The sequence below is a fragment of the Cetorhinus maximus genome, chromosome 2 (assembly GCF_964194155.1).
Source record: "Cetorhinus maximus chromosome 2, sCetMax3.hap1.1, whole genome shotgun sequence".
Classification (NCBI taxonomy): Eukaryota; Metazoa; Chordata; class Chondrichthyes; order Lamniformes; family Cetorhinidae; genus Cetorhinus; species Cetorhinus maximus.
Genome location: NC_135880.1, coordinates 176183802 through 176249913, shown reverse-complemented (window position 1 = coordinate 176249913; position 66112 = coordinate 176183802). Strand labels below are relative to the sequence as shown.

Here is a 66112-nt window from a genome sequence, read left to right as displayed (position 1 = left end):
GAAATAAAAATGCAAAATGCTGGAAATGCTCACCAGGTCTGCCAGCATCTGTGGAGAGAGAAACAGTTAATGTTTCAGGTGGGTGGGTGTCTTTGTCTTTTGGCACAATAAAATGGTGATAGACCCATCAAGTCATCATGCATTAGGTGACGCTTATGTTGTTTTCAAAATGTAGCCTATTGGAAGTGATGCGTTTAACTTCTAAAAATGAGTTGCATTTTATTTAAGTGGATTGGCAATCTGACACAACTGACATTTTCTCAATGCTGACCACACCCAATGGTGCAGAGAGGCAATATAAATGTTACAATTTTAAAGGGATCACAGGAACAGAGATGCCAGACTTTACACAAATCTTTGGTGGCAGGATAAGTTGGGAAAGCTATTTAAAAACAGTGCATGGGATTAATTTTTTTTTAAAAACAAGGAATTTTTCAAAGCCTTAATAACATACTGGTTTGGCCTCAGCTGGAGTGTTGAGAGAGATCGGAAAAGCTGAGGTTGTTCTTACACCTGTTATAACCAATGCAGTTGGTAAAGAGTTATTTAAAAGTCCGAGAGGGAATCTTTAACCTACTGTCACAACCTATAATTTTAAGTGTTATGTTTGAGATTCGACTCTGAGTTCAGGAATCAGACCATCAGTTCTCAAGGCTTTACATTAAATTAAACATTTTTTTAATTTACACAGGTCAAAATACATATACACATGGCTTCAAATTACTACTGTCATAACTTTTAACAAATTCCCAAACTAATCTCCATTAAGGCAACAGCAACCCATAGACTTAACCAGACACCAGGCGAAGCATTTTCACCTTATGAATTCAAAATGAGATTCTTTCACTTTGGTTCCTGTGGAGCCAGTTGGAGGCTTACAGTTGCCTTTTGATCTTGCGTTGCCTCTGCTCTGCACACCCGAAAACTGCTAAAGTTATACCTACCACTGCCCATTGAATGTTAATTCTCATTGTATCAACAACCTCTGAACAAAACCTCTAACAATAAAACCCCTTTCATAATACCAATTTTATTAGTAATATAAACATATTGTTTGGTAGCTACTAGATAGGCGTCAGTTTTCACCCAACTTCTTGAATGCTCTATTCAAAAAATGCAAATACACTCGACCTCTCTTACATCTCAAAACTAGTACATATCAAAGCACCCAGACTAGCTGGTTTTAATCCAATTAAGACACACCCATAGGCTAAACCTCTATTTTAAAAGTAAAATATTTTCCAATAATATATACATTAATAGCTTCATGACACACCAGAGAAAGGTAAGAGGTGAAACCGCTTCCATTGGCAAAAGGGTCAATAATCCCAAGACACCAATTTAAGGTAATTGGCAGAAGAAGCAGGAGTGACATAAGAAAATGTTTTTTGCACAGCCAGTTGTTATGATCTGAAATGCACTGTCTGAAAGAGCGGTGGAAACAGGTTCAATAATAACGTTCAAAAGAAAAATGGATAAATACTTGAAGGGAAAAATTTACAGAGCTATGGGGAAAGAACAGGGAAGTGGGATTAACAGATACGTTGGGCCAAATGGCCCCTCTTGGCGCTGTATCAGTTTACAATCCGGAGCCTGATTTTGCTGGAGGCTGATCCAAGTTCACATTTGCGTTCACACACTACACATTGTTTTGTCCCTTGCATCTTGAAAGTTCAAATTTATATAAGAGACTCATCAAAACAGCACCATTTCCTATCATTAAATTGTTTTTGAAGTACTAGTAGGCAAAATCAAAGCCTGGCTCCCACAAATGACATTTTGGTGTCTCCTTAATATAGCGAGGCAAAATACCTTCATATCTAATCCTAAAACAGCATTTCTCTGACAATCCAGCATTGACTCAGTACGGTATTGAAATGTCAGCCCAGGTTACGCACTCAAATCTGGATTGGTATTTGTACAAACCTTGGCTGCAAAAGGCACAACATGGTGGCAGCGGTGTTGTCTAAGAGTAAAAATCCAAACATTTGAAATTAATTTAATGCTGAATTAGATTGTAAAAGCAACCCAAATTAGTGCCAGAGAGAAACTGAGTGAATCATGTGAAAACGAAATGGCTGCCACAGCAACAAATACACAGCTTCAGCCCATGATGAATTGGGAGGCCGATAATGTCGTAAAGGCATTTAAGAATTTTAAACAAAAGTGCAGGCTGTTTTGCAGTAGCTTTCTAAAAGATACTTACAAAGAGAAAAAGGTGAGCTACATCTTTTTGCTGGGCAAGAGCGAAAGGGTTAAGTTTGTTTAATAGCTGAGTGAAGATGACAGCAGAAACCTAGATTAAAATTTTTGAAAGATTCAGCACACCGCTCTAACCAAAATCAAATTATCAGATCCACCAATATGAATTTCAATGCCTGAAGCAGGAATCAGGTGAGACTGTCAACAATTTCATAACAAGATTGAAAAATGCAGCCAGAAAATGTAAATTTAAGGACACAGATGAAAGGCTGCTAGATCAGCTCATTGAGGGTTCTGCAAAACCTGAACTACAAAAAGAATTAATTGGAAAGGACAAGCTCACAATATCACAGGCCATAGACACTACCAGAGCACATGAAGCCACAAGTACACAGATGAAGATGCTGACTATTGTCACGATGACGAGAAATTGTGACTGAGTGATATCAACCAATAATTTCACCAGCTAACCAAAAACGTACTGAATTGTTTAAAAGGGACCTTTTTTATTTTAAAGACCAGGGAAAAACACTGACTAAAGCTAGCTGCCACAAGTCACCTGATGTCTGGAAATGTAAATTGACCACTAAGTTATATATGGATTGCACTGCAGACATGTCCTGACATGATTGCTCATGGAATGTCACACCTTGGGTTGTCAAGGCCCACTTCAAAAAGGAACTATGAAGGCAATGGGGAACTGCCAACCAGTTGGGATATACAACCAACAGATACTCAAAACCCCTGTGGAGGATGAAAGAACCCATCTCCTGTTGGGTTTCTAGTATCTTGAAATGTGTCAAAAGTTTCTTAGATGAAACATCAAAATGTAATTATTTGTTCTACAACAGTTACTACAGCAGGACTTTTAAGAACTGGGTTTGCCAAGCAGAGGCAGAGAAATCTGGAGAAGCTGCTAATGGAGCTGTAATGAATCTCTCTCTCTTAAGTTAGGTAAAGCCCTATTTCTACAGTCTAAAAATTAAACAAACATGAGATAGTGGATCTCCATCGAGACACCATCAAAGAGATTTTGGAAAAAGACTTCAGCAGAGAAACAAGCTGAAGATCTCTCTCTCTCTCTCTCTCTCCCTGGGAATAAGTGCAGCACCCGGTTCAAGAAATCAGCATATCCAAAACCTACCAATTAACCGCACTCTAAAAGAATTACAACATCTCCTAAGTCTACCTGCTCCGAGGAACCCGATAACTTCAATCGGCTGCCACGTTTAATAATCTATGCCTCAAAGACAAGCAAAGGACTTCTAACTGCATATTCTTTCAACTTTTATTTGGACTCTAACTTTCCTTACTTTTGATACCTATGTGTGTGTGACGTTGCATCTTTTATTATTTTTTCTTGGGTTTTGTGGTTCTTTGATTCAAGAAAACATCAATGATTGGCTCCTTATTGTTTACTGCATAGATAATAAAAAAAATACATTTGGATTTGGAAAAGAAATTTTAAAACTTTTGTTGGGACCAACCAAGAAGTCTGAATAGAGAGGGGCCAGGTCACTCCTCCTCACTCGGTTGTGACACTATCCAAACGGCTAGCTTTCAGTTAAGTTGAGGGAAAGGCAGCTGGGGTGACAGTGGAAGAGCAACAAGAGTGCACACCAGTCACAGAGAAAGATATGCAGTGGCTGTGGGTGACCACAAGTTCACAGACAAAGAAGTGTCCCACATAGAGATCAATCTGCATAGCTTGTGGAAAACCAAATCACCGGGGAAAGATACGAACACACGAATTTGGAGCAGGAGTAGGCCCCTCGAGCCTGCTCCGCCATTCAATAAGATCATGGCTGATCTGAATGTAACCTCAACCCCACATTCCTGCCCATCCCCAATAACCTTTCGCCCCTTGTTAATCAAGAATCTAACTAGCTCTTAAAACATTGAAGGACTCTGCTTCCAATGCCTTTTAAGGAAGAGAATTCCAAAGACTAACAACCCTCTGAGAAAAAATGTCTCCGCATCTCTGTCTTAAATGAGCAACCCCTTATTTTTTAAAGTGACCCCCAGTTATAGGTTCTCCTACAAGAGGAAACATCCTCTCCACATCTACCCTGTCAAGATCCCTCACGATCTTAGGTTTCAATCAAGATGTGCAAAACAAAGAAAGAAGATGGTAAATGGAATTAACAGGGACAGAGCAGCAGGGTGAATTAGAAGTAAAAGGAACCAAACATTGATACCCTAGAAGATGAGTTTGAGTTCAAAAGAGTTTGAGGACACAATAGACATAGCAACCATACAACTGCATGAAATGGCTGGATGTGACTGATCCCAGAGGGAAAAAATTCACACAACATTTCAGATCACAAAGAGGGTGAAAAATAAGCCCACAACTATAAATCTGAAGCTGAAGTTTAATACCGGAGCTCAGACTATACCAGAAGATCTTTTCTGAAAATTTGAAAGAAAATGGTTACCCAAGGAAAGGAGCTTTGAAACCAAGCAACATCATGCTAACAGCATATGGGGGGGAGCTGAGATTCGACAACCAGGAACAACCCAAAGCAAAGGGATGCGCAAAGGAAAAGATGTTAGCTGTATGTTCTATGTCACTGAAGCAGATGGCCCTGCTCTCCTGGGGTTGAGCAGCAGCTGATCGCAGTAAACCATGAGATGAAGATGGCTGCATTGAGGGTTGAAAGCAGCATAGCCATCAAAAAGCACCCTCCGATCAGAAGTAGGGACAATCTGATCCAAATGTACCCAGGGTGTTTTGATGAGATGATTGGGTGCTTTGAAGACTTTGAGTATCACATCACCGTTGGCCCAGCGATGAAACCAATGATTCATCCCCCACGTAAAGTACCAACAGAACTAAAAGGAAAGCTTGAAAATGAGCTCCTCTTGGAAGAAAAGGTGATCGCCAGAGTCACAGAGCCTACAGATTGGGTAAATTCCATTATGGTGAAAGTGAAACCAAATGGACCAGCTAAGGACTTGCTTGGGTCCCAAAGATCTTAATGAGACCATAAAGAGGAATCACAACCCCAGTCCAACACTGGAAGAAATAACACCAGCACTGGCAGGGGCAGAGGATTTCAGCAAGCTCGATGCCATAAATGGCTACTGGAATGCAAAGCTTAATGAGGAACCTTCACTGTTGACAACATTCAGCACACCCGTTGCTCGGTAATTTGGTCTTAAAGTGAACCAGGATGTGTTCCGGCAGAAAGCAGACGAGAGGATGTAAAGGAGCTGTCGGCATAGCTGATGATATCCAGATCTCTGGCGTTAATGAACAAGATCATGACCACCATCCACAGGAAACAATGGAGATAACCAGGAAAGTTGGGATCAAGCTAAACGCAGAGAACATTGTGTCTCCTCCTAACGCAAGAGGGCCGCACTTGTCCACCCATGCGGAGAAAACAAAAGCACCGTGATTATAAGACTCTGCTGACGGTACACAGTCTCGATGGAATGTAACGCAGACTGAAAAATTCGGTATGGAAGTCAGAGTGCCCCATGTTCTGTTCCGTTAATAAACGTGCCAGGAGCATTCTTGCTGTTTTGGAGCCATGCTGTAATTCCTCTGCAGATTTTCACACAGGTTTTCCTGTGATACATCGTAAGATAAAACTAAGAATTCTTTTTCTCCCCACCACCAAGACATTCTTATTCAATTCTCTCCCCACTTTTGCCTCCTCTCCTGAAGAGGCTGCCGCTTATCAGACTTTACATTTCAAAAAAAGAGGCAGTGGGTTTCAGTTCTCATTAGAATTGTTGTGAGTTTGAACTTGGCTTAAAAAAAATGAGAAACTAAATGGAGAGGATGAGTATCACACTGAGATTGGGGGAATGGGTAGAGTTCTAATCTCCGTCGCTCGCAGTGATGTCACTGAGTAAAACTGAGGTACAACTCAGCATGTACCGCATTGGCAGCAAGTGCAGCCCGCAGAGAAATGCATTGTGAAGGTGACAGAATGCCAGTTCCTTGGAGTGGCAGATGCACCTGATGGAGTCGAGTAATGTCCTGAAAAAGCCACAGACATCTCAGAGGTGAAAGTTCCAAGAGACAAAAAAGAGTTGAGAAGTTCCCCTGCTTTGATCCAGTTCATGGTTCTTTCATAGCTCACAGGCCAGAACACACAGCAAACGATAGCTGATTTAAAAAGATGCTGAGTACCAGTGGTCAGAGCCATAGGAGAGGAGTTTCAACAAACTCAAAGAAGTAGTATGCAAGGAGGCTAGTCTGTCACACTACGACAGAAAGAAACCTGTCATGCTGCCAGTAGATGCTTCCACAAAGGGCTGGGAACAAGAGGGAAAACTGATAGCATTCACATCAAAAGCTCTAACCTCAGCTGAGACCAGATATACCAACGTAGAAAGAGGGCATTTGGCAGCCGTGCATGGATGAGAGAAATTCCATACATATCTCTATGGGAGAAAGTTCATAGCGGAGAGTGATCATCGTCGATGGGAGCAGATCGACAAGAAAAAATCTGCGTAGAGCATCAGTAAGACTACAGAGGCTACTCTTGAGGCTTCAGAATTACGATTCCCCTCCAAGCCACACACCATCCTGATTTGGAAATTAATCGCCATTCTTTCACTGTCGCTGGGTCAAAGTCCTGGAACTCCTTCCAAAACAGCACTGTAGGTGTACCACAGCACATGGACTACAGCAGTTCAAGAAGGCAGCTCACCACCACTTTCTCAAGGGCAACTAGGGATGGGCAATAAATGCTGGCCTAGCGAACGACGCCCAAATCCCAGAAATGAATAATAGTCTTAAAAATCACTCTGAGTTACAAGCCAGGAAGAGAAATGGTGCTGGCAGATACCTTACCTCGGTTGTTGCTACAGGAGAGACAAGAGATAGAAGACCTTGGTATAAAGATCCACCACCAAATTAGAGATGAAGTCAGCAAAGACCAAGAGTTACAGATGCTCTGAGCAAGTAATCCAGGGATGGCCTGATAAGATAGAGTAAACAAAACCTGCAAAACAGCAGTATTGGTCTATTAAAGATGACATCTCACAGGGAGGTGGTGTTCTGGTGCCTGGATCCAGAATACTCATACCCAAAACGATGCAGGAAGAACTTCTCCATAGGATACATGAAGGTCTCATGGGAATGGAGAAGCGTAAGCTCAGAGCCAGATCAGCTGTGTACTGGACTGGCATCCACAAAGACATCAAAAAAATGGTGTCTACACGCAATGTATGCCAGAAGTACACAGCAGAAAGAGATGATAGCTACTGAAATACCAACCAGACCACGGCATACTTTGGGAATTGGCTTATCCACACACAATCAAGAATATCTCATAATTGCAGGCTACCACTCAAAGTTTCCTCTTATCTGAAAGGTGAAAGATTTGAGAGTTACAACAATCACATCAGCAGTATGAGTTCTGTTCACTGAGCAAAGGACCCTTGAAAGAATAATATTTGACAATGGAACCCACTTCACCTCCAGGAAATTTAAGGGCTTTGCTGAACAGTATGGATTCAACATCATCACCTCATCATTGCATTCCCCAAGAGGACATGGGTTTATAGAAAGACACGTCCAGGTGGTCAAGAGAATGCCGAGAGACAAAGGAATTTGCAAACCTTTCCTTATTGTCACTCTGATCTCCACCTCTCAAAGCTGACATGAAATCACCTGCAGAGCTGTTGAATGGAAGAAAGTATAAGATGACTCTATCAAGCAAGATACTCCCTCCCAGTGACCAGGAGGAAGTAGGAGGTTTACAGGAATTGGCATCTGTTTAGTTCTCACTGAAAGGCCGCCCGTTCCCAGGCAGAAGCGGGGCTCAGCCTGAAATATTGTGAGGGCCTGGGGGAGTTAGCTCCGCGGCTCTCAACCTGACCAATGACAGGAGATTGGGGGAGGGGCAGTTGAAGGTAGGAGGTCATGTGACATCTCCCGCAATATGTCCAGCTAGAGTTGGCAACTCTACAATCACAGCCCACATTCAGATACCAACTGACCTTTCCTACACCAGGAACGTACTCCTCTAAACATGGAAAAGCCTGACTCGGCATCACTTGATGCAAATTTCTGAACGGCTTACAGGCCACATGATCAGTGCTCCAATCAGTTGAGGTGACGCCTGCTTGGGCTCCAGAGCAGGAGGAAAGGGCGCCGATTATGATCCAAGGTATGGCTGGCCAGATGCAGGTATAGTGATTAATTAGTGTTATTCATGTTATTAATTAGTGTTGGATTGAATTGGTGGTGACTGGGCGGGCTGTTGTGCGCTGCAGATTTCCATCCCCTGACAGCAACTGGCAGGGGAAGGAATCGTTCAGACTCAGTGGTGGAATTTAGTGGAGACAGGTTCATTCCCTCTCATTCAGTGTAACACTACATCAGTGTTCACAGTCAATGGAAACAGACAATGTGACCCGAGACCAGGTGACCAGCTTGATGGAAAAGCTCAATGGGGCAGAGCCCTGAAGCTGCTTTCCACTGTATCTTTGTAGCTGCCAGTCCCACATGTATTACATTGAACTATACAGCACAGAAAGAGGCCATTCGGCTCAACTAATCTCTGTCAGGATGTCACTTCTGATGGCTTCTCGTGACATCACTTCCGCCAACATCTCTCAGACTATGTCTGGCCAGAGTTGGCAACCGTAGGGATAACTCCCCTGCTCTTCTTCAAAATAGTCTCACGAGACCGTTTACATCTTTTTTCAAGGGCAGGCTGGGCCTTGATCTAACGTCTCATCCAAAAAGACAGTGCAGCACTCCCTCAGTACTGGAGTTGGGAGTGTCAGCCCAGAGGTTTGTGTTTGATCTCTGCAGTGGCGATTTGAACCTCCTGACTCAGAAGACCACCCACTGAACCACAACCAGCATCTTGATTTTTTTTTAAAAATGGCTGCTATTCTGTCTCCCTGTAATAAAACACAATAAATTAAATGACTTGCTTATTTCTGTCCTTGGCCTGCTGCAATGTTCCAGTGAGGCCCAACTTAAACTGGAAGAACACCACCTCACCTTCTGATTGGGCACTTTACAGCCAACATTGAGTTGAACAACTTCAGACCATGAAGAAGTGTCAGCTGTGGCTCAGTTCATAGCACCCTCGCCTTTGAATCAGAGGGTTGTGGGTTCATGTCCCACTCCCGGAAACCAAGAATTGTGATTGTACTCGAAAGAGTTGCAATCTGTGACTGTTGATAACTCGAAAGAGTTTCAGACCATGAACTCTGTCCTCCATTTTGATATTTTCCCCCCTGGTGCCAGTCTGTATCTTGTTCTGATATTTTTGCTTTCAGACAGCGCTGACCTTTGTTCTGCTATCAACACATTCTGCTATTTTGCTTTCAAACAGCACTGACTTTTATCCTGCTATTAACACCTACTCTGGACCAATGTTTTGTATCTTCAACACCATCATTACTACTCCCTTTGCATTGTGTTCTATGACATCCTTGACATCTCCCCCACCCTCTAACCTATCCCTTGACCTTCCCTTTTGCTCTACCAGCCACCCTCCCCTATTTCAACAGCACAAAATCCATCACATCCCTATCTTTCTTCAGTTCTGAAGAAGTCATATTGGACTCTAAACGTTAACAGTTTCTCTCTCCACAGATGCTGCCAAACCTGATGAGTTTTTCTGTTTTGATTTCGGATCTCCAGCATCCGCAATATTTTATTTTAATAAAACACAGTTGGCTCTTTCAATACTTAAGTTTGAGCTTGACTGCTTTTCTATTCTATCCGCCCCCAGACGATAAACACTCACTAATACTGCTGCAAACCTTACAGTGAGCTGGTAGATGGCAGTGTGAGCGCTTCTGTCGGGAGGCTTACCCATCTTGCGTTCACTGACAATAGTTGACAGAGTGTGTTTGTGTTGTGTTCAGGGGGTTGGTCTCTTTCCCTCTAGTGAATCCCGATGACATCAGTTCCTTTAGTGGGAGCCTGGGCGGAGCTTTTTTTTGTTGCAAAGTATAGCCCAAGAGTAGAGTGAGTAGCATTTGAAAGAGGGAAACAGAGAAGAAGTAGATCTGTTTGCAGGGAGAAGGGAAGAAAGCATGAGTACAAACTCAAACGTGTCGAGCATGCAGAGGATGGTGGAGCAGCTGAAGTTTGAGGCAGGGATCGAGAGGATGAAGGTGGGTTGAATGAAGCGCGTGGATACAAAATTGCTACATTTTGGAACAAACGCGAGCGTTCCATTCCCGGGGATCCGGGCAAAAGAAATTGCAACAAATGTATCCAGTTTTCGAAGTTACACCCGTGGAGGGAGCAAAAAGTAATGGATCTCGGCGATGTAAAGTTACATTGTGCACCTTTAGTTTAAGATGCATTTTTGTCGAACAGGATGGCAAATGCCACCCTTGTTACGTGCGCGCAAAAGTTTTTTTTTCTTTAAAAAGACAGTTGTGCAAAGTTGCTCGAAAGCAACAGTGCAACCCGGGCGCGACTCATCCAGCCCCGAGTGTTAAGACACTGTCTTTCGGGTCATCTCCCGCTGGTTTTCATTCTCGTAGCCGCATGTTTTTGAATGCCAGCCAGACAAAAGCCTGTTTATGTTGCTTGGCTCCGGCCTGGCTGCTGAGCGGAGAGGCTCAGAGCATCTCTGCATTTACACACTCCGCCAACGGTTAGTAATTTAAATTTGCTAGAGCAGTGTGGAAAGAAAAACTTGCATTTATGTAGCACCTTTCAATACCTTAGTATGTCCCAAAGTGCTAGATGGCCAAGCAAGTCCTTTTAGAAATAAAATGCTGGAAATACTTAGCAGGTCTGGCAGCAGCTGTGGAGAGAGAAACAAAGTTAACGTTCCAGTCGGTACTTTAAGTGCAGGCATAGGAACATACGATAAAAGCAAAATACTGCAGATGCTGGAAATCTGAAACAAAAACAGAAAATGCTGGAAAAACTCAGCAGGTCTGACAGCATCTGTGGAGAGAGAAAAAACAAAGTTAACGTTTTGAGTCCATATGACGCATCTTCAGAGCTAGGAACATACAAATTAAGAGCAGGAGTCAGCCATTTAGCCCCTCAATCCTGCTTTGCCATTCACTAAGATCATGGCTGATCTGACTTTAACCTCAACCCCACATTCCACCTACCCCCAAGACCCTTTGACTCTCTTGTTGGTCAAGAACGTTATCTACCTTTGCCTTTTAAAATATTCATGAACCCTGCCTCCTCTGCTTGCTCTATGGGGAAGAGAGTTCCAAAGGCTCTCAGTTCTCTGAGAGAAAAAAATTCTTCTCATCTCTATCTTAAATGGGAGACCCCTTATTTTTAAACCATGTCCCCTAGTTCTGGTCATTGTTGCAAAAGGCTACACTTTGTGTTTGATCAGATACAAGAAGAATAGCATTTTTAAAAATCAAATGACTGTTCATAGCGATGCTGCCTTTTAGCCTGAGGTTGGTTCATCAGAAATTGGTGAATTCAGCTACCAGTTCAGACTTTGATCTCGGGTGATGTATTAGCGCAGTGTTCGGGGAATGCTGCACTGTCAGAGGTGCTGTAGGGTGGGGTTGGTGTCAACTTTTTAAACATTTAATTTCTTCCTTGTAAACCCTTTGTAAACTTCAGCTGATGATATGTTGTCCGTATCCTAACCTGTAGCGAGTCTTATTCACCCCCTCCCCAACTCAAACTTGCTCATTGATATTTGCTTCCAGTCTAGCAAAGCCTTGGTTTTAAAATTCTCACCCTTATTTTTAAACCTGCTCCAAGTTCTCTGGTTCGGACTCAACTGGAGTATTTTATGCAGTTCTGGCTGCCGGATTTTAGGAGGGATGTGAAGGCATTGGAGAGGATCAGAAAAGATTCACGAGAATGGTTCCAGGGATGAAGAATTACAGTTATGTAGATAGATTAGAGAACTTGGGACTGTTTTCTTTGGAGAAGAGGAGGTTGAGAGGAGATTTGATAGAGGTATTCAAAATCATGAGGGGTCTGGACAGAGTTGAAGGGAGGAAAAAAAGCTTCCCCGTTGGTGGAAGGATTGAGAACCAGAGGGCTCGGATTTAAGGTAATTGGCAAAAGAAGCAATGGTGACATGAGGCAAAACATTTTTACACAGCGAGTAGTTAAGATCTGGAATGCACTGCCTGAGAATGTGGTGGAAGCAGGGTCAGTTGAAGCATTCGAAAAGGATTTGGATCATTATCTGAAAAGGAAAGATGTGTAGGGCTACTAGGAAAAGGTAGAGGAGTGGAACTAGGTGAATTGTGCCTGCAGAGGGCCAGCATGGGTCCAATGGGCTGAATGAACTCCTGTGCTGTAACCATTCCATACTCTCCTCTCCCTATCTGTATAATCCTCTCCAGCCCTACAGCCCTCAGGTCTCTGCACTCCAGTAATTCTAGACTCATATGCAAACTGATTTTCATCATTCCACCATTGGCAGCCATGTCACCAGCCCAAAGATTTGGAAATCCCTCCCTAAACCTCTCTACCTCTCTACCTCTCTCTCTCTTCCTTTAAGATGCCCCTTAATACCTACCTCATTGACCAAGCAATAAACAGAAAATATTGGAAATACTCAGCGGGTCATACAGCATCAGTGGAGAGAAACAGAGTTAATGTTTTGGCTCGGTGACCCTTCATCAGATTTGAGGAAAGATAGAAACAGAATAGGTTTTGGGCAAGTGGAAGGAGGTGGCTGTGGGGTGAGGAAGAACACTTGGCCCCCATTCTGACCTTTCTGTCCTTGGCCTGCTCTAGGGGTTCCAGCGAAGCTCAACACAGACCCAAACAGTACCTCACCTTTTGACTCAACATTACAGCCTTCTGGATTTAACATTGAGTTCAACAACTTTAAATCATAACCTCTGTCTCCATCGTATCTCTCTTTTTGCTAGATCAGTCTTGTCTCATTGCTTCCTTTATCCCTTCATGTTTCATTCAGATGACTGCTATTGTAGCTATTCACGTCTCAATTGGACACATCTTTTGTTTCTTTGCTGTATCCATTACCATTCTCTGGCTGTTGCATCATGAAATCTTTTGTTATTTAATCTCCCTCCACCCTGTCACAAGGTCTCCCTTTTGTTCTTCCTGACCAGTACCCCTCCCCTTGCAGCTCAAAACCTATTACATTTCTGTCTTTCTTCAGTTCTGTTGAAAGGTCATCTTGACCTGAAACGTTAACTCTTGTTTCTCTCCGGAGATACTGCCTGACCTGCTAAGTATTTCCAGTTTTCATTTCAGACTTCCAGCATCTGGAGTAATTTGCTTTCTTTTAAAAGAGAACAAAAGGGGAGGTCTGTGACAGGGCGGAGAGCAGGGGAGATTAATTTTTAAAAATTTCTTTCATGGGACGTGGGTGTCGCTGGCTGGGCCAGCATTCATGTTGCCCATCCCTAATTACCCTTGAGAAGGTGGCGGTGAGTTGCCCTCTGGAGCTTCTGGAGTCAATGAAATGACAAAAGGTTTCATGGTAATGGGTAAAGTAAAGAAACAAAAGATGTATCCAGGTGAGGTGTGAATGGCTGGATAGCTGCCATCTGAATGCAACATGAAGGGATAAAGGAAGAAATGAGACAAGACTGACCCAGCAAAAAAAAGGCATACATAAAGAACAAGATGGAGGTAGAGATTATGATCTAAAATTATTGAACTCTAAAAGTTGAAACCATAAAGCTGTAGAGAGCGGAGTCAAAAGATGAGGTGCTGTTCCTTGAGCTTCATTAGAACACTAGCAGGTCAAGGACAGAAAGGTCAGAGTGAGATCTAGGTAAAGAATTGAAATGACAAGCGACAAGAAGCTCAGGGTCGTAAAAAGGCTTTTTGCCACTTGTCCAACATCTCTCTCTGTGGCTCGTTGTCAAATTTTGTTTGATAATGCTCCTGCGAAGCTGCTCGGGACATTTTTGCTATGCTACACGTACTGTATAAATGCAAGTTGTTGTGGGAAGATATGTTTCCAGCAAGCCCAGGGGGTGCTATAGATCCCACCCCTACCCACTCCCCGAACTTTCGGTAACCTCAAATTACCACTGCACTGGATTTGCACTCTGCATTTTCAAATTCAAACAGGGTGAGACTTTCTCCCTCTCTGAGTCTATATTCTGTATTGATCCAGGGTCAGATTGGGCCCTGAGTTACCTTTGAGAGTTTCAATGAAAGGTCGTTGACCTGAATTGTTAATTCTGTTTCAATCTCTTCAGATGGTGTCTGACCTGCTGAGTATTTCCAGCATTTTCGGGTTTTATTGGCAAAGCCTGATGTCTGTGTTAAGTGGAAATTGCTTTGCCCCAGTGCTAACCCTGTTGTGTAGAAGCACTGCATACTTGCACCATGTAAACCCAACCTAAAATAACCCAGAGAGCAGCAACTACCAGTTCCCTTATGGTTTTATCCTGTGGTATTGCAAATGTGAGATGCATGTTAATTTGTCGAGAGCGTTAAGGATTTGTTTTGAAAAGTGCGAAAGAGCAGTTTAAACGCTTTTGTGTATTTCCGTCTAGGAGTTGCTTTGCAGCAGATGAGCTAATTCAACCAGGTTACTGAATCTGTGCTGTCTGCTGACTCTGACTGACAGACAGATAGAAGAGGCCCTCATAGTGGGATGGGACAAGTTGACTCTGCCAAGTTGAGATTGCTTCTTGATAGACAGCGACCTAATAGACTCTCTTTACAGCTGCTTGTCAGCGGTCTGCCTCCCAAACTGCGGAGAGACGAGATTTTGGGGTTGTGAGCTCCAAGGCAACAGTGGCTGCCATGGAGTTCGGACTGATTCCTGACATCTGCAAGGCCCCTTTAAATCCTTGCTTTTTTCATTGGTGGGTGCGGCCTAATGTACAGATCCAATTGCTGCTGCAAAAAAAGCCCGTGAATAAGTAAGTGCTCTCTTTCTTTTATAGAAACTCTGCTTTTTCATCAACTCCCCCAACGTTCAACTCCTGTTCGCCCAACACCCATCAAGAACTAAAGCACCCCCCACCCCCATTCAACAACTGAAGTTTCCAACGCCCTCTGCTCTCTTTCCCCCCCTTCTCCCGCCACGCACCCCCCGCCAGTTCAACAGCCTTTGTACTCCCTAATTTTTCACTCTGGGGTCACATGAAATCTGTGGCATTAAAATAGGGTCATACCAGGAAAAAGATGGGAAGCACTAGTTTGGGAATTAAGTTGTTCCCCCTTCTGAGGGGGATGCAGGAACATTTTTGCATTTTAAAAGTCTTACTTTTGGTGCTAAGATTTGAGAATTGTTCCACAATGATTTTCTCCATATGTAGCATTCTTTAGTTCCAATTTATAGTAGTCAGCAGCAATTGAAATGAAGAAATGATTAAAACTGTATGATTTTAAAAACGGCACAGTTTGAAAGTTACAGTAAATTGAATTTAATTGACACAGGTTTTGCAACTGGGCTCTATGACGGCTTCAGATTTTTTTGTACTTTCCTGTTGCCTTGCTAGTTTTAGCCTCTGATTCAAAAATGTTTCCTGCAATGATGCCATTTCCTCCCTTCTGGGGAACACACATTGTTTTCCAGAAGTTAGGACAGGGGATTCCCTGGGAGTGTGTCAATATTTGCAGCCAATCACCACACAGATTTTTTTTTTGTCTCGATTGAAAGCGGTAAACACTCATTTTCATTCTCAGTAAAAACTAGAGTCCTCAACTTAGAGAGCGCCCCTGTTCTAGCAATCCTTTCCAAATCCAGCACTCTATTAATTATAAAATTCCAACTATTCGTTCACCAGACTGAATCCTGGGATGGTGGAACTGTCCAATAGGGAGTGATTGAGGAGACAGGGCCTGTGTCCTCTAGAGTTTCAAAGAATGGGAGATAATCTCATTGAAATGTACAAAATTCTTACAGGAAGGATGTTTCCCCAGGCTTTTTTTGGGGGGGGGGGCTGATGTGGGGGAGCAGCCTCAGAGTAAGAGGTAGGCCATTTAGGATTGAGGTGAGAAATTTCTCCACTCTGAATGGTGAATCTTTGGAATCCTCTACCCCAGACAGCTGTGGAGGCTCAGCCATTGAATGTATTCAAGTCAGAGGTCAATAGAATTGTAGATATTCAAGATATCAAGGTATATGGGGAAAGTGCGGGGAGATGGAATTGAGGTAGAAGATCAGCCATGGTCTGGTCCAAAGGCGCAGCAGGCTCGAGGGGCTGAGTGGTCTACTTATGCTCCTATTCTCTACGTTCCTATTATGGAACGGCTACAGCACAGAAGGAGGCCATTGGTGTCTGTATCGGTCCTCTGAAGGAGCGAGCCGCCCTAGTGCCTCTCCTCCCCACAGCCCTGCACGTTTTTTTCTCTCTTTTTTTGGGGTAATGATCCCATTCCCTCTTAAGCCTCGATTGACCCTGCCTCCACCACGCGCTCAGGCAGTGAGTTCCAGATCCTAACCACTCGCTGCTTGTATAAGCTTTTCTTCATGTCACCGTTGCTTATTTTGCCATGCAGCACAGAAAGAGACCATTCAGCCCATTATGCCTGTGGCAGCTCTTTGAAAGAGCTATCCAGTTAGTCTCGTTTTTCCCCTGCTCTTTCCCCGCAGCCCTGCAAGTTTATCCTTTTGTAGTATTCACCCCTTTCCCTTTGAAAAGTTACTGTTGAATCAGTTTTCACCATCCTTTTCGGCAGTGCCTTCCAGCTCCGTCACAGGTCCCTGCATTAAACAATTCTCCTGGTTTCCTTTTGCTAATTATCCTATATGGTTCTGTCAAAGTTACAGCAGGAACTAGGCAACAACCAGTGTTGGGCTGGCAAGAGATAGATAACATGCACATCACAAAAATGCTAGATAATGACCATTATCAACCATGAACTACTTCTGAAGCGTGGTCACTGTTGTAACGTAGAAAACACGGCAGCCAGTTTATACACAGCAAGCTCCCACAAATAGCAATGTGATAATGACCAGATTTATTATTTTACTGCTATCAGGTGAGGGATAAATATTGGCCAGGGCACCGAGGAGACTTCCCCTGCTCTTCTTTGGGCTGTGGGATCTTTTAAGTCTCGGTTTAACGTCTCATCCGAAAGTCCCTCAGTTCTGCACTGGAATGTCAGCCTAGATGTTATGCTCTGGAATTAAGTTTGAATCCACAGTAATTCTGAGACGTTGCGTATGGGGAAATCTGGGAAATGCCGTTTGCCAGGAATTGCTATTTATTCTCCCCTACAAGGTTAGACATGTGTGTCAGTGTTCAGAGGTTGAAAGGTAGCAGTTACAGGTTGAAATCACTTCCACTCCAATTACTGTCGCTTGGTAGGACAGAGCTTGAGTTGAGAGAGCCACATTGCTGAAGCGTTTGGTCTTGTATTCATCGGGACAAACGCAAGAATACCAAATTTCAAATCAATCACAACAATTTTCCTGTGGTGAGATTTTTAGAAAACTAAATTGATCATTTATTAACATAAGAAAAGATTTCAAACACATACATAGGCCTACAAATTCCTACTATAATAACTCCTAAAACCCCTAATTAATCTGGCTTCCAGTTACACCCCCCGTTAAGGCAACAGTTAAAAAATAGATTAAAAAAACAGATTTTAAACAGGTGTCAGCAAGTTACCACAATACCCCGGACGGTAGAATTCAAAATGGCTTTTCTCAGCTTCTGTTTCAGTAGACAGCAGGCTTAATGCACAAACACTGGAGGCGTTTCACACTTCTGGTAGATCTTACAATGCCTTCCCTGACACACAGCCTCATTCGCCTTTATACATGTTTCTCCCTCTTAATGTAAATTCATTTGTTCCCATATGTCTTTGGAACTTTATTTTTCTCTTAATATAAATCTATTCATGGTGCTAATATAGTCAGTAACCTTTGGGAAAAATAGACACACTTCTTGGCTTAGCTTCTCTGGCTAGGTGTGACATCCTACCACCTCTTTGAAGTCCTGATTTATCTAAAAATGCAAATTCTCCTCACCTCATATTCTAAGACTTCAGCCATGTTTATGTATTTAGCATTTCAAACCTAGCTTCTTTTGATGAGTCAAAGCCTCCAGGCCAGCTGTCTCCAATTCAACTAAATCCCACACACACATACACATAGATAAACTATCCAAGCCCCACTATTAACCTACTTTTACAATAAATCACAATAATATGAGAATTATTATACTTGCGTGACATTAGTTAGATCATTGCTGCTCAGTATCCTAACTTGATGAAGGCAGCGAAGCAGTTTCCACCTTCGCTGTCTCAGACGTATCCTCGCATCTTCTGGAAGGACAAGGCCACCAACTCAAAGGTCCTGGAGGGTTCTAATTGCATCAGCATACATTCATTGCTAAGCCAATGTCTGGCGCTGGCTCAGCGATGTTTATCAGATGGATGATGGCCATATACCCGAAGACTCTCTGTGTGATGAAAGGGCCACTGGGTCACGACCTCCTGGGCATCCATACCTCCGCTACATGGACACCTGCAAGCGACATATGAAGATGGCGGACATCAACACTGACAACAGGGAGATGGTCACTGACGGCTGTGACCACTGGAGGCTGACTGTTTGGAAGGGCATTGAGAAAGGCTGGCAAATTGAAAAGATCAGCTGGCCGAGAAGAGGACCCAGAGAAAACAGAGGCCAGCGAATCATGCACCTTCTGCATAGGAACATGCATAACATTTAGGAGCAAGAGTAGGCCATTCAGCCCTTCGAGCCTGCTCCACCCATTCAGTAAGATCATGGCTGATCTGGCTGTGGTCTCAGATTCACTTTGCTGTCTGCCCCTCATAACCCTTGACTCCTGTGTGACTCAAAAATCTATCTCAAAAATCTCGGATTAGAATAAATTTAAACACCCAGCCTCCACTGCATCCTGGGGAAGAGAATTCCACACACTAATGACCTGAGAGAGAAAAATTCTCCTCATCTCTTTCTTAAAGGGGAAACCTATTATTCTTAAACTATGTCCTGAGTTCTAGTTTCCCCCACGAGAGGAAGCACCCTCCCGTGTCCACCCTGTCCAGTCCCCTCAGGATCTTATATTTCAATAAGATCACCTCTCATTCTTCTTAACTCCAGTGGGTACAGGCCCAACCTGTTCAACCTTTCTTCATAGGACAACCCCTTCATCCCAGGATTGAGTTGAGTGAACATTTTCTGAACTGCTTCTGAAGCAGTTATATCTTTCTTCAAGTAAGGAGACCAAAACTGCACACAGTATTCCAAATGTGGTCCCATCAAGGCCCTGTACAGCTGCAGTCAAACCTCCCTACTTTTAATATTCCATTCCCTTTGCAGTAAACACCAACATTCCATTTGCCTTCCTAATCACTTGCTGTACCTGCACAACTAATGTTGTGATCCATGTACCAGGACACCCAGATCCCTCTGTACACCGAGTTCTCAGCTCACTGCCTGCAGAGTGGGGCTCCTGAGCTACACCAGGCGATGCTTAACACTGAGTTCAACAGCATAGCGCAAACCATCGTCTTATGAGATGGAAGGCTGCTGCAGTCCTAATGTACATAACCCTCAGTAGCTTTTTCTTTGACCTTGCTGCACAGTTGTATTACATTCTGTATTGTTTTTGGCTAGTATGTCCTGTAATTCCTTAAACTAACAGTAAAATGAGCTGCAATTCCAAGTACCTAATTGGTTATTAGTATTTGTTCCAAAATATACTGAAAATTACAGGGATTGTATGGAAAATCTCAAGTGGAATATAACTCACTCTAATTATGTTACAGCTTTCACTCCCTTGTAAGTATATCTTGCATGTTTCTGTAAGGATGAAGTATTAGAAATTTTAGACTTCAATGGATAAAGAGCAAGAAAGGCAGAGTTAACTCATCAAAAAAAAAACCCAAAAATGTTCATCTGTAATGGAATAATGACCAATTTATGATTATGCTATACTCAAGAGTTTAGAAAAATGAGAGGTGAGCCTATTGAAACATAAAATTCTGAGGGGGGTTGACGGGGTAAATGCTGAGAGGATGTTTCCCCTCGTGGGGGAAGCTAGAACTAGAGGACACAGTTTCAAAATAAGGGGTCTCCCATTTCATTCAAGATGAGGATTTCTTCTTTCAGGGTCGTTGATCTGTGGAATTCTCTTTTCCAGCGAGCAGTGGAGGCTGGGACATTGAATATACTCAAGGCTCAGTTAGATTTTTGATTGACAAGGGTTATGGGGGGTGCAGACAGGAAAGTAGAGTTAAGGCCACAATCAGATCAGCCATGATGATCTTGAATGGCAGAGCAGGTTCGAGGGACTGAATGGCCTCTTACTGCTCCTCTTTCTTACCTTATCTTCAGTGTATGCTTATGCGCTCCAGCACTTTGATGTAACTGCTTCTCAAGTTCCTTCTTGCCCAATGTAGAGTCTTTAGAGATGTTTTAAAATTTGCTGGAGTAAAGAGCAAAACTGTTTCCACTGGCAGGAGCATTGGTAATCAGAGGACACAGGTTTAAGGTAATTGGCAAAAGAATCAGAGGCAAGATGCAGAGAAATGTATTTGTGGCGCAAGCTGCAATGATCTGGAATGTTCCGTCTGAAAGGTCGACGGAGGCAGATTCAATAGTGTCTTTCAAAAGGGAATTGAATAAATACTTGAAAATTTGCTGGACAATCGGGGAGGGAGTGCGGCTAATTTGATTGCCCTCAAAGAGCCAGTAGAGGCACAATGGGCTTTATGATCCTGTGGCTTTATCGTTTCATGATTTTCTTTTGCCTCTTGCGCCACACTCCCCCCCCCCCCCCCCGCCGTTATCCCAGAAAACATTGGAAGCTGTGCCAGGCATGTTCTCAAGGCAGTGCACCCTAACCATGCAGATAATTAGATCAGATTAAATTACTAACACATTAGCCTACAGGAATAGTAACATTAATGGTGCTTTTAGCTCCTGACTATGAAAATCGACTTGATTTGTGATGGAATGGCTCTCCGCGGAGGGGCAAGCTTGGAATGGTGACACTATTTTTGAGTTACGAGGCCGTTGCACTGTGCCGTTTGGGGATCATGATCCCTTTTTACATCTCAGCTTTCTAATTAGTCGACTCCCAAGATGATTAGTGACCTGAAATTAGACTTTCCAAACGGCCGTTTTGATGACTTTCGAGGAGAGAAACTACCTGCGTCGCATTAGGTTCTGATCTTATACAGGACGTCACACCGTTTTTAAAAAAAATGCACTGGACCAAGTTTTTAAATATGTACTAACTGTACTGGAGAGAAAAAGAATCTAAATCTTTCAACAATGTTCATACTTCATATATTTAGCATTTGGCAAATATTTGTCATTTTCGCTGATTTTTTTTTCCTGGCTACATTCAACAAAATTTGAATGCATATTTCAGCAGGTGCTCAGTTCATAGAATACACCACCGGAAAAGGCCATTTGGCCAGAGAAGCCTGTGCCAGCTCTTTGAAGGAGCTAACCGATTAGTCTCACTCCCTTGCTCTCTCCCCGTAGCCCAGCAAATCTTCCCCCTTCAAGTATTTACCTAATTCCCTTTTAAAAAAAAAAAATTATTATTGAATCTAATTCCACCTTCCTTTCAGGCAGTGCATTCCAGATCATAATAGCTTGCAGCTTAAAAGAAAAATTCCTTATTTTCCCTCATGTGCTTTTGCCAAATACCTTAGCCAGGATTTTTAGGATGGCAGGGTTTCTCTTCTTGCCATCCAAGGAGTCAGAGGAAAACATATCCCTGCTGACCCTGCCTTCCCCCTGGCCATTTAACACTCCAACAAGCATTAATTGGCTGGAGGCGGGACTCCTGCCCTGCACTGGGAAGAAGTCCTGCCTCGGAGAGCGGCTGCTCTATAGTACCTGCAATACCAGAAGCTGCAGTGGACAGGACTGGGACTGCAAGCAGTCCCCAGAGTCTTAAGTCCCAGGAGTCCAAGACCAGGTAAGTTTTGGACATCTCAGGGCAGGGGCGAGGTGAGCCCTGGCAGGGTGAGGATATTGGTGGAGAGGTTGGGGGGGTTGGTAGAGAGGGCCTGCAGGGGCCAGTCCTTTTGTGGGGTAGGAAGGGGGGGATGTCCGATGTTAAAAGGAGGCTGCTGATGGAGGCACCCACCCCCCCACCCAAGGCCTGAACAGGGTTACTTTTCGGGCTTGCTTCCCCCGTCCCTGAGCACCTCCAACCAGCCTGAACATTGAGGCAGGAAACGGCCTTTAATTGGCCACTTAAGGGCCTCGATTGGGGAAAGGGTGGGAGGGCCGGCCTGGGCCTCACCTGTCCCAGCATAAAATTTCAGAGGGGTTGGGGCAGGCAGGAACCCAGTGGGAAGGCCGTCCAAGAAATTTTACAGGCACTACCCACCTACAAACCCATCGGCAGGGGAACATTACATTTTGCCCTTTAACTCTGTGTGCTGTGTTTCCCAACGAGCCTGCTATTGGAAGCAGTTTCGCCTTATTTGCTCTATCAAAATCCTTTCAATATCTCCGAATCAACTTTCTAACGTTTCTGTTAAATTTTCTTTTAACCATTTCTGCTCTAAGTTGAATGACCCTTCACACACATAACTGAAGTCCCTCATCCCTGGTATCATTCTTGTAAATCTCCTCTGCAGCCTTTCTAAGATCTTGCCATCCTTCCTGAAGTGCGGGGCTCCGAATTGGTCGCAGTACTCCAGCTGGGGCCTAGGTTGAATTACGAAGGTTTATCTTAATGTCCTTGCTTTTGTACTCTATGCCCTTGTTTATAAAGCAAAAGGATGCCATCTGCTTTTTGAATGGCCTCCACAACTTGTCCTGCCACTTTCAAAGATTTGTGTGTGTACTTGCTCAAAATAATTCCCTGTCTTGGAACTGAACAACACGGCAGAGAGTGCCAAATCTTTACCAATAACCCAGCAGGGACCAGACTGCTAACGCTAACCTTAAGCCTGATGCATGTCTATGTGTACAGTGGCATAGCAGCATAACCACTGGATTAGTAAATCAAACGCCTGGACTAATGATCCAGAGAGATGAGCTCGAATCACGCACAGCAACAGGGGAATTTAAATTCAAAATGAATTAAATAAACCTGGAAGAGCAAGCTTGTATCAGTAATGGTGCCACTGTGAAACTATTGGATTGTTGTAAAAACTCATCTGGCTGACTGATGCCCTTGAGTGAAGGAAATCTGCTGTCCCTACACAGTCTGGCCTCTATGTGATTCCAGACCCACAGCAATGTGGTTGACTCTTAACTGCCTTCTGAAATGGACCAGCAAGCCACTCAGTTCTTTCATGAGGAGGCTCACCGTCACATTCTCAGGTGTAATTAGGGATGGACAATAAATGCTGGTCTTGCTAATGATGCCCAACTCTCTCAAGAGGTTGCAGAGAGATTCTGTGTATTTTTAGAACTTTTTAAATACAGTGTAGTTTCTAAAAAAAAAATGAAAAAGACATGCATCCTGTCACACAAACTGCAGGCTAGCTGACCAACTAATACTGGGTTTTGTCTTGCTACCTCACAACTTGGAAGTCATTTTTAGCACTGGTGTGATAATATTTCCTTTATCAGGCATTAAGATTACACGCTGAAATTGTGGCCAAGAAAGAGTTGAAATTCCCCTCTCACTTCCCAATTATTTAGACATTGGGTTAAATAAGATGCCAGTTGTCTCCAAACATAGATATGTGAAGTTTAGGAATGAATGAGCTGCCGTTGAGGGGTGAAGGAGTTTGGTCTTAAATACCAACTTACATTTGCATACAGAGCAAGACTCCCCAAGGCACTTCACTGGAGCAATTTATCAGACAAAATTTCCATGTAAGGAAATAATTTGATTGCTGTATTTTGCTTTTGTGGCAGATAATTTTAGCTCATCCAAAACTCTGCTGCTGTGGTCCTAACTCATTTCAAGTTCCATTTACCCACCACGCCTCTCTGCTCACTGACCCACGTTACCTCATGATCCGGCAACAACTCAGTTTTGAAGTACTCATCCTTCTTTTCAGATGCCTCCATCGCCTTGCCTAGCCCTGTAACCCCCTCCAGCCCTACAGGCCTCGAGATCTCTGCTCATCCAACTCTGGGCCACTTGAGCATCCCCCAATTTTAATCGCTCCATCATTGACGGCCGGGCCAGCTGCCTAACCCCTGGGCTTTTGAATTCCCTCTCTCCACCTCTTTCCTTTAAGACACTGTTTAAAGCCTACCTCTTTAACTGAGTTTTGATCACTATCTCCTTATGTGGCTGTGTCAGACTTTGTTTAATACCCTCTTGTGAAACGTCTTGCCACTTTTATTATATCAAAGGCACTGGAAAGTGGGTTGGGAATCAGAATGGACAGCCATTTTTTTAATTTTTATTTTTGGCTGATGCAGACACAATGGGCTGAATGGCCTCTTTCTGTGCTGTAGCTTTTCTATGCTTCTATATAAATGCAAGTTGTTGTTAGATGAAGAGGAGTGGGAGGACCACCACCATTTGGATCATAAACACCAGCATGGACCAGTTGGGCTGAATGGCCTGTTTCTGTGCTGTAAGCTCCATGTTATTCTATAAGTCATTTTCTGAGGCAGGGGTTACAGTTTCTGTCTCCAAGGGGAATCCTGTTCAGAATGGATCGGACACAGGAAGAATTCCCCACAAGCAGGAATTCTACATCTGGTAAACTTCAGAAATAGTCTTCAGAAATTTTCGTCTTCTATCAGGATCAGGAGTAAAAGGGCAATGGGAAACAAGTCAGAAGTTTAGAGAAATGAAAGGAACAGGTTGAAAAACAGCAAGGACGACTGTAGCAAAGACATTCAAATAAAACAAATGAAAGTAAGGGTATTGTGGGAATATAATAAGTTGTAAAAATACATTAAGGTAATGTCTATAACTGGATGTGTCCACTGAAAAACGTACAGGGAAAGAAAGGATGGTGTACTCGAAAATGAGCAGTGTTGTTTTACTATTAAATGTACCTGTTCAGGGCCTTTTACAGTGTTCAGTAGATGCACTGTGGTGTTGACTGGGGTGAGATGGTGAAGATTTGGTGGTGTTCTTCATGATTTTGAACACCTCCAATCAGATAATGCCTGAACCTTCTCTACACTAAGGTGAACAACTAAGCTGGCAAATGAAAAGTTAAGCAAGGCACCAGGGAATCTCACTTCGCTGTCAGGCCATTGGTAAATGCAAAAGAGGCGAGAGAAAATGAATGACAGCTGTTGCATGAACGTGATGAAGTGCACAGGCTGGGATATTGTCACGAAGGAATATGATAATCTTAAAGGAGCCAAAGCTGATACTATGCACCCTGTAAAGTTTGCAATTGATAATTTGCCCAACTTGGGAACACGGAACAGGAGGCGGCCATTTAGCCCTTCTAGCCTGATCCACCACCATTCAGTGAGATCGTGGCTGACCGCCTTATCTCTGGGCCTTTTTCCCCATGTCCCTTTAATACCTGATGTAAAGCTTGAATTTTATTTACGTGTTGAACAGTTTTTCCCTGCTCCCACGCCACAATCCCCACTCCTCACTCCCTGTCCGCCATGCACATATAGCCATAGTCTCAAAGATTTACTGTTATGAAAAGCAGACACACAGAGAACAAGAAGTGACATTCTAATAGTAGTATTCAGAAAAATGGCAAACTTGGCTATGAGGAAGGAGCAGAGGGAGTTGGACTAATTGGATAACTTTCAAAGAGCTGGAACAGGCCTGATGGACTGAAAGGCCTCCTCCTGTGCTGTATCATTCCATGATTCAAGCGAAGAATGACCTTTCATAAATTTCAATGACTAAATTTGAGTGGTCCAAAAACCGTTCAGTGGTGTAAATGTGATCTATAGGAATACATTAGCTCATTATTTATAAACTTTTGAGTATGTGATTCAGTACTCTGAGTCATTTTTTCCTTCAAAACTTATAAACAGGGAGCTAATAGATTCCTATTGCCTCTATGGCATTGCTTTACCAAGAATTTTTAAAACATTTTTTACATTATACAATTTTATATGGCTTGTTCACACTGCAAAGATTGTAGGTTAAACATGGAATCAGACTAAATAAGACACAGATATCTTCTGTACTACTAAGAAACATTGGCATTGACATAAATCCTTCAACTGATTGGTCTCCCCTCTCTTTCGCTAACATCCCCATAGCAGGCAACAGCTGCTGAATATTTGCTTCATTTGTGGCAAAATTTAGACCAGGATCTGAACCCTTCACTCCACACCCCAACCCTCTGCCAAAAACACACACGCACTGGAATGAATAATGTGCATCATTGATGTGGCATGAGTTGTTGCTTCTACTTTGGATTTCCTCAGATTCTCAATTTGAGGAGAAAAAAGAGATTTCAGTGTTGTGGTAGTTGTGTCAACATGTTGAGGCAGTTTGAAGATATACTGGCAAACCCTCAACAATAACATCAAATGTCTGTTAAAGATAGAACTGGCACAAGAATTCCTAAAACAAAACAGTGGGCCTGGAGAAGTTTATAGTGGGAATAACAGTTAGTGCAGGAGAAAAGAGAGAGGCCAAAACACAAACCGAAGGAACAAAAAAAACATCCAATAAGTGAACAACAACTTGCTTTGTTAAAGGTGCTATATAAATGCATCTCAAGGCATTTCACAGGAGTATTATCAAACAAAATTTGACACTGAGCCCCAGAAGGAGATATTAAGGACAGGTGACCAATAGCTTGGTCAGAGGTAAGTTTAAAGGAGGAGAGAGAGGTAGATTGACCAAGAGGTTTAGGGAGTGAATTCCAGAGCTTAGGGCTGAGGTTGCTGTTAACTGTATGAATTATGTTTAAGTGTCTACGGGTGGGGGCACTCGTTGGATAATGACTTGAGCACACATACGTGGACTTTCCCGTGTCTAGTGACACATGAGGTGACAAAGCATATGCTTATGTCTGTTTCCATGGCTAGTTTTTCCTGGAAAAAGTTGCCAGCATAATGCCAGAGGTTATAAATTGAGGGGTGCCACTCTGCACTAAGCATGGCTGGCCAGGAGACTCTCACACTTTACTGCCTACCATAGGCACAATGGAAGGATTTACAGGTAGCAATCAACCTGTTTTGGCCACATTATGAACACACATTCCTTGGCCATCAAATCCTGGGGTGGGACTTGAACTTGGGGCTTTTGGCTCAGAGATAGGGCCGCTACCAGCTGTGCCACAAGACCTACTGAACACATATAAAGAGAAACTTATTGATGCTAGTGGTGGATTGTAAGATTAGGAGCAATACATTTGTAATGTTTCATTTTGTGAATAAACCTAAAACTGAGAGAAGATTAACTTCTGGACGACTCCTTCACCAACTGGCTACGAAAAGTTTAACAGTAGCCAACGATTGGGTGAAGGAAATTGAGATGTGCAAGCTGTGGAGAAAGTGAAAACCAGGTTTCAACTGGTTTGTAACAAATGTGGGACTTAAATTGATGACACATAAATTAAAATTTTTCTGGGCAGAACACACATCTTTCTTTGCTATTGTGTGTGAAATGTAGTCCCTGACCAGACAAACTCTGTTTTAAAATCCAGGTTTCGCAAGCTGCCACAGAACTCCAACAATATTGTGTCCAGAATGCCTGCAAAGATGCACTGTTGGTAGGATTACCTGCAGGAAGCAACCCCTTCAGAGAACCTAGGTCCTGCTCTCTTCTCTAAAACCAGGTACACCAAGCAGCCCTTAAGCTTAGAGTCCGTGTTATGTTATATTGTGTTATGCAACGTACTTCAAACGGGAGATTATCAGGGCCCATAGGACCTTGTTCTTGTATCCAAACACCACCACCACCCCTCCCCCAACTCCTGTGAGAATCAAAAAAGGAGACCTGTAACCAATTTAGGAACCTCTCTCTTGAAAGTTCCTCTGACCCCCTTAGTGTCAAAGCCCAGGAGACCTCAGACAAGTGGTTAAATGCCTAAAATCTTACCTTCCGTCAGCCGCGATCTTGTAGCTTTCAATGGAAATGCAGGCAGCATTCCTCACTGCGAGCTCTGGAATGCTTTTCCACAGATCAGTCATCACCTGAGAGAAAGCTTCTAAACAACCAACTTCATTTCCTCAGCTCCATTACTTCAACCAAACTATCCACTTGCATATCATCAATGCCCTCATTAATTTTGAAGACTTGAGTCAGATAAACTCCATGTCCACGCCTTTCCAGAGAATTGAAATGCAAAGCATGAAGTCTTGTCTCCATGGCTCTGTGTATTTGAGCCTGCTTAAAGGTGGTGATGGTGTGGGTCAGTCATAAAGATAGCGTTCTAGACAAGCTCTCGCAAAGCTCTTGTAGAGCCCTATCATTGTAACCATAGTTTGGAATAAGACCAGAATCTAGTTTGCTTTGGCCGCAGCCACCTTGCATTCCACCATTTTCTTCATTTTAAGCTGCAAAATACCTTTTTTTGAGTACAAGTTACCTAATTAAATCACAGTGAAGCCATTGCAGTATTTCCTCACCATACACACCTCTTCATCGTAAGGCTATATAAAGCTCCACAAGCTTTCAGGATTTCTTTTGGAAACGTCTTTCCATGATACTTGTCACCTGGTTTTGTAAGAATCACCAGTAGTTTTCTAACCCTAACCCTATTTGGTGCAAATTCTACCAAGCCTAAAGCTTCACTGTTCATTTGAGTTGCTGTTGTAATGGCCTAGAGCAGGGCTTCCCAAATTTTGGTGATGACCCACAGTGGGGTTGCGAAATGAAATTTTGGGGTCACAAGCTCTGAGGCAGCAATGGCTGCCATGGCTGAGTGTTAACAGCTGAGGCCCCATTAAATCCTTGGGTTTTTTTTTAACTGATGGGTGTCGCCTGAAGCCTGATTCCTGTCCCAAAAAAGTCAGTGAATAGGTGGATGCTCTATTTTTTTTAAAAACCCTGCAGTATAAATAGCCCTGCCACCCCCACACTCAGCAGCTCTCCACCGCCCCCTGCCCCTGCTCTCAGCTGCATCCTGCCCACTCAGCACTCACACTGGGGTCACAGCAATTTTCAAGCCTCAAAATGGGGTCAGAGTGGGAAAATGTTTCGGAAGCACTGGCCTAGAGCTTTAGCTGTCTAATGTCATTGTCATGGGCTTTTAGAACTTGAAGGGGTGGTGGGGTAAATAGATCATTTCTGGGCAAAAACAACCATTAGACCTTTTTGAGCTAGAGACTCCCATTTAAGAGGTAATCAATCAATTTAATTCAGAAAAAAATACACAGGGACAAAACTTTACAAGTTGGCAGTGAACATGTCTCAGCTGATGTCGGCTGCCCTGCAGCGATTTAACGCTCCATGGAGTGTAAATTGGCTGGAGGCGGGATTTCCACTCCTCACTTGGGAGGCGTCCAGCCTCAGTGGCCAATTAGATTTAGCTGGCAGCTCTGTAGCCCAAGCAGTGCCACTGGGAGTGGCGGCCACTGCTGAGACTACAAGCAGTCCCCAGATCCTAAGTCCAAGAACCAGGGTGGAGGAAAGTGTGGGGTTCCCATGGCAGGAAGGGAGTGGAGGCAGGTGGTGGTGGGGAGAGAGGGTTGAGGGTCATGTCAGCAAGGCCAGGTGGGGAAGCAACACCTCTGGGGAGCATGGCGGGGAGGTGGCACCCGATGTGGAAAGGGGGCCAGTGATGGAGGTGTGCCCATCCCTTCCCTCCCGAGATTTGAGGAGGGTGATCTGCTGGGCTTTCCCCACCATCCCTGAACTCCTTCCGCTGGCCAAAAAAATGTGGTTGGGAGGGATGTGGCACCTAATTCCTAATTGGCCACTTAAGGGCCTAAGTCGGGACAAGGGTAGCCTTGGACCTCCGAGACCACTCTTGGTCCTGAGTATTTTCTCGTGACTTCTGCGAACGATCTGAGTATGTTCAGTGAAGACTTGATTAGGGTAGGATTTAGCTGTGAATGAGGACAGGATTGGGGTTGGATTTGACTGAGTGAGGACAGAATATGACTGATGCTCCTCTTCTCTTGGTGGAATTGTCTGCCAACTCTTGTGCACAAAAATTGGGCAGGCTTGCAAAAGAGGAATTGCTACCGTTAGGAGAGAAAATTAAAAACTCATCCTAAAAGAACTAGATGTTTGCTGATCATTAATAATGACAATAGGATTTATTAATGGGCAAAAAGTTGACTTGAGTCCTGATGCGTTGTTTGGACTACAGTATGTTTGTAGTTGACCTTGAATAACACTTGTATTGGGTTAATGTGACTATTTTTTTCCATAGATTTTCTTACATCTGTTGTAGATTAGCGAAGTTTGGTTACATAGAGGAGACTATTATGAAGCAGATCTGGCTTGATTCATGGCCTCTGGTCTTCTATTTTGGATGGTGCCATTAGGAGTCAGAGGGCTAATTTTGCAGTCCTAATGGGGAGCTATGCTCGCGAGGAGTGCAGATCAGAGAATCAGGGCTACAACAATTTACAGTTAAATGGTGCCTTTAACAGAGAAATGCAACCCAAGGTGCTTTTAGCCAACCTTTGCTACAAACAGAGGGAGAAATTATATTTATTTAACATCCCTGGACTTAATCTTATTCATCAGTGTTACTAGCAGGGAATGGTACTGCTGATGGGAGTATTAAATATTGACATTAGTTGTATCACAAGTTCGTCATAACAACAACTTTCATTAATACAGTGGTAAACACAGATAATGCAGTAAACAACTCGAGGCCCATCACAGGAGCATTATCAAACAAAATTTGACACCAAGCCACATAAGGAGATTTGTGACAGGTGACTAAAACCCTGGTCAAAGAGGTAGGTTTTAGAGGAGAGAGATGAGAAGATGAGTTAGGGAGGGAATTCCAGAGCTTAGGGCCTTGGCAGCTGAATGTATGGCCAACCAATGGTGGACCAATTAAAATTGGGGATGTGCAATAGGCCCCAACTGGAGGAGCACAGAAGGTTGTGGGTCTAGAGGAGGTTAGAGATAGGGAATAGCAAGGCTGTGGAAGGGTTTGAAAACCAGGCTGAGAATTTTAAAACCAAGAGCACCAATATAGGTCAAAGAGCGCAGAGATTGGGTGAACAGGACTTGGTGCAAGTCAGACAGCAGCGTTTTGAATGAAAAGATAATGTTCCAGAGCTTAGTAAATAAAGCATGCTGGATAAATAATATTTATAGCCTTTCATTGATTCTGATGAAAGCTAATTGACTTGAAACGTTAACTCTGATTCTCTCTCCATGGATGGGGCCAGACCTGATTTTTGTTTTTATTTCAGATTTCCAGCATCCACAGTATTTTGTGTTTGCTTTAATATTTATAGCCCAGTTATCTCTACAGAACACCGCCAAGAGGGTGTGTTATTTAAAACCCATTATCTGAAACATTGCTTAGCACTTAAGATCTTCTCCACATTCTCTTATGCCTGTAGGCCACTCTCTGCCTCAAACTATATTTTTATCAATAATCTATTGTTAGTTAGTTAGGTATTTCCCTAGGACACTTTGTTTAATTTTTATGACCTGTTTTTCTCTTGCAGGAAATTGGACACCTTTGGAAGAAGCCCGACTATGACTAATGCTGCCTCTTTATGAAGAATGTTTTTCCTGTGCTGTTACTTTTCTTTGCCAAAATGTTTTCTGTATTTATTAGCGCCTTTATAACAGTTTCCTACTAATCTGGCAGTATTCTACCTTCTGGGGAAAATAGAATTTTTTATTAGCAAACTAAGGGAAGTAGGCAAGTTGATGACATGAAAATGCTTTATTTTCAATCTGTAGTAAGCTTGCCATTGGTTTAAGGGCAAATGGTTGATTGTGTGTAGAAGTACTGGGATTTGAGTGTAACTTAAAACTAAACAAAGAAAATTGTGCCTGCATTTAATATCTCCCTCGGTGTTTCCGATAAATGAAATAAACCTATGTCTGTAGTAGGTTACAGGTTAATAAGTCAAATAGCTGGTGGGTTCTTGGAGGAAGGGCTGTTGTCAGTGATGATGACGGGACCCACTACACCTTGGTTTTAAAATGAGAATCCCAGATGAATTATTAGGAGTGAAATAACCCTGATAAATCTAGCACCAAACCTGCAATATTTTAGTGTGTATCTGTTTAACATGTTTAATCTTGTTTTTAAAAAGGAAGTGAAGTTTTTTTAAATAAAGGAAAATGAAGCCATTCATTGGGTGCATTGACTAGTTGGACAGTGCAGCACTATTGAACGCACTTCACGCATGTTACCCTCTTATTTTTACTGCCATGGAGAAAGATCACAAGTCACAGACACAGCTTAGACCTTTACAGTATTAGCTCTATAGGTTACCAAAAGAAAACAAATCATTTACAAAATGAGAAATGCTTGAATATTATTCACAAAATCATCCCAAAGAATTGCAAACAGCTTTTCAAGATGCTGTGACATGATTGGGAATCAACAGTCACTAATAACTTACATTTTCCATTCATTTTTAATTGTAACTGCTGCCACTGTTATGTAGCACATTTGTATGGTTTCATTAAATTTATTTTGAAAGATAATTTTAAAAAATGTCTAATGTGATGTGGTGTGAAATGAATAGCTGGTGGATCAATCTGGTCACAAAAATTCTGAAATCCATTTCAAATGTTATTTGAAGTTCAGCCTTGGACATTGTGCTGTTCTGGCACCAATTTCACATCAGGTTTACAGTCTTAACCTGTCAAAATTGTGAGATTTGGTGCATGATACGCCAGGACAGGCCTAATTTAAATCATTTAAACCTTCTGCTGAGTATATGTAACCTAAAACATTTAGTAATGCGTGCCAATTTAACAATTAAATATGTTTATTCCATATCTAAGATAATATAATTTGGAATTACACAAAGCATTCAGTGGTTTAATGAATTTCTCTTGGTAATAATCTGTTTAAGTATTTGAATTGTTACATGTAACAAATGCATGACTTTGAAAAGTTTTTGTGTAGTTTTTAAAAGTAAGTATCCCTGAAATGTAGGTGTCTCTTCATCCATCCTCTTCAACAATTTCTCAACGAGTACGTTTCTTCTGTTTCCTCCCACTCTATTATGTGGCTTTTCCTCATTCTGTTCCAGTCTAAGCCGTTTTTTTTACTTCTTTTACAGTTGTCTTTGTCCAACCCTTACTTTGCCTTTAGAAAATGTCACTTTTTTACCTTATACCCAAGTTATAAAAGGAAGAAAAAAACCAAAAAAAAACCCGCATGGGCCCCAGCTATGCCTGTCTCTTTATGGGGTTTGTGGAACATTCCTTGTTCCAGTCCTACTCCGGCCCCCTCCCACAACTCTTTCTCCGGTACATCGATGGTTACTTTGGTGCTGCTTCATGCTCTCGTCGGGACCTGGAAAAATTTATTAATTTTGCTTCCAATCTCCACCCCTCCATCATTTTCACATGGTCCATCTCTGACACTTCTTTTCCCTTCCTTGACCTCTCTGTCTCAATTTCTGATGATAGACTGTCCACCAATATCCATTACAAGCCTACCGACTCCCACAGCTACCTCGACTACAGCTCCTCACACCCCGCTTCCTGTAAGGACTCCATCCCATTCTCTCAGTTCCTTCGCCTCCATCGCATCTGTTCTGATGACGCTACCTTCAAAAACAGTTCCTCTGACATGTCCTCCTTCTTCTTTAACCGAGGTTTTCCACCCACGGTCGTTGACAGGGCCCTCAACCGTGTCCGGCCCATCTCCCGCGCATCCGCCCTCACGCCTTCTCCTCCCTCCCAGAAACATGATAGGGTCCCCCTTGTCCTCACTTATCACCCCACCAGCCTCCGCATTCAAAGGATCATCCTCCGCCATTTCCGCCAACTCCAGCATGATGCCACCACCAAACACATCTTCCCTTCACCCCCCCTGGCGGCATTCCGTAGGGATCGTTCCCTCCGGGACACCCTGGTCCACTCCTCCATCACCCCCTACTCCTCAACCCCCATCTATGGCACCTCCCCATGCCCACGCAGAAGATGCAACACCTGCCCCTTCACTTCCTCTCTCCTCACCGTCCAAGGGCCCAAACACTCCTTTCAAGTGAAGCAGCATTTCACTTCCATTTCCCCTAACTTAGTCTACTGCATTCGTTGCTCCCAATGCGGTCTCCTCTACATTGGAGAGACCAAACGCAAACTGGGCGACTGCTTTGCAGAACACCTGTGGTCTGTCCGCAAGAAAGACCCAAACCTCTCTGTCGCTTGCCATTTTAACACTCCACCCTGCTCTCTTGCCCACATGTCTGACCTTGGCTTGCTGCATTGTTCCAGTGAAGCCCAACGCAAATTGGAGGAACAGCACCTCATCTTCCGACTAGGCACTTTACAGCCTTCCGGGCTGAATATTGAATTCAACAACTTTAGATCTTAAACTCCCTCCCCCCCATCCCCACCCCGTTTCTTCCCCCTCCCTTTTGTTTTTTTCAATAATTTATATAGATTTTTCTTTTCCCACCTATTTCCATTATTTTTAAATCCACAACTAATACCATGTCAGTCTTTCCACCCCACCCCCACTAGAGCTGTACCTTGAGTGTCCTGCCATCCATTCTTAATTAGCACTTTTCTTAGATAATATCACCACCTTCAACACCTCTTTGATGTGACATCTTTTGATTATCTGCTCCTATCACTGCTTGCTTGTCCCTACAACCACCCCACCCTCAACTTCTCTCTCCCTGCCCCCCACCTTAAACCAGCTTATATTTCACCCCTCTCCTAACTACACTCAGTTCTGTTGAAGGGTCGTGAGGACTCGAAACGTCAACTCTTTTCTTCTCCACCGATGCTGCCAGACCTGCTGAGTTTTTCCAGGTAATTCTGTTTTTGTTATAAAAGGAAGACACATTTACATAGCACTTTACAGCTGATAAGGTACTTTTGAATTATAGACACTGATGTAATGTAGAAAATGTGGCAGTCAGTTTTCACACAGGAAGGACTCACAGTGTGGTAACCAGATATTGATAGCATAATGGGGAGAACTCCCTTGCTCTTCAAAATAATGCCACGGATCTTTTGCACCCTTGTGAGGGCAGACAGGCCCTCAGTTTAACATTTCATTCAAAAGATGGAACCTCTGAAAGTGCAGCATTCCCTCAGTACTTCACTAGAGTATCAGCCTTGATTTTTTGTGCTCAGGTCTCTGGGGTAAGACTTCAACCCACAAGCTTCTGACACAGGGGGGTGTGCTACCCACTGAGCTGTGGTTGACATCTGCATGTAATGGGGACAAAAATGGACCCAGCACTGACCCCCCCAGGAACGTCACCTACAAACTTTCTCCAATCTGAGCTGTACCTCGATAGTCAAAAGGTTTAATTTGCCTAGAATAAATTTAGTATTCACGGAGCTGACAGCATAGATTGCCTTGGTTGTTGAGCAAAAACTGGTGTTCACTATCCATAGCTAAAGCAGCGGTGCCCCTGCAAGAATGGTGTATTTTTGGCCTCCTCAAGCAGACTTTCAGATGCTGGCTGAAGCATCTGCTGTTTGCTCAGAAGTCTGGAGGAAGTTCATTTTCATAGTTCTAAAGTCATGTAGCTTGGTTAACTTATGCAACTGAAATACAATTAAAAAGGAAATGACCTTGATCGTACCGTGGATATTCACATTCTTCTACTTGGGGTATGTATTAGTGAAGAGTTCATAGCTGTATATATCATTTTGGCTTTCAAAATTCCAATGAAGTCTCTTACAGTTGCCACTGTACTCTTGTTAAAACATAACTGAGGTTTTGGGTAACAGAACAGATTGACAGTTTTGTGTTTGATCATCAAGTTTCGTACAGGATCCTGAAGAAAATGACTTTGTCCTGAGATAGGGACAGGATGTGAAACTTTGATATGTTTCCATCTTCTTCTCTTTCAGCTAAAGTGAAGCCTGGGCAAATTATAGCCACCCACTCACCCTGTGTTGCTTGCCAGCTAAGTGAGGCTATCATGTTATATGGCATTAGGCCTTGTCCAGGATGTACACGTGGGCCCGAGGCACATAATAAATGATTGCCCTATAAGACATGCAGTGCAAATTAGGTCATTGATGAATGGCTAGAAAGCTTACATTTAGAAACTTAATCTTACAGAAAGGTATTACTATAACATGATGCTAGGTGTTGGGGACAAAAAAACAACTACTCTCAAAAGAAGAGTGGCTAAGCCTATGCTGTTCTTAATGCTTGGGAAATCGATAAATTAATTGCTGCACAAAGGAATTTCAAATGAATGTGCTAACATGTTTGTTACAAATACCAGTGTTATTTAATACCCAATTACACTTGGTTCAGTGGCTAACAGTAGAAGATGGTCACTTAAAGCTGCAAGTAGTGGAGATCTGAAATAAAAAAGGAACTTGCTGCAAAGGCGTAACAGATCCACTAGTGTCTGAAAGTAAAAGTCAGCTAATCTTTGCTTATAGACACTTTGCAAAAGTTTCCAATTTTGACATCTTTTCAGTTCTGATTTCTGACAGAGGACCCACATACATATGCAAGCCTGTCCTTTTTTTTCTGATGCTGACACACCTATGTATTGCAAAATTTTCTATTTTTGTTTTTATTGAGTCTCAAATCTTTTTCACACCACTCATGCCAGAGGATGCAACAACACAGTTCTGTGTTAGGTATTGGGCTGATTTTCATTTTTTAGCACATGGGCCCAATGCAGAGAAAAATTAAGTGGTGAGAATCATATGCTCATATTGGAGGCTGCCCAATTGTTTTATCATCTAAATTAATGGGAAGGAAATTGGTTGGTGTGCAACCCTCCTCTCCTGATTTTTCTCCAATGTGTCCAGTCGATGCTTTAGGCCCACGTGCATAATAGTTAAAATCTATCTCACTGGGTTAAGGATGCAAGGGGAGGCCAAGGCAAGAATAAGCTGACTGCTATGCAGTGGAATGTAGACTCTTTAAATATAAGATATTTAATCTGAATGAACTGTGAAAAATAAACCATCAAATTCTGTTGCACCAGGCGAAGATGAATGGAACAGATTGTACTTTACATGCAACTTAGTTTTGTGCTTTTTTAAATGTGCTACCAGGAGATTTTAATTTAACACCCCTGACTGGCACTCGCTTCCTTGTATGAGTCATGCTGCACATCTGCATTGATAACAGCAAACAAAAGGAACCAGTCATCATCAGATCATGCGTAGGTCTCAACCATGGCAATTATTTTGCACCAGGTCTAAGTACAAGGATCACATTTGCATTTTGCTCACCTAATATTTTTTGTAATTACAAATTACTATATCTCAACCCTCACCCTTGACAAACTCAGTATTTTTACATCATCCTTCATGAAGCATTCACTAATTTGTCAATGCAAAAACATTTTTTCCAGTTATTAACACTAAAGCTTAAAGCTCTATCCTTTCATCATTCACTATCTTCATCTAGAACTATCAACTCACTTGCAAATCCCAGGCCAGTTTCAATAGCTGTATGGGATGCAAAAATAAAGCACGTTTTTTAATACATGTTATGTATAACCGTGTCAGAGGTACACTTAACTTGCATTTATGCAAGTCCTGTCTCCCATTCTAAATCTTCTAAAATGCTGCAAGTTTTACTTTGATGTGTAATTACTGCTGTTTTTGTTTTGTGTAGTACATTGTAAGAGCTGCCCTTTCTGCTGCCCTCTCTGTTCTTTTGGGGAGGTGTAAATAAAGTTATTTCAATAATAACTCATTGCATGTAGTTTTGTGACCCAAATGATTAAAGTGATGGAGATTATTCTTCCAAAAGATTAGTTCAGTAATTTCCAAGCAATCCCTTTCATCATGGCTGTAAAAAGGTGAGAAAGTGCGCCTATTGGTACAAGAAGAGCTGAAAGAAAAAGTGACAATGGGTAGATGGTCCTAGGAGTGCTGGGCAGGTATGTGATGAGACGTCATTGTTTGCACCTGAAGTCAGCCTGGTTGTAATAACTGCCTAATAAAGAGAAGCCAAGTTTGGATATGTTTTTCCATCCTAGTTTTGCAGCATCCTCCTTCAGGTTCCATGCCCTAACAGGGCATTGGCAACCGTGGACTTCCATTGGATTGGTCCATGATTGTGCCTGGCAAAGTACTGCAATGGTTTGCCATTGCCTTCTAATCTTTGCAGTGTATCCTGGTAAAATAGAAATGGAGTAACAAGGGAAGTTGCTTTGTAATTTTCTTCCTATGTTTCAAAGCTTATATAGAGAGTTGCATTACACTGGGATGAGCTTTGCAATGATTGTGCACCTACTGCCTCAATGGCAGTTAAGGAATAAGTAGCAACAGTATTCATTAAAAAAATTATAAATTTCTTAAGACATTTACTACATTTCATTTGCACAACTTCAACATGGCATTAAGGAGAAAGTTAAACTGGATGTCTGACCAATATCATGAATGTCAATGGTAATTACCATAAAAGGATTCAGTATACATATGAACAATAATATTTTAATTAGTAACACAATAGACTACATTGTGCTGGTAAGATCTGTTAATGTTTAACTTCACATAGCATGACTATCAAGTTAAAACTGATTTTGAAGAAAAACAACATCCCTCACAAACTGCTTAAGAGAATACGAGGCGAGTCTGCCCATCAATTCTTCCAGGAACCTTTTCATAGGCTAGTCGTCTTTTCTTCAGTTCTGGTAAAATTCTGTATCTCGGCTCTGATAATTGAATAAAGAAAGGTCATGAAAAGATGCTGGGACTCTGAAATTATGCTTAAATCCTTTGGCTAAAGGTTTTGCCACTATTTTTCCAGGTGTTGCCCCATTAAATTTTAAAAGGGTTAATGTTGCTATTAAAATAGTGAAGGGCAGTGTAATATATCAATATTTTGTTATATTGCCATCTGTGCTACCCTCTTTTTGGGAGGGGTAAAAAAATGTTAGTTCAATAATGGCTACTCACAGTTGAGTGTTAGTCTTAGTGCAATACACAAGTAGAATTTAAACAGGGCTGTTAATTATTTGTTTGTCATATAATATATTTGATATATATATGCTATATATATTATGTAGCTATACAATATATAATTCTATTTATAACGTATATCATATAACTATAATAAATTCAGAGACTGTCAAGATTATCTCTGATGTCAGAAATCTGAGAGGTTTGATGAAAATTTTATACAAATATGCACTGCAGCATCTGCATTCACCTGTTGATAGAGGTGAATTTAAAATACTACCAAACCCTGCTATACTTATGGCAGCCTGAGGAGTGTCTGGACATAAAGCTGTCAATTAAACTATTTTCAAATACTCAATGGAGCAATTTGAGCATCATACCCTTTCAAGCAATATAGTTCATAACCTATCTAGGCCATACATACCCAAGTACTCCTGATGTTGTAGTCAATAAATGATTTAAAACCATTATTACACACAGTTTCCTTGTACCTGATGATTTACCTGATCAAGCAATTGGGTTTGCTTTTACACAAACAATCTGACTTTTCAACTGTAGGTCTTGTGACATTCTCCATTTTAATCCCAATTATTTCAAAAATTCTTCATTTTTCCCGATATATTAAAAATTTTGCATTTGGCATTTCCTGTCCCCAGACATCAATTACTATGCCACACTTTTATAATGGAAAAATTCATATGTAAACACTTACAATGAGAAAACCCTATCTACATGTCAACAATTTAACATTTGCCACCATACTTGGTTGAAATAATCAAATCACTCAAAATACTTTTTGGAAGGTTTTTTTCTCCTGTAACTTAATTAATGTCCAACATAAGGTTGGAAACAAACCATAAAAATAGATATTTTGCATTAACATTACATTTACTCATTAAACTATCTTTTGTGTCTTCAATACCTCCCTCATCAAAAAATTTACTTCAAACTAAGAGTATCTTCTGCGTTTGTTTATTTTTTTCCAAAAATATACTTTATTCATAAAATTTATAAAAGTACATTACACGACCATTCAAAGTTGACTTTATATAAAGACCAAAACAAATTTGTTTCTTCCAATATTGTCGGTTACTACATTTGTAATTACAGTCAGTATTTACAATCTGCATTACATGTCAGGCATACAGCCTTAGGGGTTTTACCCAGTTCCCAGCCCCTTGGTGTACAATGGCTGAACGGTCTTAGGCAGTGGCCTTTCTCCATTGCACCTTTGCGGCGGTTGCCCCAAGGTTTAGTGCATCCTTCAGCACTTAGTCCTGGACCTTGAAATGCCTGTTTGCAACACTTGGTCATGGACAACTCCTTGCACTGGAAGACCAACAAGCTCCAGGCAGACCAAAGAGCATCTTTCATTGAGTTGATGGTCCTCCAGCTGTAGGTGATGTTTTTCTCAGTGTACAGCTGTGGGAACGGCCCATAGAGCACAGAGTCTTACATTAGGGAGCTGCTCAGGACGAACTTCGACAAAAACTGCTGCATCTTTTTCCAGATCTGCTTTGCAAAGGCACATTCCAGAAGGAGGTGGACAGCAGTCTCTTCCCTGCCACAGCCACCTCAAGGACAATGTGCAGAGGGGATGAGACTCCGGGGAGGGATCTGATGGGGAGGCCCTTATAAATACCATCCTAGCTACATTTTGGTGCTTGTTTGAAAGTTCTGGTGATGAGGCATTCTGCTATATGACTTTGACAGTCTGCTCAGGGTATCATCTGAAAGAATCTACCATCTTTTCCCACTAGGCCTCGAGGACATTATGTGCAGACCATTACCTGATAGACTTGTGGTCCAACGGGTTTTTCTGCATAAACTTCCACAAGGGACAGTGGTATGGCATGGTCCAACTGAATGCAGTGTTCCATGGCAACATGGCCAGACTCATCAGGGACAGGGACAGATAGAACCTAAGCACATAGTGTTTGCGTACTGAGGGTCTATGTGCAGTTTGATACAGCTACACTCAAAGGTGGCCTTCAGGATGAGGGTTATGTTGGGTATGTTCCCACCGCCCCCCCTTTGAGGTTTGTATATTGTGTCCCTGAGGAAAGGGTCCATTTCCAACTTCCATATAAAGTGCAAGATGGCTCAGGTGACTGCCATGGCACAGGAGAAGGGTATGGGCCAGACCTGCACTACCTACAGCAACACCAAGAGTGCCTCACACCTGATGACTAGGTTCTTACCCACAATGGAGAGGGAGTATCACTCCCACATGCCCAGTTTTTTTACCATGGCTACATGCACCTTTCAGTTTTTAGCGCACACCCCAGCCCCTCCAAACTATATTCCCAGCATCTTCGGATAGTCCAACCTGATAGTGAAGGGGACAAAGGATTGGTCAGCCTTTGTCGTGTTTGTTTATACTTGACTGGTAAATGACATACAACACATTGGCCTCGCAGGGAATGAATGAATCTCAGTGAAAGTGTAGCTTCTGGATTCATATATCAGAGACCCTAATCTGAAAATGTAGGATCTTGCAAAAACTACTACACAGCAATGTGCCTTAACCCCAGACTCAAGTACACTCTCTACTGCAGTAGTGATCTATCATCTAATTCATACACGAAATAGCCTTGTGGACTCTCAGATGCAAAGTCTCAAATGCAAATATATATTTGCTTAGCACAGATACTACTGTTCAAAGCCACAATTAGGTATGACATTAAAATCTACACCTAGTATAGAATGAAAAATGAACTTACTGGGAGGCCCTATAGCTCTAGCGTGGGAGTGCTGGGCATTAATTTTGAGGATCTGAGTTTGAATCCTAATCTATAGTTCTCTGGTTTCTCTCTCACACCCTTTTTAAATAATGTACTGCAATTAGCAATTTTCCAGTTCAACAGCACAATTCCTGAATCAAGAAAGCTTTGAAGGATTATAACAAAATCTTATACAATGTCCTGGCCTACTTTCTCTCTAATACCCTGGGGTGGAAACCATAATCTATCCTCAGCCCAATTAAACTCTCCGTTACCATTTATTTTCATTGTTAAAACAGTAAGTTCCTCCCTTGATTTATTTTTAGTTTCCCTTCTATCACTGGCATTTTATCCTCTTTCTTAACTGCAAAAGCAGAACAAAGCATTTGTTTAAAAATCTGTCATTACCTAGTTACCTTTAACCATATCACCTACGTCTGTCTTTCATGAGCCCATAACTCCCTTAGCTACATCCTGATTCTTAATTTATTTAAAAACACTTTTGTTATTAACAAGTAGGTATATGTAGATCTGCCAATGTTTAAGTATTACTAACACATCTCCAGTAGCCTTACTTATGGAAAGTCAGAGGATAGACTATTTTATTAGAATGGGAGAACTCTACCATGTAACACACAGTACATAATTCTGCAGTAAAATTGTAAGTTTGTGCAACCCTTTAACTGTTTTGATTTCTTGAAATGAATATTCAGCCTATTTATAGGTCAGACTGGCTTTTTTAAACATTGAAGGTCACAAAGATTTGCTAATTTTTAAGTGAACTTAAACACAAGCTACGTAGAATTTAACTGTTATTTGGAATAACATAAATGTCAGAACATTGCAGGTCATGTCACTTTCTGCCCTGGGTCGAAAGCAGAAAGATAGTTCAATGTGTTGGTTTTCTATTTGCAATAAAAATTGTGAAGGAAAGATCTTCTCCTCCATTCTCCTGAAACTTTAAGAATGGAAGACTTCTGATGTTTTAGTCAGGAGGTTCACGAGTTAGCATGGTGAATGCCCGAATCCATTAAGGAAATCTCACTTCTGTTCTAAGCAAATCCAGCTGTGAACAGGGCTGGCTAAGAAAGAACTTAAGAAAGCACTTGCACATGTATATATAGCTAAACTGGGGAATTATAGATCAATTAGCTTAATATTGCTGGTAGGAAGGTAAAGGAATCCTTAACTAAAGGTGTAATAGAAAAACACCTAGGCTCCAAAATTCAGCTCTGTAGTGCCAGTAATTTTGGTACTACAGGAGCTGATTTAGATGAAAAATGCATCTGCACCGGTCCCACCACAGTGCGGTGTATGCTGAACACCATGTTGTTGTTGCCGATAATGCTGGCATTACATGTGGGTGGAATTATGCAAAGTGGCCAAAGTCAGTCAGCATCCACTGCTGATTTGATGACCAACCTGTCATTTTCGACCTTGGCACTCTGTTAACACTCTTTTTTAAACATGCACAGTTGTGTATTCAACAGCACGAGGGATAACTTCAACAGCATTATTTAAAGAGATCATCAGCCGCTTGCAGATTAGTTGCTTTTCACCATTTAGTGGCTTTTGCTGAGTTTGTGGAAGTACTGGATTGTTAGGGGAGTTCACAAAAGTTAGTCAAGCCTGTAGGGATGGTGCTGGTTGTTGGGAAAGGCTTGCATGCTTCTAAAAGGCCTGTGAGTACACCACTTTCTTCCAGTCATGGGGGCTATATTTGGAGTCCCCCTTGGGCTGCAATATCAGAGGGAGATGGAGCATAGGCAGTAAAAAAGCTAGGCTTCTCACAGAGGGAGAAGGCGGCTCTCAGTAGGTGGCCTTACCGACCTAAGGCCTTATCTAAGCCAAAATCAATGTGTTCAATGGCTGTACTTCAAAGAGTTAATCACAGAACTGTGCCATCCTGTGGAACCAGACCTACAGTCACAGAACAGGGAATAGTTCTTGCCAATGGCCATCAAAGTGACCATGGCCTTGAATTTTTTTGTCAACAGATCATACCATATGGAGTCATACTTAGCACAAAGGAAGATGGTTGTGGTTGTTGGAGGTCAATCATCTCAGTTCCAGGACATCACTGCAGGAGTTCCTCAGGGTAGTGTCCTAGGCCTAACCATTTTCAGCTGCTTCATCAATGACCTTCCTTCCATCATAAGGTCAGAAGTGGGGATGTTCGCTGATGATTGTACAAAGTTCAGCACCATTCGCGACTCCTCAGATACTGAAGCAGTCCATATCCAAATATATTAAGACCTGGACAACATCCAGACTTGAGCTGGTAAGTGGCAAGTAACATTCGCACCACACAAATGCCAGGAAATGACCATCTCCAACAAGAGAGAACCTAACCATCGCCCCTTGACATTCAATGGCATTACCATTGCTGAATCTCCCACTATCAACATCCTGGGAGTTACCATTGACCAGAAACTGAACTGGACTAGCCATATAAATACTGTGGCTATAAAAGCAGGTCAGAGGATAGGAATCCTGCGACGAGTAACTCACCTCCTGACTCCCCAAAGTCTGTCCGCCAACTACAAGCACAAGTCAGCAGTGTGATGGAATACTCTCCACTTGCCTGGATGAGTGCAGCTCCAACAACACAAGAAGCTCGACACCATCCAGAACAAAGCAGCCCGCTTGATTGGCACCCCTTCCACAAACATTCATTCCCTCCACCACCGACACACAGTGCCAGCACTGTGCACCATCTACAAATCTACAAGATGCACTGCAGGAATTCACCACGGCGCCTCAGACAGCACCTTCTAAACTCACGATGCGTACCATCTAGAAGGACAAGGGGAGCAGACACAGGGGAACACTGCCACCTGGAAGTTCCCCTTCAAGTTACACACCATCCTGATTTGGAAATATATTGTTGTTCCTTCACTGTCGCTGGATCAAAATCCTGGAACTCTGTCCCTAACAGCACTATGGGTGTACCTACACCACACGGACTGCAGCGGTCCAAGGCAGCAGCTCATTACCACCTTCTGAAGGCCAATTAAGGATGGGCAATAAATGCTGGCCTAGCCAGCGATGCTGTCATCTCATGGGTAACATATTGGCATGGACAGAAGATTGGCTAGCTAACAGGAAACAGAAGATAGCCATAAATGGATCTTTTTCTGGTTGGCGGGGTGTAATTAGTGGTGTGCCTCAGTGCTGGGGCTTCAACTTTTTACAACTTATATAAATGACTTGGATGAAGGGATCAAAGGTATAGTTGCCAAATTTGCTGATGATACAAAGATAGGTAGGAAAGTAAGTTGTGAGGGGAACATAAGGACAAGGGGACATTGATAGGTTAAGTGAGTGGACAAAGATCTGGCAAATGGAGTATAATGTGGGCAAATGTGAAATTGTCCATTTTTGGCAAGAAGAATAAAAAAGCATATTATTTAATGGTGAGAAATTGCAGAGTTCTGAGGTTCAGAGGGATCTGGACGTCCTGGTGCATGAATCGCAAAAGGCTAGTACGCAGGTATAGCAAGTAATTAGGAAAGCTAATAGAATGTTATGATTTATTGCGAGGGGAATTGAATACAGAAGTAGTGAGGTTGTGCTTCAAGTGTATAGGACACTGGTGAGACCATATCTGGAATACAATATACAGTACTGGTCTCCTTATTTAAGGAAGGATGTAAATGCATTAAAAGTAGTTCGGAGACTAAACTAATACCAGGAATGGGCAGGTTATCTTATGAGGAAAGATTGGACAGGCTAGGCTTGTATGCGCTAGAGTTTAGAAGAGTAAGAGGTGATTTGATTGAAGAGTAAGAGGTGATTTGATTCAAACATAAGATCCTGAAAGGTCTTGACAGGGTTGATGTGGGGAGGATGTTTCCTCTTGTGGGGGAAATAGAAGTATGGTCACTGTTTAAAAATAAGGGGTTGCCCATTTAAGACAAAGATGAGAAGAATTTTTTTCTCTCAGCAGGTAGAGAGTCTTTGGAACTCCCTTCCTCAAAAAGCAGTGGAAGCAGAGTGATTGAATGTTTTCAAGGCAGAGGTGGATAGATACTTGATAAGCAAGGGGGTTAGAGGTTACTGGGGGTAGATGGGAGGTTTCAGTCAGATCAGCCATGATCTTATTGAATGGCAGAGCAAGCTTGAAGGGCTGAGTGGCCTACTCCTGCTCCTAGTTTGTATGTTTGTATGAATAATAAAAAAATTCTACCAGGCTGGTTCAGGCACATCTCGCAACTCACCATCCATCTGGGAGGTCACAGAGGCTTGAACTGCAATGTAAGCTGAGACATTGGCCATCAGAAAATGCATCATGGCTCTGTCCACATGTCTTCTCATGGAAATGACCACCATTTCCACAATGGAAAGGATGAGCTCCAAGCTCTGCACAAATCCCTACGTTGGAGCTGGACTCCCCCATGCTCATGACAAAAGGCTCTCTGGCACCATTTCTCTATGCGTGCCCATTAGCCCTTTTCTATACATTGTCCTAATGAAGTCCTCATGAGACCCCTGCAGCAGAACTCATGTGCAACTCTGCCCTCAGGGTAGCTGGCATTGTGCTATCCTTTCCCCTTAGCCTGACTGTGGGCCACTTATACCTGATGACTCAGCACTTGCAGATCCCACCTCTATGTTACCCTTTAAAGTAAACCAATGTCAATATCTGAGCTGGTGGCTGAGAACATCAGATCAAATGACGGTTTTTCATCCATCTCGGTCTGTTCTCCATCCAGGCCTTTAGTCTCCTGTCTCACTGGCAGGCCTGGTGGAAGTCCTTGGAAGCATAAAAACATAAGGGAACAGTTGGGCTGAGGGTTATAGGCACATAGTAAGAAGTGCATGGTTACACCACAGGTAGTGTGTACATCATAGCAGATTGCACGATGAAGGTGAAGTGGGATGTGAGAAATTAGAAATAGTAATTTGGTAGTGCAGAACTTGAGTATTGCTGAAAAAAAGAGATTTTTATTGAAGCTTTTTGTCTTGCACTCATCAGGACAATTCGCAAGAGTACCAAATGTAAAGGAAACAATTTATACTGTATGAGAAGAGAGTGCTGATTGGTTGGCAAGCGAACTCTGATTGGTAGAGGTGTTGCCATGGAGAATGCACCAGTTGATGGCGACTGACAGTTAACTGACAAGCATTGTTTGAAATTTAAACCAGGCAGCTTGACTCTGATTGGTCAAAGCATTGCCCTGAGGATTGAACCAGTGAATAGCTGTCACTTACTTTAGCTGAAACAGGCGCAATGTGTGTACATGTTCGTTCTGTCTGCAAAGAACAGGGTTCTGTGTATTAATACATGTAGCTTCCAGTACATGTAAATGTGCTACACTGCGAACCTGACTGACAATCTTAAATTGCTTGTCAGCATAATTCTTAGCACTGAGGATTATTTAGCAAATGTTGCCCAATTGCAGAATCACATTTAATGTTGGACACTGTGTTTTGAGTTTTGCAAGCACGGGCTGGGTTGGTTACGGTCTTTTTAAAAAATTCATTCATGGGATGTGGGCATCGCTGGCTGGGCCAGCATTTATTGCCCATCCTTAATTGCCATTGAGAACTGAGTGGCTTGATAGAGTGTTTCAGAGGGCATTTAAGGGTCAAATGCATTGCTGTGTGTCTGAAGTCATATATAAGCCAGAACAAGTAAGGACAGCAGGTTTCCTTTCTTAAAGGACATTAGTAAACCAGCTGAGTTTTTACAACAGTCGACAATGGTCATCGTTGGACTTTTAATTCCAAATTTTTTATTGAATTCAAATTTCACCAGCTGCAGTGGTGGGATTTGAACCCAGGTCCCCAGAGAATTACCCGGGGTATCTGGAGTACTAGTCCACTGCCAATACCACTACGCCACCGCCACCCCTACCCCTGTACCTTGCCTGTTGCGAGCAGCAGAAGGGACATGTTGTTTGATATGATCCACCAGTATCTAGGACGTACGGCCTACATACCTAGCATCACACTGGCACTGAAATTCATATACTACATTACTCATTTGTGTGATAGAATGTCTTTTTGGCTTGATGACAGCATCCTGTAAGTGTCGAATACCACTTGTGTTGCTATAGTATCAGCATGAAGCAGCTAGCTTCACCTGTTGCTCAAATTTTTGAGATACCTTGCCATTCCAGGGTAATCTGAGGGCCAAAGGTGACAGTCTTAGGCCCGTTCGTGAGTTTGCATGATATGCAGTGCAAAATGATCTGATCAGGGTAGCCATTATCCCACAGGATCCTTTTGATGCACCCTATTTCAGCATCAAGCTTGCATGGAGAACAAATGGTTCAGGCCTATTTATCAGGTTGCCGATAAGACCAATTTTATAGCGCGTGGAACCGTAAGAATCCCAACAGGTATATTGACCAGTGAAGGCAGGCTTGCGGTAGCCCGTGGTAAAGAACCCCCGGCAGATTTCTCAACTAGTACATCAAGGAAAGGGAGTTCATTTGACTGCTCCATTTCAAAGGTGAATTTAAGCACAGGCTGGAACCCATTAGGAAATGTAAGGAAATTATTATATGCAGCTGCAGATTTAAATATAGCAAACGTATCATCCATATATCAGAAATATGTGAGGGGTAGGAGGTTAGGTGTCATTCCATCGAAGACATGTTTCTCATGGAGCCCAGCAAAGAAGTTTGCGAGAGCTGGGCCTAGAGGGGATCCCATGGCAACACCATCTCTTTGGGCGTACATGGGGTCATTAAAACTGAACTTAACTGCGTGAGTTACCGAGTTCATAAGTTCAACGAATACTGATTCACGCAATGGTGGCAGGTCTAGATCGCCATGATATTATGCTGCAGTGCAAATATCTGTTGTTCCTTTTACATTTGATATTCTTGCGAATTGTTCTGATGAATGCAAGACGGAAAGCCTCAACAAAAAATGTTTCTTTCTTTTCAGCAATACTAAAGGGAATTAGGCAGGAACATACCATGATCCTTGATGGTTTCAGCCCTGCTGCTGGCCAAGGCTTCAATTATTCCCACCACCATCTCCTCCATGGGGCTGAGGACATGCAGCCGTGCCCGATCCCTGTAAAGTTAGCTGCTTCTGCCATCTATTATGGACCACTGTGTCTTCCAAAAGCAAGGAAAGTGCATCAGTGAGTATGGTGCCTTTTGTTTAGGTGATGGTCCTGCCACAGTTGAATGACTGGCAATGAGTGCAAGCTGTGAGATGTGAAAGTGTGGTTTACCATAAGATGTAGGAGCAGAAGTAGGTCATTCAGCCCATTGAGTCTGCTCCGCCATTCAATGAGATAATGGCTGATCTGATAATCCTCAACTCCACTTTCCTGCCTTTTCCCCATAACCCTTGATTCCCTTACATTAAAAATGTCTATCTTAGCCTTGAATATACTTAACGACCCAGCCTCTACAGCCCTCTGCAGTAAAGAATTCCACAGATTGATGGCCCTCAGAGAAGAAATTCCTCCTCATCTCTGTTTTAAATGGGCACCCCCTTACTCTGAGATTATGCCCTCTGGTCCTAGACTCTCGCACAAGTGGAAACAACCTCTCAGCACCTACCCTGTCAAGCCCCCTAAGAATCTTATATGTTTTAATAAGGTCGCCTCTCATTTTTCTAAACACCAATGAATACAGGTCCAGCCTACTCAACCTCTCCTCATAAGAAAATCGTTCCATAACCGGGAACCTTCTGTGGACTGCCTCCCAATGCTAATATATCTTTCCTTAGATAAGGGGACCAAAATTGTTCATAGTATTTAGGTGTGGTCTAACTAGTGCCTTGTATAGATTTAGCAAGACTTCACTATTTTTATACTCCATTCCCTTTGAAATAAAGGCCAACATTCCATGTGCATTCCCTATTACCTGTTGTACTTGTATGTTAGCTTTTTGGGATTCATGCACAAGGACTCCCAAATCCCTCTGTGCTGCAGCCTTCTGCAGTCTTTCTCAATTTAAATAATATTCAGCTCCTCTATTCTTCCTGCCAAAGTGCATAACCTCACGTTTTCCACATTATATTCCATCTGCCAAGTTTTTGCCCACTCACTTAATCTGTCTATATCCCTCAGCAGACTCTTTGTGTCATCTTCACCCCTTGCCTTTGCATCTATTCTTTTGTCATCCACAAACTTGGCAATGGTACATTCACTTCCCTCATCTAAGTCGTTAAGATATATTGTAAATAATTGAGGCTCCAGCACTGATCCCTATGGCACTCCACTAGTTACAGGTTGCCATCCCGAAAATGCCCCCCTTATCCCAACTCTCTGTCTTCTATTAGTTAGCCAATCCTCTATCCATGCTAATGTACCGCCCCCAACACCATGGGCTCTTATCTTATTAAGTAGCCTTATGCGCGGTACCTTATTGAACACCTTTTGGAAATCCAAATATATTACATCTACCGGTTCCCCTTTATCTATCCTGCTTGTTACCTCCTCAAAGAATTCTAATAAATTTGTTAGGCATGATTTCCCCTTCATGAAGCCATGCTGAATCTGCTTGATTATATTATGTATTTCTAAATGCTCTGTTGTTACATCCTTTATAAGAGACTCCAACATTTTACAATGACAGATGTTAAGCTAACTGGCCTATAGTTTACCTGTTTTTTGTCTCCTCTTTTTGAATAAGGATGTTACATTGGCTGTTCTCCAATCCTCTGGGACTTTTCGAGAATCTAAGGATCTTTGGAAGATTAGTACCAGTACATGCACTATCTCTATAGCTACTTCCTTTAATATCTTAGGATGCAACCCATTAGGTCCAGGGGACTTATCAGCCTTTAGCCCCATTAGTTTCCCTAGTACTTTTTTTCTAACGATAGTTGTTGTATTTATTTCCTTCCTCCCTTTTTGCCCCTTGATTATTTAGTATTTTTGGAATGCTATTAGTATCTTCTACCGGCAAAGTATTTCTTCAACTCCTCTGCCATTTCCTGGTTCCCCATTATTAGTTCCGCAGCCTCATTCCCTAAGGGGCCTATGTTCACTTTGGCCTCTCTCTTCCTTTTTATTGTTAGTTTACCCTCAAAGTTTATTTTCTCCCTCTTTTTTTTGGTCATCTTTAGTTGCTTTTTTAAAACTTTCCCAATCCTCTGGCTTACCACTAATGTATTTTCTTTCAATTTGATACTGTCCTTAACTTCCTTGGTTAACCATGGTTGGTTTGTCCTCTTCCTTGAATCCTTCTTCCTCACTGGGAAATATCTTTGTTGAGAGTCATGAACTATTTTCTTAAACTTCTGCCATTGTTCATCAACTGTCTTTTCTGCTAAACTCCTTTCCCAGTCCACTCCAGCCAACTCCGCCCTCATTCCATTATAATTACCCTTATTTAAGTTTAGCACCGTTGTTTCTGACCTAAGCTTCTCACTCTCAAACTAAATGCTAAATTCTACCATATTATGGTCACTGTTTCCTAGGGGATCCTTTAATCTGAGATTGTTTATTAAACCTGCCTCATAACATATTACCAGATCCAAATAACCTGATCCATGGTTCGATTCACAACATATTGTTCTAAGAAACTGTCCAGAATACACTATGAATTCTTGTTCATGTTTACCTCTGCCAATTTGATTTTCCCAATCTACTTGAAGATTAAAATCACCCATGATTAATGTACTGCCTTTTTTACATGCCCTCATTAGCTCCTGATTTATTCTCTGTCCTACAGTATAGCTACTGTCAAGGGGCCTATAGACTACTCCCACCAGTGTCTTCTTCCCCTTGTTGTATCTGATCTCCACCCATTTGAATTCTACATCTTCCGATCCAAGATCCTTTCTTGCTATCGTACTTATTCCATCTCATACTAACAAAGCTACTCCACCACCCTTTCCTTCCTGCCTGTCCTTTTGAAATGTCATATACCCCTGAATATTTAGTTCCCAGCTTTGATCTCCTTGTAACCACGTCTCCGTAATGGCTATAAGATCGTACCCATTAACTTCTATTTGTGCCATTAATTCATTTATTTTGTTCTGAATACTACATGCATTTAAGTAAAGGGCCGTTAATTTTGCCTTCTTACTATTTTTCCCCCCTTTGGCCCCATTTTCTGCTTTTTAAAAATGTTTGTACACTCTGTCCCTTCCTGTCACACTCTGGGTATCATTATCTAAATAGCTGCCCTGCAAGGCTGCCATGTCCTTTTGCTTTGTAAGCCTACGTATCCCCTTTCCAGAACCCTCTCCCCCTTTATTTAGTTTAAAACCCTCTCTACAGCCCTAGTTATTCAGTTCGCCAGGACAATGGTCCCAGCATGGTTCAAGTGAAACCCATCCCACCGGAACAGCTCCCTTCTACCCCAGCACTGGTGCCAGTGCCCCATGAACTGAAACCCATTCCTCCCGCACCAATCTCTAAGCCACACATTTAACACCTTGACTTTATTTACCTTATGCCAGTTTGCTCGTAGCTCAGGTAGCAATCCTGAAATTATTACCTTGGAGGTTCTGCTTCTTAATTTAGCTCCTAACTGTTCAAATTTTTTCAGCAGAACCTCCTTTATACTCCTATCAATGTCGTTGGTACCAATATGGACGACGACAACTGGATCCCTCCCCTCCCACTCCAAGTTCCTCTCCAACCCTGAGGAGATATCCTTAACCCTGGCACCAGGCAGGGAACAGAGCCTTCAAGACTCACGCTCACAGCTGCAGAAAACAGTATCTATCCCCCTAATTATACTGTCCCCTACCACTACTACGCTCCCATTTCCCCTCCCCACTTGAATGGCTCCCTGTACCATGGTGCGGTAGTCAGTTTGCTCATCTTCCCTGCAGTCCCCATTCTCATCCACACAGCTTGCAAGAACCTTGTAACTGTTGGACAGTTGCAGGTGTCGAGGCTCCTCAAACACTACCCCCTGGGTCTCCAAACCTGCTTGACCTGCAGTCACACCCTCCTATCCCTGACCACAGACCAAATTTGAATTACCTAATCTGAGGGGTGTGACCACCTCCTGGAGCAAAGCGTCCAGGTAACTTTCCCCCTCCCTGATGTGGCGCAATGTCTGCAGCCTGGACTCCAGCTCCTTAGCTTGGATCCGAAGTTCCTTGAGCTGCAAACACTTGGTACAGATGTGTTCACTCTGGATCACCTTGGTGTCCAGCAGCTCCCACATGCGGTAGCAGCAGCACATCACCCATCCTGCCATTGCTATCGTATTTCAATCAATTTATTAATTAATTACTCTAGTATCTCCACTCTTTACACTTCATAATATTTTTTTTTTTATACGCACCAGTGTTGATCTTATACTTAACAAGCTATCTTTAAGAAAAAGACACTAGAGATCTAAGCACAATCTAAAGACTTTACTTTAAAGACTAGATATACTCACCAATCCTACTCATCAATCAGCTGCTCTTCACACTCTTTTCCCTCTCGCGCTCTTTAACGGTCTCTCACTCTCTCACTGTTAAAGGTCCCGTTCCTCTTGCACTTTCACCCTGTAAATGACCACGCTGCTTCTCTCTCACTGTCTCACTGTAAATGACCATGCTGTTTCTCTCACACACTCTCACTGTAAATGACCACGCTGTTTCCCTTTGCAACAGTATTAAGTGTTTGAAGATGAAGCAAAGCATATGAATGTGAAACACTCCTTTCAAGTGAAGCAGCACTTCACTTGCACTTCCCTCAATTTGGTCTACTGCATTCGCTGTTCCCAATGCGGTCTCCTCTACATTGGAGAGACCAAACGCAGACTGGGTGACTGATTTGCGAAACACCTTCGGTCTGTCCGCAAGCATGACCCAGACCTCCCAGTTGCTTGCCATTTCAACACGCTGCCCTGCTCTCATGCCCACATGTCCGTCCTTGGCCTGCTGCAATGTTCCAGTGAAGCTCAACGCAAACTGGAGGAACAGCACCTCATCTTCCAACAAGGCACTTTACAGCCTTCCGGACTTAATATTGAGTTCAACAACTTCAGATCATGAACTCTCTCCTCTATCCCCACCCCCTTACTGATCCTTTTTCCAATAACTTATAATTTAAAAAAAATATATATATTTTTCTTTTCCCACCTATTTTAAAATTTATTTTGATCTATTGTTTTATCTCCATCTTTTAGCCCATTTCAATCCCTTCCCCCCCCACCCCCACTAGGGCCATCTGCCACTTGCTTGTCCTGCTTGCTACCCTTAATGTCCCCATTAGCACATTCCTTAGATAATATCACCACCGTCAACACCCCTTTGTCCTTTTGTCTATGACATCTTTGGCAATCTCTTCTTTGCCTCCACTTATCACTGGCCCTCTATCCAGCTCTACCTGTCCCGCCCCCCTCTACCAGCTTATATTTCGCCTAATTTCTCTATTTCATTTAGTTCTGATGAAGAGTCATACAGACTTGAAACGTCAAGTGTTTTCCTCTCCGCAGATGCTGTCAGACCTGCTGAGTTTTTCCAGCTATTTTTATTTTTGTTTCAGATTTCCAGCATCCGCAGTATTTTGCTTTTATATGAATGTGAGGTTTGAATCATGGTTGACATTGACTATTGGTAGGTGAATGAAGGAGGTGCAGTGGGTGAAGCAGCGTGCGCGGCTAGTGGTACAGTTGGTACGATATGGCATGCAAGGATTAATTCAGTGACCATTATCACTCACTTAAGGACATTAAACTTCTTGTAGCACTGCATCCAGATGCTTGGCACTAGACAGATAGCACCGCAGCCACCTGCTCCCACTGCCTTCTCAGCACTTGATTGGAGGGCCTTTTGGCCCTTTTAGGGAAGAGAGCCTTCCTTCTCCGTTGACCTCCTGCACCAAGGACTCCAGTGCAGCATTTGAAACCTGTGGGCACACTCTCGCCCTGTTACACCATTCTGTTCCTTCCTCCAGGTATTCAAACCTTCTCCAACTAGTTTCAGCCTCTGCTGCAGCCAATATGTGCCTCACTTTTGAGAGCTGCAGTCTGGCTTTAAGCAGTGCAGTTTAGCTTTAAGTGGTGCTAGCCTCACATGAACTTGAGCTCCCTGCTGATGGGTGCAGCCACTCAGAAGCACATTTATCACTGGGCTGCACACTACAATCATTCAAACGAGCAAGCATTCATTCACTCCTTGCTATAATCAGAAATCATCTTTAAGTGAACTTTGAAAGCTATCCTATGGTTACTGAAGTTCTGCGCTTTGATAGCTCTGGGGGAAGATCCTGGGCTTTGGTAGCTTTTGATGGATCTGCTGACATTTGGCAGCTTGAGGGTGCCATCATTATGAAAAGGGAACTTGGGGTTTGGCCAAATAATGGAAGAGGAAGTTGAGGCTTGGCAGAATTAGGGAGGGGTAAAATGTGGAGCTTTGTTCATTCGTCAATGTCTGTCAACAACAAGAGAAGGATACTGGGCCTGGCAGCATTGTTATGTCTCCCAGAGATGCCTGAAAATACTGAATTCAGTATTTCATGACTGGTTCCTGCACATAGCTAAGTCTGCCTATCCCAGCTATGTTGAACTGGCAGTTTGGGGACATGTCTAGGGGTATTCTTAAAGTAACCCATTAATCCACAGCGTAGCCTTAATAGGCCCAATGGGAGTTACACTGTGAAATATGTATTTTACATGTTTTAATTTTGTTTAAAACCTTTTTAAATATTAGAAATTCCAGGAAAAAAAATGACAAAACTAAAACGCAAAGGCAGAGATAAAGTGGGAGGTAAACAGACACAGAATTACAATAAGACAGACAACTATATTTTTCAGAGCAACACCAAGGTTTTCAACTATCAAATAGGGAATAAATTTAGTACTTACCTGGCGAAGTTGCTGAATAAGTGTAGAATGCTGCTGTATCAGATAAAGGTTCCTCTATGCTTGATGAAGGTGAACTTATCCAGTCATTCACTTTAGTCCCAGCATATTGTCTTTTCTTTCCTTTTCTTCTAAATACTTCATGACCGAAGGCCTGCCTTTCTACAATTTCATTGCAAAAGTCAGTTGTTTTAAAGGGAAAATAAGTACTACTACAAATGTCAGGTGTGTCTACATATGTACACTCACTACTACGTGAGTCATAATCTAGAAATTTAGGCTTAATGTATGGCATTTGTTCATGAATAGCTCCAACAGCTCTATTACGTCGGTGACAGAGAGGTTCACTGAATGGGTAAAATGAATCATCCAAATGTTTCCCAGATAAAACTGGGAAAACCTGATGAGAGGGCAGTGGGTGATGTGTCTCAACGTTCTGCATTGTTGTAAGGTCATTGACCTCATCTCTCAACCCATAGCGAAGCACACCCACATCGTGCTGAGGAAAGAAGCCATACTGAGAGTTACTGCTTGCTTTTATACCCATCACCTCTTTTGCTCTTTTTTGATACATATGTTCTGTAGTGTATGTGTGCTCACCCATGTAAAACTGCTCCGCAGAAGGCATTTTGCTCTTTTCAAAATAAATGTCAGTCTCTCCAAGGTCTGAGCTCTTCTTTAATGCTACATGACTCAGATGATCAAATAATTTATTGCTTGGTAGTTCTATTTGGTGAGAACTTACAACTGAGACAGTATTCCCAGAGCCTGTACTGCCCTGATACTGCACTCCAACATTGTAACCAGAACTTTCAAGACAATAAGGTAGACTGTCTTTCTCATTTATCAGATTTTCTGGCATTTGCCTCACTTCTGAATGCATGTGATTATTCAACTGGTAGCAAGGTGAAAGGGTAGCATCCCTGGAGTCAAAAGCCAGTCTGAAATTCTGAGGTTGTGTCTCCGAGAAAATGTTCCCCGTCTCCCATAGATCCCTTGGACCATTAACATTAATCATTTCCAGACCTTCTAATTCTTCAGATGTCTCTGAGTGAACATGCCTCAATATTTCATAGCCTGGGCAAAGCTGATGGTCAACCATTTCGGACACAGATGGTGTGTAGCTTAACATAGCTTTGTCAGGAGGCAATTCCTCTTGTGATTTTCTTGATTCCTGTGATGAGCTTAGCCTGTGCAATGCAGTAATCTCACTGAAAAGCTAGAAGAACAATTTTCATTACAAATGCACTAGATGAATAAATGAGTGAGTTTCATGGAAGATAAAATATACATGGAACAACAGTGAATACATGGAACCACTGTGAATATCTTAATCACAAACTAGACCTTTGTCACCTGATTCCTAACATTTGTGTAGCTTTCTTTAAATTTTCCGTTAGCAACTTCCTTTTCTACAGTGTATAATGATATTTTCAAAATTTAAATTATTAAATCACAATAAAGCAAAAGAAAATTGCTAGCATGAAAGAATGTTGCCTATGTAGTTCACAATGTCCTGACTCTTTGGGAAGAATCTTGTTGAGGCATCGGGGGTCTCGCCTGCCAGCTGGAGAGCTGGCGAGATCCGCAGAGCCTCTTTTCAGGAAGGCCCGATGACCCACGTGCAATCAGGCAGTGGTGAGGTCACAGGTGGGCCTTCCCCTGGAATCAAGACCCCGGGGGAGGAAGTCCTGCCTAGCGAGTTCTGCCAGCAGCTCTTTTGCTCAGCAGCACCACTGAGGAGGCTGTGTCAGCTGCCAGAAGGACACTCCCCGGAGTCCCAGGTTCATGGAGAATCCAGGCTGCAGGTAAATAATGTGGCAAGTAGGGTTTCGCGGGGTGGGGGCTGCAGGGGTCGGAAGGAAGGACAGTGGGGCTCTCAGTGGGACCCCACTTCTCATTGTCCAGATCCTCAAACAGGCACTGACTGCCTTTTATCAAGGGACAGTCCATCATGACGTGACAAGCAGCCCAGGCAGATTCACCTATTGTGCACATTGAATGCCAACAGGCCTGCTTACAGCTGGGTTAATCCTATCAGTTTCAGGCCCTTATGTGGTCATTAATCGGCCACTTAAGGGCCCCAATTGGCGGCACAACGGGAAGGTCAACTATGGGCCTTCCTGCCCAGAACCTAATTCTGGTGGAGGTAGAAAGGTGGTGCATTCAGGTATTCCACCACGCAACCTCAGTAAATAACCTTTCCCACCTCAAATTTTGCCATCAGCAAGAGCAGAAGATTTTGCCCTCCATTTTTTATTTATTCACAGATTTGGGCATTACTGCCAAGATCAGCATTGATTGTCCATCCCTCTACAACTAAGAGGCTTGCTAGGCTATTTCAGGAGACATTTATGAGTCAACCACATCACTATGGCCCTGAAGTTACGTATAGGCCAGACCAAGTAAAGATTTTCTTCCCTAAATGACATTAGTTAACTAGTTGCATATTTAAGGCAATCTGGTAGTTTCATGGCCACCATTACTGACACTAGTTTTTATTATTCTAAATTTATTTAATTGAATTTAAATTCCCCATGGCAAGATTTGATATCTCCAGATCTTAATCCAGGCCACAGGGTTACTAATCCAGTGACATAACCATTATCCTAACATACCCCATATTATTTTTTTCTCTCTCAAATGGAAAATGGAGGTCTAGGCATAAAAACCACTTCGGATGATATTAACATAAGTTACCATATTCCATCATGTGTTTAACATATCAGGAAAATATTTTACACTGGTAGAATAAAAACACAAATTTTGCCAATTATTAGAGGTAACATGATTAATTATATTCCAATGCCAGGTCCTCTCAAAGCTAATTTCCAGTGCCCTGAAAATTGTTGAATGGAACAAAATAACAGAAAAATAACAGGACCTCTGATTGACCAGCAGCTGTCGCTAGGCAGGTCTTCCTCCCCCGGGATCTTGATTCCAGGGGAAGGCCCGCCAGTGGCTTCACCACTGCCTGATTTGCATGTGATTCATCGGGCCTTCCTGAAAAGAGGCACCGCGGGTCTCTTGCCAGCTCTCCAGCTGGCAGGTGAGACTCTGATACCTCATATTGCAAATTTCAAGTTGTTAAATGATGTTACCCTTAGGTGTTATACACCCAATTTCATTAGGATTTAATTTGCATTTTCTGACTAAAGTAAATGCAATCAAAATAATTTTTCTGTTATTTTGTTCTATTCAACAATTTTCAAGGCACTGGCAATGAGCTTTGGGGGGACCTGGCTTTGGAATAATAGCAATTGGAGACCTGTTGTAGAAAGGCTTTGAAGTCAATTAAACTTTCTGAAACGTAATTTTATAATAAAATAGAACCATAGAAAAGTTACAGCACAGAAGAAGGCCATTTGGCCCATCTTGTCCATGCCAGCCCAAGGACACCCAGGTGCCCTTTCTAATCCCACCTCCCTGCACCTGGCCCATAGCCCTGCAGCTTACAGCACTTTAGGTGCAGATCCAGGTACTTTTTAAAAGAGTTTAAAGTTTCTGCCTCTACCACCAACTTGGGCAGTGAATTCCAGACACCCACTACCCTCTGCGTAAAAAAAGTTCTTCCTCATGTCCCCCTACACCTTCTGCCACTTATCTTGAATCTATGTCCCCTGGTTCTAGATAATAAGGACATAAGAAATAGGAACAGGAGTATGCCATACAGCACTTTGAGACTGCTCTGCCATACAATAAGATCATGGCTGATCTGACCCTGGCCTCAACTCCACTTTTCTGCTTGTTCTTCTTAACTCCCCTATAGTCCAAAATCTGTCCAACTCAGCTTTGAATATATTCAATGGCTCAGGCTCCACTGCTCTCTCCAGTATAGAATTCCAAGGATTAACAACTCTTGGATAAAATTATCCTCATTGTCATCCTTTATGGGTGACCCCCTATTCTGAAACTAATGCACCCTAGCTGTAGATTTCCCCACAAGGGAAACATTCAGCATCTATCCTGTCAAACCCCCCCTCAGAATCCTATATATTTCAATAAGATCACCTCTTAATCATCCAAACCCCAATGAGTATAGGCTCAACCTGCTCAATCTTTCATTGTAGGACAAACCCTTCATCCCAGGAAACAACCTAGGAAACCTTCTGTGAACTGCCTCCAATGCAAGTATATCTCTAATATAGTTATTTTGCAGTAATATAGAAGATATTTGCTGGTTTCACGCCACAATGGTGTGCAGACTGTCGACACAGCTAATCCTTTTTGACAAATGTGCCAATTCAACTAGATAATATTATGCAAAATTGCATTGTCATTCTGCAAACTATCATGGGCATTATTAAAAGCCTGAAAAGGAATCTCCACATTATCCTTAAGCAGCTTGTATTGAAGACTCAGGGCTGAATTTTCACCTGGGTGCAGAGCTGTTTCTCGGTGTGTGAGGCCACACTTAGTTTTTTTTGGAGGAAAACTGATTTTTCCCTGCATTCCTGATCCTGTGCCATTTTCCTCTGATCTTTTTGGGGGTCAGGGATGCCGAGTATGCAAAACGCACACCTGGTCCCACTGAGGTGGAGTTTCCCATTTTAAATGGGGCATGAAAATCGGATTTCCTCCAGCACACCATTTTCCTCTGGTGGTGTGTGGCTATGGAAGCCCATTGAAAGCGCACTGGGTTTGAGAGTTTGTGAAGAAAATGGAAAGCTGCTGAGGAGTCTGGAACATTCCAAAAAGTAACTGTAAAGTGTTTTCACATTTTAACTGTTACGATTAGGTGCTGTATTGCATTAAAAACACACCTACATTGCAATGATTTTCATCAGAGGGATCTGTCCCTTAAAGGTAAGTTATAATGACCAGTCTTTTGTGTAACCATGCATTACAGTGCTTTTCCAATGGAGAAAGCAACAAAAAGGGGTGAAAAATGCTACAAAATGTCCTGTCAGCCTGTGCTGTCATCTTTTCTACTGTGACTTAAAAAGAAACTGGTTTTGACAATTGAAAAAATCTAACCACCTGCTCCCTTATATGATTGACAGACAATGTGCTTTAAAATTGAAATGAGCATTTTCTGTTCTTTTCTTCCCAGAGAGCAGTTCATTATCTGGACAGTGCTGGTCATTCTGAATGTTTGGCTGAGTTTCAAGTGCTACTGTGTTTCATCACAGTAGAACTTCCATTCATCTGAGAATGACTGTTTCAAGAAGTTCTAATAACAGATTGTCCCTTTGATATGGGTTCTGGTTTGTTGACACAAGCTAATAGGATTACAAGGTTTTCTCACATGGCAGAATGTGATTTTTTTTCTCAGCATCAATGATATGGAGGTTTGTATTAGATGGAGAGAGTTTTTATTTCCCCGAGGAATGCAAAATATTTTCCATTGATATTGCATGGAGTCTGATGACTGTACATAGTGAATACTGGGTGAGTGGCTATGGAGGTTACATGGGGGGCATAGATATGGTATGGGGTGGCATGGCAATCTGAGGCGACATGGGCTGGCATAGGGAACTGGGTGAGGGGTGAGGTTTAGGGGTCCTTCAAATACTGTTACGAGCTGGGATAGGTGAGCCTTCCAACCAGCCCGCCTCTGCACCCACATTCATGCACTCCAGCGCAGCTCGCAGACTGCACTGTGAACCCAACCCCTGTGTAAAAGGACAAAAATGGCCTGTGAAGTCACATATAAGTTGGGCTTTCCCGAGGCCAGAAGATTCAGCCCTCAGCATCTGTCTCTTGGTGTTACTGTGCACTCTACACCTCCCTTCACCCACTATTGGTGTTCATGAATCAACTCCCTAGGTTGCACTCACTGGAAATCTCTCCCTAGATCCCTCTGCTTGTCCACTTCCCTTTCTTCTGTTAAATCCCTCCTAAAACCTGTTTCTTTGACAATGTTTTTGGCCTCCATGTATTTCCTAGAATGGTCTGAGTCCATTCTTTCCTTAAGACTCTGTAAAGCTTTTGGATGCTTTTCTATATTTACATACACTATATAAAGTCAGTTTTTTTTATTAATCGTGAGATGTGGGCATTGCTGGCTAGGCCAGCATTATTTGCCCATCCCTAATTGCTCAAGAAGTTAGTGGTGAGCTGCCTTCTTGAACAGCTGCAGTCCATGTGGTGTAGATATACCCACAGTGCTGTTAAGGGAAAGAATTGAGGGCGTTCCAGGATTTTGATCCAGTGACAGTGAAAGAACTGCAATATATTTCCACATCAGGATGGTGAGTGGCTTGGAGGGGAACTTTGAGGTGGTGGTGTTCCCACATGCCAGCTGCTCTTGTCCTTTTACAAGGTAGTGATCTTGGGTTTGGAACGTGCTGTCTAAAGAGACTTGTGGAGTTCCTGCAGCGTTCCTTGTAGATGGTACACAGTGCTGCCACTGTGCGTCGGGGGTGGAAGGAATGTTTGTGGATGGGGTGCCAATCAAGCGGCTGCTTTGTCCTGGATGGTGTCAAGCTTCTTGAGTGCTGTTGGAGCTGCACTCATCCAGGCAAGTGGAGAATATTCCATCACACTCCTGACTTGTGCCTTGTAGATGGTGGACTGGGTTTGGGGAGTCAAGAGGTGAGTTACTCGCCGCAGGATTCCTAGCCTCTGACCTGCTCTTGTACCCACATGGCTAGTCCAGTTGAGTTTCTGGTCACTGGTAACCCCCAGGATGTTGATATGGGGGATTCAGCAATGGTAATGCCATTGAATTTCAAGGAGCGATGGTTAGATTCGCTCTTATCGGAGATGGTGATTGCCTGGTACTTGTGTGGCGTGAATGTTACTTGCCATTTGTCAGCCCAAACCTGGATATTGCTCGAGTCTTGCTGCATTTAGACATGGACTGCTTCAGTATCTGAGTCATCGCAAATGGTACTGAACATTGTGCAATCATCACAACCCCATTTCTGACCTTATGATTCAAGGAAGGTCATTGATGAAGCAGCTGAAGATGGTTGGGGTCTAGGACACAACCATGAAGAACTCCTGCCGTGAAGTCCTATAACTGAGATGATTGAGCTCCAGCAACCATATTGTTGTTAATATTGCTTAGTACATGCCAATTTAATGCAAATACGATAAACCCATAATCATAGGCAGATCTAACACCGGTCAAGGGCACTAGAGAAGCGAGACCACATGAAATGGTGAGGTTGATGGGATGAGTATGAAAGTGGATTGAAGGGTTCATATGGAGGGAGAGATTTAGGGAAGATAGGGCGAAGAGGGCAAGGGAGTCTGAGATAACAAATGGAACACCAAAAATGTGGAGCGGTTTAGTGCTTTGAATTTTTTTTAAGTCATCAAATTAGAATGAGGAAACAAAGTGCCTAATCTTTCTCTCTATTTCCTTGAGTCTTTCTCTTCAGCTCTGCCTTATCAGTGTTAGAGATTAGAATCATTGCCCCACACATGTAAGCTATTAGCATTGATCTTTTCTGATACCACTCAGGTGACAATCAATTCAACTAGTGTTTTTTGGAAACAAGTAACATTAAATGAAGAAAGACACAACACTACACTATTATTCTGCTATTATTAGAGCCCAAATCTGTGTAATACGCTGCAGCACATCCTTCATTGTATTTGTGACGGGTTCAGTGGCCCTTAACCTTAGTACATTACAGGATTATTTAATCTAAATAATGCCTGACCTTCAGAACTTTTCCTGGCACATCGGGAAGGACATCCTGTAATTCATTAAAAGTTGCTGACAGTAGCCACAACATTGATGGAGCTTTTTTTAACATTAATTGCGCGACCAGTGAATTTAAACTAGGGAAATCAAGTAGCTGCTTCTCCTCCTATAATATAAGAAGTGTATTTAGTGTATATACAGTCAATCAAATGTTTCAAATATATATTTTACATGCCAAATACTAATATACAAAATCACAATACAACATTTGTAGGAACCATCTTGTGATTCAACAGTTAGCATGTGTTGAGATTTATAGAATCTTAAGTGCTAAGGGAAGCAAGAAATATCAAGAAAGGGTGAGAAATGGAGTTGATTTATAAGTTCAGCCATGATCACATTGAATGGCAGAGCAGGTTTGAGGGGCTGTATGGCTTACTACTGCTGCTATTTTTTATGTTCTTGTGTTGTGTACATAGACTTTCAAAAGCTGCCTTTATTAAAGCACCACATAATAGATTTGTTAGGTAATTGAAGCCCAAGGCATTAAAGAGCCTGGATATGAATGTGGATATGAAACTGGTCAAGGGACAGAAAGCAGAGGTGCATACATGTCTTTATCCTTTTTGCAGTTCATATGGGATGAATAGTAGCGAGTGCAATGTGGTAAATTTACAACAAAAACAAAAATACCTGGAAAAACCCAGCAGGTCTGACAGCATCTGCAGAGAGGAATACAGTTGACATTTCGAGTCTGTATGACTCTTCATCAGAACTAAGGAAATAGAGAAATGAGGTGAAATATAAGCTGGTAGAATGGGGTGGGACAGGTAGAGCTGGATAGGGGGCCAGTGATAAGTGGAGGCAAAGAAGAGATTGCCAAAGATGTCTGAGACAAAAGGACAAAGGGGTATTGACGGTGGTGATATTATCTAAGGAATGTGCTAATGGGGACATTAGGGGTAGCAAGCAGGACAAGCTAGTGGCAGATGGCCCTAGTGGGGGTGGGGTGGGGGGGGGAAGGGATCGAAATGGGCTAAAAAGTGGAGATAAAACAATAGATTAAAATAAATTTAAAAATAGGTGGGAAAAGAAAAATATATTTTTTAAAAATTATAAATTATTGGAAAATGGGGGATCGGAAAGGGGGTGGGGATGGAGGAGAGAGTTCATGATCTGAAATTGTTGAACTCAATATTAAGTCCTGAAGGCTGTAAAGTGCCTAGTCGAAAGATGAGGTGTTGTTCATCCAGTTTGCGTTGAGCTTCACTGGAACATTGCAGCAGGCCAAGGACGGACATGTGGGCATGAGAGCAGGGTGGTGTGTTGAAATGGCAAGCGACAGGGAGGTCTGGGTCATGCAAAGGTGTTCTGCAAAGCGGTCACCCAGTCTGCGTTTGGTCTCTCCAATGTAGTGGAGACCGCAATGGGAGCAGCGAATGCAGTAGACTAAATTGAGGGAAGTGCAAGTGAAGTGCTGCTTCACTTGAAAGGAGTGTTTGGACGGTGAGGAGGGGGGAAATAAAGGGGCAGATGTTGCACCTTCTGCGGTTGCATGGGAAGGTGCCGTGGGAGGGGGTTGAGATGTAGGAGGTGATGGAGGAGTGGACCAGGGTGTCCTGGAGGGAATGATCCCTGCGGAAAGCCGCCAGGAAGAGTGAAGGGAAGATGCGTTTGGTGGGGGCATCATGCTGGAGTTGGTGGAAATGGCAGAGGATGATCCTTTGAGCACGGAGGCTGGTGGGGTGATAAGTGAGGACAAGGGGGACCCTATCATGGTTCTGGGAGGGAGAGGAAGGTGTGAGGGCGGATGCGCGGGAGATGGGCCGGACACAGTTGAGTGCCCTGTCAACCATCCCCATCCTGTCTTCCAATCCCAGCCCCGGCCATGTATTCGCCATACACTCTGACCTTCCCCTCTCTGATGCTGAATATTCTGTGCTCAGCAAAGGACTCAGTTTCATACCCTTACGCCCTCACCTCAATGAATTTCGGACTCAGCACGATGCTGAACTCTTCTTCCGCCGCCTTCGTCTCCGTGCTCACTTCTTTGGGCAGGAGTCCTCTCCCTGTTCAACGGATCCTTTTACCCGCCTCCAATATTCTCCCTCCACCTGGACCCCTCCCTCTGGATTCTTACCTTCTCTTGATCTTTTCATTGAGAACTGTCGGCATGACATCAGTCGTCTCAATTTCTCTGCTCTTCTCACCCACTCTAACCTGTCTCTTTCTGAACTTGCCGCAGTCCGTTCTCTCAGGTCCAACCCTGACTTTGTCATCAAACCCGCTGAAAAGGGTGATGCTGTTGTTGTCTGGCGCACTGACCTCAACCTCGCAGAGGCTGAGCGTCAACTTGCAGACACTTCCACCTACCTCCCCCTGGACCATGACCCCACCACTGAACATCAAGCCATTGTTTCCAGGTCACTGACCTCATCTCCTCTGGAGATCTTCCTTCCACAGCTTCCAACCTCATAGTCTCCCAGCTTTGGATGGCCCACTTCTATCTCCTACCCAAAATCCACAAACAGGACTGTCCCGGAAGACCGATCGTATCAGCCTGTTCCTGCCCCACGGAACTCATTTCTTGCTATCTTGACTTCATTCTCTCTCCCCTTGTCCAGTCTCTTCCCACCTACATCCGCGATTCCTCTCACGCCCTACGTCATATCAACAATTTCCAGTTCCCTGGCCCCAACCGCCTCCTCTTCACCATGGACGTCCAATCCCTCTACACCTCCATCCCCCACCTGGATGGTCTGAGGGCTCTCCGCTTCTTCCTCGAACAGAGGCCCGAACAATCCGCATCCACCACTAGTCTCCTCCGTCTGGCTGAACTTGTTCTCTCACTGAACAATTTCTCCTTAAAGTCGTCTCACTTCCTCCAAATAAAAGGTGTGGCTATGGGTACCTGCATGGGTCCCAGTTATGCCTGTCTCTTTATGGAGTATGTGGAACATTCCTTGTTCCAGTCCTACTCAGGCCCCCTCCCACAACTCTTTTTCCGGTACATCGATGACTGCTTCGGTGCCGCTTCATGCTCTCGTCTAGATCTGGAAAGATTTATTAATTTTGCTTCCAATTTCCACCCCTCCATCATTTTCACATGGTCCATCTCTGACACTTCTCTTCCCTTCTTTGACCTC

The 66112-nt window shown here is 42.8% G+C and overlaps 1 protein-coding gene and 1 long non-coding RNA gene across 2 annotated transcripts; both read left to right on the top strand.

The window, feature by feature from the left end:
• Positions 1-10102: 10102 nt before the first annotated feature.
• gng10 (guanine nucleotide binding protein (G protein), gamma 10) lies at positions 10103-32984 on the top strand. Its single transcript, XM_078529172.1, has 3 exons — positions 10103-10305; positions 27596-27727; positions 31536-32984. Exons 1-2 carry the CDS (start codon positions 10225-10227, stop codon positions 27719-27721), a joined length of 207 nt encoding a protein of 68 aa, XP_078385298.1. The 5' UTR covers positions 10103-10224; the 3' UTR covers positions 27722-27727; positions 31536-32984.
• A 1857-nt stretch (positions 32985-34841) lies between these two features.
• LOC144667736 (uncharacterized) lies at positions 34842-37010 on the top strand. The gene is made up of 2 exons (XR_013573364.1): positions 34842-36331; positions 36378-37010. It is a non-coding gene; the product is annotated as an uncharacterized LOC144667736 (long non-coding RNA).
• Positions 37011-66112: the final 29102 nt, after the last annotated feature.

What these genes read in the sequence shown, in the direction of transcription:
- gng10 (XM_078529172.1), top strand. Translation starts at nt 10,225, where the DNA reads ATGAGTACAAACTCAAACGTGTCGAGCATGCAGAGGATGGTGGAGCAG. An exon ending in CAGGGATCGAGAGGATGAAG is followed by an intron (nt 10,306 to 27,595) that starts GTGGGTTGAATG and finishes TTTAAAATCCAG; the next exon opens with GTTTCGCAAGCTGCCACAGA.